At 32.9% G+C, this 55,337-nt stretch overlaps 2 protein-coding genes across 3 annotated transcripts; one reads left to right on the top strand and one right to left on the bottom strand.

The window, feature by feature from the left end:
- Positions 1 to 657: 657 nt before the first annotated feature.
- On the bottom strand, positions 658 to 4,247 carry LOC136975260 (uncharacterized). Of its 2 annotated transcripts, XM_067270294.1 has the most exons (3): positions 3,975 to 4,247; positions 1,152 to 1,483; positions 658 to 1,079 (listed from the first exon to the last, which is right to left on the bottom strand). In XM_067270294.1, exons 1-3 carry the CDS (start codon positions 4,075 to 4,077, stop codon positions 783 to 785), a joined length of 732 nt encoding a protein of 243 aa, XP_067126395.1. In that variant the 5' UTR covers positions 4,078 to 4,247; the 3' UTR covers positions 658 to 782. The 2 variants fall into 2 exon arrangements, with proteins under 2 accessions (XP_067126395.1, XP_067126394.1); XM_067270293.1 differs by having other exon boundaries at positions 658 to 1,483; positions 3,975 to 4,245.
- Positions 4,248 to 9,058: 4,811 nt separating this feature from the next.
- Positions 9,059 to 52,653, top strand: LOC136975239 (Golgi to ER traffic protein 4 homolog). Its single transcript, XM_067270268.1, has 9 exons — positions 9,059 to 9,214; positions 21,744 to 21,822; positions 26,090 to 26,171; positions 30,707 to 30,865; positions 34,418 to 34,556; positions 51,307 to 51,447; positions 51,517 to 51,592; positions 51,658 to 51,727; positions 51,806 to 52,653. Exons 1-9 carry the CDS (start codon positions 9,111 to 9,113, stop codon positions 51,928 to 51,930), a joined length of 975 nt encoding a protein of 324 aa, XP_067126369.1. The 5' UTR covers positions 9,059 to 9,110; the 3' UTR covers positions 51,931 to 52,653.
- Positions 52,654 to 55,337: the final 2,684 nt, after the last annotated feature.

Below are 55,337 nucleotides of genomic sequence, written 5' to 3'. Positions count from 1 at the left end.
AACATTAACCTTGTCATGTCACACACTCCTCTCAAATACCCATCTCACACAGAGTAATGTAATTCTATTCCAAAAATTAGCAAGTCTGTAAGTGGTAACATTATCTACTAAAATGGAAATGCAAGACATATAACTTACAGGTCTCATATCAATGCCATTCTTATAACTTTAATGGCACTACAAATTCCTCATTGCACAATTAACTTTTTAGACATCCGTATTTAATTGACATGCAAGTAAAAACACACAGAGTTATTTGTAGTGTTGAAAACATTATCTGTAATTTAAAAAAGGAATTGGATGCCAAACTATCATAATACTTATACAAGAGAATCTAATGTAAACTATTTTTTTATGAAACTTGAGTGTGCCTAATTGAACGTTAGATGAGAGCATATACAGCAAGTTAAATAACTTGTCATGAAGCATCTTTGAAATTTCAGTAAACAGTCTGTTGTGATTGATAACGTAGAGGACAAAATGGGTATACAATAGTCTATTAATTTTTAAAATTTATTTCAATAGTTGCAAGTAGCAATTTACTCAACGCTATCTCCAACCTATTAACCGGAGTAAAATTTGTTCAATATTTTGTATGAGATTAATAAAAAGAAACATTAGTTTTTTCTAAAATTAAGAAAAATCTATTACAAGTCGTTAATTTAAAATATATTTTTTAATCTTTGAGTAATACATACAAAAGATTTACTTAATAACAAAACTATTTATTTGTTCATTTTAACATCTAAAATTTATAATAAATCAATAATAACTGAAAAAACTTATTTTTTCATATTTGCCATAGTTAGAATGAGTTGCATCATTAAATTCCGATGCTGTTCCAGTAATTTATTTTGCAGTTCGATTCTCTCTTCGTGACGCTTCTGACATTCTACTCTGAATTGCTTGAACCATCTTGGCTCGTCTGAAAAACTATCGTCCCTCGGCCTTTTATAACTCAGTAATTGCTTTTTGAGAGCATTGACAGAAACTTCTTCGGATGGTGGAGAACTCGGACTGATGTTGTCGTTCGTCGAAGTCTGTTCTTCTACTTGCACGCCGTTACTGTCATCACTTATCTGTTCGGAGTCAAGAAGGTTTGCTTTCAGTTTTTTTAAATGATTTATTTCTTCGCTAGACAAAAACTTTACCTCTCTATTTCTCTCTTCTTGCTTCTTTAACCTACGGGTTATCGATTTCCACTTATTGTCACACTGTGCCGGGGAAGCTATTATGTTATGTTTTGAGGCTAGATCATCAGATATAATCTTCCACAACTGCTTTTTTCTTATATATGGAGAATTAAAGTCTTCCTCTTTCTCCTTCACTAAGTTCACTAATTTTGCTTCCGATGCTTTAGTCCACTGAATAATATTCCTTTCCACATCTGTGTAATCAGATGTGATATCTACAGGTTCCTCGGTCACGAGATTTGGAGTCTCTATAATTGTCACCTCACTATTACTTGAACCATCACCTTTAACTATTAAAAAATTACTATTATTAGCTAAACTTATTTGAGGAAAAATAAATTATAATCTTTACTAGTAAATTCAATACATTAACAAAACAAATGTTTAATTTATCTCATATTAATTATAAGAGAGAAATCTTAATTAATTGTCTTAAAAATTATATACAGCATGTAAATTAATTATGTTATTTTCTCAATAAACTGTAAAAATGTTTCTAAAGCAGGGAGAAGGATTGAAGCACTCAAAATTTATTGAACAACATGTAAGGAGAACTCTGTCAACTACAAAGACCTAAACACAATATTGAGTGCTTGGAAATTATGGGGTTTGAGATCTAAACAATAAAGGAGATCACATGATTACATACATACATAATGCATTTTAAATCATTAGCGTTAAAGCTGAAACCAGCTGAGTGTAAATCACATCTTTTCCAGCAACCAACTATTAAAACGAATGTTTTTGGCCACTTTTAAAGGTTTACCTCAAGTTTTAAACCAATAAAATTCAAATTGAGAATTCCAATAAAGTGCTTTTCATGTTTGTCAGTTGCTGGAAGATGTGGTTTACTTTAATGCATCTGAATATACTCTTAGATGATACTATTCACTCTTATTTTATTCTTCATCAACACTAAATTTTCATGTATCTTCTGTATTTATTTTACCTGTAACTCCACTGTTACAGTAATAGAAAAAAAAAGGACCAATCTAGTTGCAAATATTAACAGTTCTTTAGCTATTTTTGTAATTAAAAGCTGAGTTAAATAGAACGAATTAAAAGTGGTTCCTCATTCTATTATTTAAAGACAAATTAAATTCCAAGTCAATTAAATTTGGGCTGCTATGTTTAATCATTTTATAATTTTCTATATATTCTTAAATTATGTTCAACTCTACAAAAGAACCAAAATACTGAACACAGAGTCAAAAGTTAAACTGTTTTTAATTATATCTATCTTGAGGAAACCGTGTTTTGTATTTTCGTTTCTTTTCTTTTCTTTCGAAGACACAATGTAGTGACGTAAGCTTAAACACTGGAATAAAAAGGATGAAAAATTCGTTCAGTGTTTAAGTTTACGTCACTACATTGTGTCTTCGAAAAAAAAAAAAAGAATGTTTTTAATTAATTTTATTAAAGGTTTCAATATATTTTTTTCTAAAAAAGCTTGTTTTTTAATTTTTTAAAATAAATCAACAAAAAGAACATTACGGCTTTTTACTTTACATAATAAGCATCTTTTTTTATTACTTTAATGATTTTTTTATTGTAAAAATCTATAAATTATAAACTGTTTACAAGAAAAATATCAATATTTATGCACAAAGTGGATGTAACAACAACAGAATATTATTGTTGTTATGTCCACTTTGTAAACCATAATAAATTAAATAAAATCAATTTATTCTGATATAAATATCAATTCCCCAACAGAGCCTCTTGGATGTTCAAAGAATTTCATTTATAAATAGAAGAGTTTAGAATAGACTTCCAGAAGGAATCAAGTTGAAGACATACCTAGAATATATCGATTTTACGAGACAATAACCTGAAAACCCGAATACACAATTAAACAACAGTATCATAATATAACACAACATTACATCAGAAATGTTATGCCAAATTACTTTTCTTTATCAATAAATTAAGTAGAATTAATGAATTTGCCATGATTTTACAAAGTTAATGGATTATAAACACAAGCTTTACATTGAATTGCAGCAAGTCTAATGAGAAATATCAGAGAATGATTTATAAAGCCGGTTAATGTTACCTTAGGTTCCAAGATGGCAGCTCGTCTCTGATTCCAGCAAGGAAACAGTGGGGATGCACTTTTTCCTAAACCCAACCTATTCTAATAATTTGGTTGCTAATAATTATGGTAATTTATTAGAATAGGTTAGGTTTAAGAAAACGTGTATCCCCACTGTTTCCTTGCTGAAATCAGAGACGAGCTGCCATCTTGGAACCTAAGGTAACATTAACCATAAAGCCTTAAAAGTGCACAATAAAATCATATTTTAGTAGCTTCTATTGATAACGTACACAGGCTCTTAGTTATAAGAGCCTTAATATGTACTTCGCATCATTTTTTATGAAATTTCTAACTACATTTTTGCTATAATCCAATGTAAAACTCATGTTTACATTTCATTCGTTCTGAAAAATAATGAAAATATCCATTTAATTCTAATATTTAATAAATAATAAAAATGGCTCGTCGATTTACTGTAAGATTTTAACAATTTAAACAGTGTAAAAAGTAAAAAAAAAAAAAACCTTGGCATAATTGTCGATAGTGTTTCAATCGAGAGATAATTAATTCAAAAATAAGCACGTGGTTAACTGGGAACATAAAAGAAATGGGCGGAACCAAGTAAGCAGAGTTCTGTCGAACTTGTGAATATATGAACGTGACTATGACGAGAGTTCTCGAACACACCTTTCGATCCGAATACAACTTTTAACTAATTCTAGATTTAAAAAACGTTCTCCTACCTCCGTGTTGTTCTTGAAAATGCTGCAAAACAGCTTCGTACTCCGCTGTAAAACCGCACTCGCCGCAAAATGTTATCCTTCCGGCAGCTTGTATTTCTGTCATTTTACTTTATAGGCGGCTCTCGTTTATTATTACGCCATTTTTCGTTGCAAGTAAATTATAAAAAATAATAAAATCTATAATTTTAAGCTTGGTTCGTTTGCTAAGATGGCGAGAGATACAATCGCCTATGACGTCATCGCGTACGTTTATTGGTTCTAATGTTTACTGACGCGCTTAGAGTGCGGGTTTCGAAACTGCACGATGATTCGCTTCTGTTCCGATTTACTGATCTCTTATTGGTTGGATAACAGTCGAGTCGTTCTGTATTCGCCAATAGAATAAAACGTTGTTCGGACGAAGTGTTCCGGAATAAATTTCGTAAAAAATTTAATTACGAAGAGAGCGATTGGTCCGTTTAAATATAATTTCTTTATTTATTAACGAAAGCGTTAAATTCGATCGAAAACATTTTTTAAATGATTTTTTTTTGCTTTCTTATGAGTTAATTTGCAGCCGGATGGCAGAGAGGTTAACGTGACAGCCTACAGCTCTGGGGACCTCGGACCGAATCCGGATGAGTGGCAAACCCCGAGAAATTATCGGGGATGGTCCTTCCGGATTTGTTGGGTTCCGGCCTTCACCACTCGGTTGCTCCATTGTGGCCCTGGCCGAAACCTTTTTTTAAACCCCTTCCGCCCTGTGAGCACTAAGAGGGCCTCTTTTTAGAAGGCCCATTATGGGTTCGGCCAGGCCCACAATGGGGGCGACCGGGTGGTGAGGGACGGGGCCCGACGTATCCGAACGGACTACCCCCGAAAAATTCCTGGGGATTATTTGACCCGTTCGGATTCGATCCTGGGTCCACCTGATCGGTAGGCTGCCACCTTGACCGCTCGGTCATCCGGCCGGTGGCCGAAATTCTTAATGGGCTTGCTAAAAGAGACCCTTTGCCCATACGACGGAAAGAGTTAAAAAAAAACGAGCTTACAGTAACCAAATTCAGTGTTCACACTTTCCTGTTCATGAAATTTCGGTTTCGCGAACAAAAAGTTTAGTTTTAAAATTTCCCGATAGGAAGAAAAATGGCACTAATGTTTGTGCAATTTGCATATAACTTGCAGAACAACTATAGGGCTTATAAAGGGTTGTAAAGCGTGGTGCTTATATTACTTGTTTGCGCAGTATGCGTTAAATAATACTATCAAAGAAGCTGCAATGGTAATATGCCTACTACACTCAAGGAATTCTGATGTTAAAGTACTCTGACGTTTCTAATTTTACGAAAATGATTTTGCGTTTCGAGGAAACAAGAATTTTCAATATGAAACAGGAAAAGATCACAAACCGATGGAACAATATTATAGTTTTACTCCTATAATATATATATTATCAGGAATTAGTTCCTAGTGATTGTGCTCAGCGGAAATAATTTGCCATGTCATTCATAGCTCAGATGATGATCGAAGATTCAGGGCCCTAGCAAATTATACGAACAGGTGGAAGTCACGAAACCCATTTTTACTTGAATGGTATGGCAAAAACTTACAATTGCTGTGTTTGGTCAGCAGGAAATCCACACGATTGCCAACAAATTCCTTGCATCAACAAAAAATCGCAGTGCTGTGCAATCATGAATTCTTCATCATTGGGCCTATTCTTTTAAAGAAAACTTCTGGCCCATTGACATGTTCTGTCAATGACATTTGTGTGAAGTCACTCTTCCAAACATTGTCATCCCTGAACTTCAGCAATGAAATTGTTTGGACACCAATCTTCGTGCAAGATAGGGCACCTCTAGTTTCGACATCAATGTGCAAAGAAATGTCAGCACTTTGCCATGAACCAGTGATTATCAGATCATTTTCAATAGCATGGCCATCACGATCACTAGACTCGACCTCTTGTGATTTTTGGTTATGGACGGCCTTGTTTATCAGGTAATGTCTCTAATTTAGCTGTCTTAAAAGACCAGAATTTCGATACATTCGGCTACTCCACATCGAGTGGTTGTTCATCGAACGCTTTAGAACAGAGTGAAGGACATGTGCAAGGAAACCATTAGTCTGTTTTTATTAGTTACTTAAACATTTTCTTATCGACAATTTGATATGTTTAAAATTACCTTATGTGACATTACCTATGAAGAATTAAACTCGTGGAATCTGTAATCATTACAGTAAATTACTATACAATCATTGCATTTTGTGTCTCAACTTCTCTGAGTTGTCTAAATTTCTTGATAATTTTTTTTCTTAACTCTTTCCGCCCTGTGGGCACTAAGAGGGCCTCTTTTTAGCAAGCCCATTATGAGTTCGGCCAGACCCACAATGGGGCGGCCGGGTGGTGAGGGACGGGGCCAGACATATCAGACCGACCACCCCTGAAAAATTCCTGGAGATTTTTCGACCCGCTCGGATTCGATCCCGATCCCGATCCCTCCAGAGCGGTAGGCTACCACCTTAACCGCTCGGCCATCCGTCCTTCTTGATAATCTATCTAATATGTAAATTGCAGCGTCATTAGCACCAAATTTTGCCGTTTCGGGAAATTTTGGAAGTAAACATTTTATTTGCGAAATCGAAATTTGTGGTCAATAAGTATGCACATCAAATTTGGTGTATTCGGTCCATTAGTTTTTTTTTTCTACACAGAGCACTAAATGCTTCCTGTTCAACTATTACTTTAAATTTTACATCCTTTAAAATACAGAATTTGTTTAAAAAATGAAACTAATAAATAAATAATTTTTATATATATGTTTTAATTGTGCCTGTTATATGGCTGAGCTTCACACTATCACTATGGGGTACCAAGGATTTAATCCTTGCGATCAACCCCAAAAATTTTTCAGAAGATGATCTGTCATGAATTCGATGGACCCCGTCTCTCACCACCCGGTTGTCCTTTCGTGGACCTGACCGAATCCACAATCGGCCTGGAGAAAGGCCCTCTTACTTGTTAGTGTCCACAGGTAAAAAAACAGTCAAAAATAAACGAAATTTAAAAAAAACAAAAGTTATGTGTTTTTTAAAATTAAGTTTTAGCATATAATATGTACTTAGTGTGCTTATGAATTCTGATACAAAATTTGCCTGTTTTTGAGCCTGCGATATGCATATCACTTATATTTTCATACGCATTCCATTCTCTGTTTGAACGTTTTTCACATTAAATGTAAGATAAGTTCCAGTATTTGTCCTGCTAATCATGAAAAAGTACTACAAACAAAACGTGAGACAATTCTGCAGCTTTTTCTTCGAGGAATGAAGAAATTTGAAATTTGCCATTAGCTAAAATCTGGGAATGCTACAAGGTACTTGGTGTATCATTCCATTAAGATGCAAAAAGGAAAAAGGAAACGAGAATTTATAATATGAGCGTAGGTAGCTTAGTCATCGATAAATCGCGATCAGAGTCGAGAGGATGGTGTCGGATAAACCATCCCGAGCAGACCTTTCTCGCGACCTAAATTGGTCTAAATTTTCACCTCGAGACAGGTAAGAGACGAAAAAGTATATAAGCCCGAATGTCCAAGGACAAGGGTTCAATCTGTCAGTTTGATCTGCCCATCCGTTCGAATCATCCGATCTGTTTGTTAGTTCATTAGACTATAAGAACTTCCCATTAGACCCAAGAATTGTTATTTCGCCGTCGACCAGAAAGTCGACTTTCTGCCAACCTGTGAAAGTCTCCAAACCTGAACTCACTGCCCTAGACTATCCTGACAAAAGGGAATAAAATTTTCCCCCTCTAATCGGCGTACTTACAGAAAGAACCTCAGGCTTAAGGCTTTAAAACGTGGTACCTAATACTTGTCGACGAGACTCAAAAGTAAAGGCTGATTCACTGTCATCGCTTATTGGAGAGATATGAAGATGTAAAAAATATTCTCTTCACAAGTGAAAACTTTTATTTTGGAGTCAAAATCAAACAATATGAATATGACTGTTTCTCATATTAGTGAAACATATTTCCTACATGTCCGGAAGTCATAAAAAGTTCACCATCCTTTGAAGTGTAATGGTCTGGGCAAGGGCCAATTAGCAAGGAAAAGCAGAACTTCATTTTGTATCAACAGGGATTAAAATGAGCGCCAGAATTACAAGACAGAGACTCTTTCTAAGAAGTTCTAGAACCATTGAATATAACTCTGTTCAAAAATTGAACTAGGACTTTTCAGCAAGACTCAGCTATGGTCCACAGTGGCAAAAACCACACAGGAATGATAAAAGAGCATGTTCTAGATTTTATTTCGAAGGAAGAATGGTCATTAGACCATGCTTCATATTGTCTAAGTTCGAGCTGAAGACATGTACAGTACATAATCGCACACAAATGTCGGGTCTCTTAAGAAATAGCTTCGGACTGCGTTTCCTATAGTAAGCATCCGTACCGCCGTAGAAGAGTGGAGAGCAAAGATCAAGAAGTGTATCAAAGAACTTGGTGGATACTTTGAACATTATAGATTTTTGTTATCTCCCATTTACGTACTTGTTATAAAAATGTTTATTATAATATGACATCTTAATAAACTAGAATTATAAACGGTTACAAGACGCTGTGGGCACTAAACAGGCCTTTTTTTAGCAAGCCCGCTGTGAGTTTGGCAAGGTCCACAATAGATCGGACTGGTGATGAGGAACGGGGCTCGACCTATTCGGGATGGACCACCCCCGAAAAATTTTCGGACTTTTTGATTACAGCGGATTTTATCCCGGATCCCAGAACGGTAAACTCCGCCCTAACCTCTCGGATATCCGGCCGTCCTAAAAATTAAATTGTAAAATTTCATTAAGATTAAACAAATAAAAGTAAAATAGCGCAAATAAAACTATTTAAAATCCCCAATAAAATTAATATTTAATTTTAATAAGAAGTAATAACTTTTCTAATACATCACATAATTTGACAGTTCTCCAAAAAAGGAAAATTACACTCTAATAAGCAATAATTACGCCACAAGTATGAGTTTTAAAGCGTATATTTATTGGTCACCATTCCAAAGTGCGAGCGTTATCGACCAATCGCATCTTTGTTTTACAGAATCGTATATTTGACCATATTAGGGTCGATTGGTGTGTGAAGTTTCGAAGATGGCGAAGTCAGGATCGGAACGTGTTCTTAATAAATTGAAATTAAGTATCGAACAGGGAAATTATTACGAAGCACATCAGATGTATAGAACTTTAAACTTTCGGTAAGGATCGTGTAAAGTTTATTGCCTGTCAAACTTTAATATAAGCGCGTATATTAAGTAATAAAGCGTTGGATGCATTTTATGTGCAGCGCCATATTGTTTTTCTCCAGTCTGGATTTATTTTTTTTTTATTTTTATTTTTATTTTTATTTTTTACCATTACGTAGATATAAATTAGTGGCTCGTCATCGTCGTCCGCATTTTAAGACTTTTCCCACTTAAATACGTAGCCACTTCTTTACTTACCACTTATTCGCGGCAATTTGCAGCTGTTAGGCAAAGTGAGTCACGTGACTAATTTTTTCAGAAAATTCGATTAATGATCGGTCTTACAAATGTATTGACTGAGGTCCCACGTTTCAAAGACTCCCACAATTAAACGGGCATTCTTATCTGACGTTGACACGGAATGTAATTTTCTGTTTCCCACGTTAAAATGTGACGTGTTATTAACAGGATATATATAAATCTAGCAAAACGTTAAGCAGAAATTAGGCAGAAAGATGCTATGTAATGATATGAATTATTGATAACAATATGGCTATACTTAATCTTTGGGTGTATATAAGTAACAATTTGTATGTAAGTAAGGTAAAGACTTGTACACCATTCAACTTATTTGCACCAAATATGGCATGAATATTCTTTGACACCTTAGAAAAAGTACTGTGGGGGTCCCATCTCCTCTTACCGCATTACATTTCTTAGGTAAAGCAATGGCTGTGTTTCTTTATGCAGCGAGAGTGTAGCGAAATGACGTCACGAGCAGTGTTGGCCAATTAGAAACCAGTTTCAGTGTGTTCGCTGTAAAGCGCTTCTCGAGTGCTGCATAAAGAAATGCGGCCAATGTATCCACATCAAATTTTGCATGAATATTTTAGAAAAATACTGTGGAGGCCCACCCCTAACCTAATCACGAGCAAATTTCGTTATTGTAAATATATTAAGATAAATAAATGTACATTTTAGTCACTAAGACTATTGTTTTTATCTTCTTCCAACCCAACCTCACTCCTCAAAATCCCAAGCAACATCAGGCTCACACAGCTGGTTATGTATAAATATATATTTTTATTTAACAGTCATAAAACTGATTAAAGATATCAAAATAGCAGAAAAAAACAGAAATTTCTACATTGATAAGTTATAATAGCTTAATTTAATTAATTAAATATTAGTTAAATTGAAATAAATATTTCAAATTTTACAGATAATTAATTTGTTGTGAAACCGTGTTGTATTATCATACATGTTACATACATGTGTTTTAAAAATGTTTGCACAATTTACTTGTAAATAATATTTAGATGCTGTATACACTATTTTCTTGTTATTTTAGTTGACTGATGAGGTGCACAAAGCCCAAAACATGTAAGAAAAATACCATATCAACTAAATAAAGGTGGAAAAAGTCGTGTGATTGTTACTAACACGATCTCGTGTTCAACACTTCTTTTACAGATAATGTTTATTTGTAACAGCTGTTTCGACTCGGAGTTTAGAAAAACTTTCAAAATATTAGTTTTTAATAAATTTTATTTGCCGTTTTATAAGTTGAGTGTTTTCAGTTTTGTCGATTTTATGTCTGCGTTGTTATAAAATGGAGAGAGATTGAACTTAGGTTGATATTAAAATTATTATATGATATGTCAGGCCCTTTCACCACTAACCCATCCCATTTTGGTCACAATAGGCTTGATAAAAAGGCCCTCTTAGTACCCACAGGACAGAAAGAATAAAAAAACAATACTATTATCAGATTTAATTATGTTGATATTAATGATTTTAATTTGAAATTCTTAATAAAATTATTGTTGTTTAGAAAAGAAAATGTATGATTTCATATATTTGTATTGTAGATAAGTTAAGGGTCCACTTTGTGAATTTAATCAAAATTGATCATTTTCTAAATCAGAGATTAAAAAAAAAATAAACTATTTAAAAATTATTTTAAAGAGGTAGTAAGTTATATTAGGTATATTTTACTACCAAAATATTTGGTAGTAAAATATATTTTATTTAATTAACAGTACTTAATTATTTGTCTTTACAAAGTACAAACTTTTATTTTCTACCTTTTAAATGATTTATTTAAGTTATTACTTTGTACATTAGAATGAAAATTTTATTAGGTACTCTGTACTCTTTTTCTGAAAAAATTACTGCCTGTACATGTGTATGGCAACTGAACATATATTATTGTTTTTACCGGGTAACTGGCAGTACAGCATACCAGTTCCAGTTGAAAAATATCTATGGATACATCTATAATACAGTATATACAGCAGGTCCTCACAAGTACATTTGTAATCATTTTTCTTGTAAAAAGTAAAACTGATTCTATAAATAAATGCTGAAACTTGCAGAGACAATCCATTTGAATAATAATAACCAAATTATATCTTGCTTATATTATTTAGCCTACGGTAAAATCGGTTTCATTATGTTGTTTTCATTTAACACTGCAGTTTCCAAGAGTCTATCACTGACATTAAGTGAGAACTTGCTGTGTTTGATTTTAGACTGCTGTTAGTACTGTAAATATTTTCTATTTTTTGAAGAAACAATGATATAATATTGTTATAACACAAAATCATTTGAGTTTATGTTAATACTTTTCTTAATTTGGGTATACTATAGATTACTCCCTATGGAACTTCGTGTGTTTGGGTATATATCTGAACTGAGGGGACCGAGATGAGTTCAACGATACTCTACTTTTGGACCGGAGACAAAAAATAAAAAAGTTATCATACTTTTTTCTGGCGATCGCGCGATGATAGGGAGTTGCGTCGCTCTCCGCTAAGTCGGCCTCGCTATCGCGATCGGGAGTCCCGTCGCTTGCCGTTAAAATTGCCTTTAGTAGACGTTTCCCCCTTTTTTTACTTTGTTCAAGAACTACCATGAATCGATCACTAGTTTAGCACATGGCGGCGTGTGGTGGCGCCCATACGAGAGGTCAGTCGGGCCTCCATGTTCGCTGCCATAAGTAACATTAACCGAAATGGCGATCGCGCGATGATCGGAAGTCGCGTCGCTCTCTCCGCTTTCGTATCGCGTGTTTAACGCTCCGGGAGATGACCGTAGTCCGATGTCACGGTTTGCAGACTTTACCGCAAGATGGCAATACTAGCAACTACGGTGCCGTCTGCATGAGAGCATTAAAAAAGTATGGTAACTTAAAAACTGTGATAACGTTTTTATTTTTCGTCTCCGGTCCAAAAGTAGGGTACCGTTGAACTCGTCTCAGTCCCGAGTTCAAATATATAATCAAAGTCCTGAAATTCCATAGGGAGTAATCTATAGTACACTCCTTAATTTTCTTATGCTAATCAATACTTAAATTTTAATACATTTTAATCAATTTTGGATAAGTTCTAATTTGAATATACAATTACTTATGCTGAAAATTATTATTTATTAAAATTGGAAATTAATATTTTTAAAATTTAAAAAGTGATCAAATCGTTGAATGGCTATTATATCTTGGCTAACTTAATTATACAAAGTAATTTGATTTTCAAAATTTAGCACGAAATAACGTAGCATATAAAGGTTCGATTATTATCAAGTTTAGTAGATTAGTATGGAACTTGAATAGCATCAGGTTACTTATTATTTTCTGTTGTTTTTAAACTAAATTTGATGACTATCATTCATAATTTTATTATATATAGTCAATAATGTTTTATTTATTTTTTTCTAATGTCAAATAGCTTTTCAAAAATATCTGTTTGTCTTCGACAAAAAATAAAATATTAGCTATTCAGTCAGCAAATGACGAAACACATAAGGGATCATTCAACAGTAGATAAAATTGTATTATTATAATATCTTTTGATTTTCTCTTTTGAAAACTATGTAAAATTCTCATGTATGGTGATTTTTATTTATTATAAGTTTTTATATTAGTTTTTAAAACTATTGAATTATCAAAAATATTTTTGTTTGATTTATCTAACAAAGCAAATTGAGAGAATTCAAAAAGTTAATTAATATCAATAAAGTTAATATTATTATATCATTGTTTTCAATTCATTCAATTAACAGAATACTATACTCATTGACAAAACATGAAGGTGGTGTTGGAATTGAATGAAACTTTATTAGTGTGAATGCAATTATGACTGTAGTAAGTGATTACGATATCATAGTAAAGGAACAGTTTTCCATGCAACAACAGTAGTTTGAATAAGTCCTACTCTTGTCTGGATATGTATGATGATGGTCAGGAATCTACAGACACTGTAGGTTATCCTGTGACAGTAAATGTTGAACAACTGCTTGTAGATGATTAAAACTGGCATCCCACCTGGTTCCATAAAAGTTTGATGAATGATAAATCTGAAGCTGGGAAAGTCAAGGAAATGTGGCAATGTGATGAAGACATTACTGAGAAACCCTAGCTGTTTGGGGTTGAGCATTAGCGAGGTTGAGGCCGAAGTTTTCAATGCGAAAATGTGTATGTCAGATGTTCAGTGTCGCTTTCCCGTAAGCCTAGAAGTTTGACAATGGTGTTTCAAATGTCGAGCATGATTACACTGACTTTCCAAACACCATTCTCAAACTTCTAGGCTTATAGGAAAGCGATGCTGAACGTCCAACGTACACATTTTTGCATTGAAAACTTTGCCCTCAACCTCGCTATTATCTTTCTGGAAAATAGCTGTTTGCACCCTAATTGTCCTTTTTTAAGGGAGATAGGGTGACATTAGGGATGCCATTGGGCCACCTTGATTTGACAATTTCAAATCAAGGATGGCAGTCGACAAAAAATATTTAAGTGTCAGCAAAACAGTTTAAACAAAATTATATTTTAATTGAAAAAAATGTATAAAAATAGTTTTAATATTTAGTATGTTTATTTATAGTGATTGTTAGGATCTTTGGGGGTGTTTAGATCTCTAATTGAGTACTTCTTGTTTAATCCACATCCTGCTCGTTCGACAGACCCGAACAAAAGACATCCCCAAATGTGATGACCACCTGTAGGTGTAACCTGTTTGGACACCTGGTCGTTAGGTTTCCACACATGCTAAAACAACTGACCCAACACCTCCCCTTTTAAGAAGAAAAATCAACCGAATTCTCATTATATTCAGTGTAATAGTTCTTTTGAGAAGGGTTGATTTAAAACTGTCTGGTTGGGATCTGAGTGTGGGCTGATTGACACAGAGGCTGTGGTGCTGAATTCTCAGACAGTGTTTCTTCAACAGTGAATGGTCTCTTGAATGGTTGGAACTCAATGTCTTTCTGGGCCAGTCTCTCAATCTGATGCTCTAATTCTGGAGTCACAGTGGGATGTAGTGGGATGGAAAAGGCTTCCACAATGAGGGCGAGGGCAGTCACTTTTGGGCTGCAGTTGAGAAGATCATCTCCATTTGAGTTAGTTGATGTGAAATTACCAAGTTGATTCATCAGTCATTTCCACTTTGTATACGGTGTTTCTGGCTTTGTGCTTGATTGTTCCCAGCTGCCAATTTTGAGTGTTGATGACATGCAAAGACGAGCTCTTTAGTTGCAAAATTTTGTTTTCAGGCTCCATGCTTGCAGTTGAATTGACTCTCCATTTTGATGTCATGCTCTCTCTGTTGGATATTTTGGTGGCATCAATAGGTTGAGAGATGTTCAAATCTTGCATCTGAAGAGTAGTTTTGCTGGAGATTTGTTTCCTGGTAGAGCTGAATTTGGAGTTATTTGACAAGTTTCCAGAAATATGTCCAGAGCATGTTGTATGTTTCCCTCCCTTTTTGATTTGAAGAGTACTCACTTCTGCATGCTGTGGAATCATTCTGCTTGTCCATTGGATTGTGGATGATAGGGTGGCGAAAAGATGTGCTTGATTCCGTGTTGGTTACAGAATCTTTTGAATTCGTATGAGCTGAACTGCATTTCATTATCACTAACGAGAACTTCTGGCAGTCTGTGATGAATAAGGAGTTTCTGCAGCACGCTAATTGTTGCAAGAGATGTAGTTTTTTGCCCATGGCAACAATTTCTGGATCCTTGGAATAGGCATTTACCATGACAAGAATACTGTTGACCTGGTAAGGTTGATGTGGATACACTTCCATGGGGTAACAGGTTTCGATCAAGAGAATAGTTTGGAAGTTACTAGTTGTTTGGCTGCTGCAATATATGGAGAGCATTGTCGCACAGTTGACTTGATGTTGAGGTTTATATTTGGTCAATAAACCAAGTTGCAAGCTAGAAAGGTCATATGTCAGATGTTGGAGTGTCCACAATGTAGAAGTTTAAATACCTTACTTTGTAGTACTGTGGGGATGATAAAGTGTTCATTGTAAAGGAGACATTTTTTCTTGATGCTGAGTCCACTGCATTGATGGTGGAATTCCTGAATTTGAGCCCAGTCAGAGGACTCTCGAAGCTTGTTGACATTCAGCCCTTTTGAAGTGATATACTGCCTGTTCATATGAATGAGTTGAACCTTTTTAGTTTGCTTGCACAGTATGTTGAAGGTTACTGGAAGTTGAGATGAAATGGCTGTAAGGCCCATCTCGGCTTGGATGATTGCCACGACCATCTCTTAATGGCTGAGCAGGGATGAGGTGTGACAACACATCTGGGTTAATATGAGCCTAAGTATAAATATAAAATGGTATAAATATAAATAAGTATAAAATGGCAGCGCTTCCGATCGCCATCTTGTTTGCACACGCAAATGTGCAAACAAGATGGCAACCGTTGACAATAACATAAACGCGCCTATATTTAAACTTTTTTAAAATGTAAATTTGCTACTTACTTTTTCCCCTGCTTTTGGTTACTTTTCCTACTCTTGGACCAGAAACGAAAAATATAAAAGTCATCATACCACCTATAAATTCAATCGATGCATGGACGAAGTGAATTACGAGATTCTATACATCAGTTGTTCGAACAAAATTTGCCTGTATTGTACATAAATTTTACTCCTCTTAAGAAATGCAGTCTTACGATTCACATCTCTCGACTTTTCATCTACGATAGGCAGCGTCTCCATAGAGGTTGGCACCTGCAATTCACGGCACCTAGCCTTCACATGTGTGTTCACGTTGTCTTTTGTGTTGGAAATCACTATTACATATCCTTGGTTATGACAAATTTAACATGTTTAACACACATTTGCACACTTTTAAACACATTTGCACACTATAAACGCACATTTAAACCACGTTTAAACACATTTAACTCACATTTGCACACTTTAAAAACACGTTTAACACATTTACACACTATAAACGCAAATTTGAACCACATATAAATCCTTTACAAAATTTTTACCTCACTTACACAATGTTAACACACCTTTAATACACTTTTATGACATTTAACACGCATTAAACACATTAATGACACGTTTATCATGTTAATTACCATTGACAAACTTTCCTCCTCGATAACTTTAGACTTCGAGTAAATTGTACAAACTTTGAAAAAAACACAGACACTTTTAAAAAATTAACAACGTATATAATCCATCTACATCGTAACCAAAATTCGAAATTCACATTATTCCTCATGTTTCCTGAACGGAATTTTTTGATGGATATTTGCATACGAAGGCATCATTACTATCAGTGCCATCTACATTTCTTTTCTAAAAACACTTGCCATCGAGGTTACCGGAAGCGCCGCCATTTTGTATACCTAGGCTCACATTAACCCACATCTGCTTGTCTGAATTCAGTACTTTTCTGATATTCAGTCTTAAGTTGTATTCAAGAAAAGTCATTGCCCAGCACTGCAAACAATTCAATGACTTAAGCCTCATTTTTTGACTTCAGACTGATTGACATTATAGATCTTAGCAGCAAAAACTAGCCAATCTTGGAATTGGTGCATAGCATCAATCCTGAAGAGGTTGAGAGCTCCTTTCTTGGCTACATAGAATGGTTATTCTTTACAAATGTTGTGACAGAAGGTGGTGCAGCCTTTCTCTAAGAATGGTTGCAAAAGAGTACTTCCATCATATGCTCTGGCTCAGGCTCATTCCCATGGCTGGAGTGTGGGTTGTCCAATGACATTGTACATTGTTTCATCAATGATGATAATTTCAGAACTGCTGTCAAGATAGAAGTCAACTGGGTGTCATTAACCTCAGTCCTCGCTTTTAGCAGCTGGCAGATGTTTACAAAATTTTGGATAATTCCTACTCTGGCAGAGCACACTTGCTTCTTCTTTTGTGGTCATAAACATAATTTTTCCAAATGTCCAATGAGATTGCATTTCTGGCATTTATTCCTCGTATGTGGACAGTCTCTGTACCAATGTCACTTGCCACATCACTTGCAAGCACTTGATGGGTGATTTACCTTCTTGGTCTTTTCTTCCTTAGGTGGGGTCTTGGCACAGACATTATTAACAAGACATTCTATTACTTTGTGCAATTTGTTTTCTGGATGCATTGCTATAAACTATTTGCAGTCATTCATTACATCATCAAATGTAATGTTTACTTCATCTGAGTTATGCTTCTGGAGAATTCGAGTGTGTAGTGACTTATGGACTTTCAACTTAAGTCCAGTGAGAACAAGACAAAAGAACTGTTTCTCAGTCTGAGCATGGAAGTTGTCTTTATCAGGCTGCTCTCACTTGGTTCGTGAAATGGCAGAAGTCTTCTTCATCGTCAATTGTGATGCACAAACTGTTGTAGCAATCCATGAAGATTAAATGTTTCTTGTTGAAAAGTTGACAAAATCACAAATTAATTTCCTCATAGTCAAAGTCCATAATACTCTTTGGCATACAGTATTTATTGTATTCACTGAAGGCAGATGCAGAAAATTTAGTCACAAGAAACTTGACTTTCTCTTGGTTGGCCATCTTGAGTGCCTTGCAGTTCAAGGCAAACTCAAAGTGACTTACCTACTCATCAAATTTTGAGCCATCTTCTTCATTGAGTTGGAATTCCAGTAACTGAGGGAGTGTTCTTGATGACGATGTTGACAATGAAGGTGATGAGGAAGGTGTGTGTGCAGTAGAAGAATGTCTTTGATAAGTTTGAATAAAGCCCTCTCTCAATGACATGCGACCTCCTGTTGTTGATGGGATGCTTCTTCTTGTTCTGCAAGTAATGATTTTACAAGTGATTTAACTGATGTTGGGTCCGTTGCCATATCCTTAATCATCATTGCCACTGTTAGGATTGATGGAGGTGTTTAAATCTCTGAGTAATTCTTGTTTAATCTATTACAGCAAAATAGAAGTTGAGTAGTTATAATGGTAGACTGGATTCATCACATCCTGCTCATTTGACAGACCTGAACAAAAGACATCCCTGAATCTCATGATCACCCATAAGTGTAACCTGTCAGACTCTTGGTTATTAGGTTTCCACACATGCAAAATACAACCAACCAAACAGTGATAAAACAACTTTCTCATTAAATTTTCAAATGTGATTCATGCAATTCTAAGGAAAAATACTTGTTTGCACTAAGTCTGCTGCTGTATTAAGTTTTAAAAATTGATTTTTCAAGATGAGTCAGTCTAGATTCATCTGATTCTTCATTTCCTCCAAAAAAATTCACACAATTGTACATTTAGGAAAACCTCTGGCTCAGGTGAATAAATTTGAAAATTTGTCAACTCATGATGATATTTGTTCAGCTAGTTTATATCACTTGCCAAACCTCATTTAGTGTTAAATACAATGGAATTAAAGCATTTACAAGGCATGCCAATTGTGAGAAGCATGAAAAAAGAAGTGCATTTTCTCATTTACCTTCCTCTTACCCCTGGTCATCACATGGGCAGTTTTCAAAGATGGCTACCCTAGGTGACATGATGGGATAGTTCTTTGAGTGAAAGGGAATTTGCTGTAATTTCTTTGGTGGATAGTGTTGCAATATTAACTTTATTTGAAATAAGATGACAAATTTATTTTGTAATACATAATAAAAGCATACACATCACGTATAAATGGAGAATTTCCAGATTTCTTTCGAAAGATCGATTCTAGGTTTCCCAATCATTTCTCTTGCTTAAGCTTGATGTGTATTAATGAATGTACTATGCTCATAATGTAAATCATTTATTTTTATGAACTAAAATAAAGTTTCGAAAGTATTCGAAAAATCAGAATCTGGAGAAATTTTGGTATCATCCCATCACTAGTAATTATTATTGCAATGCTGAAGTGATGCAATATTGTTAAAACTATGCTTTAATAAGTGATTTAGAATTATATTAATATTATTGCCGAGTCATTGAAAACATCATAAGGGTGGTAAAATGTAGGTTATACAATCTAAATTTTCTTGACAAGCAAATATTACAATGTAAAAGTTTGTGTGGTTTAGGCTTTCTATTTACAGTGTTAACAACTGCATGAATTTTTTGTTTTATTTATATTAATAAATTTAAAATATATTATTATTAAATGAGATGTAAAAAATATTTTCTGGTTATTTTATTTTAATGGCTATTAGAAGAATAATTAGAATTATTAGAATAATCACAATCACTATCACATATAACCAGCCCACAATGATAAAAATGGTAACTCCTCTGAGAATAGAACATTTGTCATTATCAAAAACTCATAATAATTAAATACATGTTAATCTTTTACATAAAATAAAATGAGGGGATTCACATGGCAATATAAAAATACAAGGAATATGTGAATTTACTTTTGTAATAAAATTAATAAAATTGATCATCATCTCACAATATATCACAAACAAAGACACACACTTTTACTTGTTATTTCCAGTACTGTTGTTTAATAGATAAACAGAAGAAAGAAAAATAAAACAGTATGTCATGCATCACATTACTTTGCGTAATGCACTGCAATTAGTATAAATATATGAAGTACATGTACTGTACTTCATATATTTATACTAATATAAATATATGAAGTACAGTAATATACTAATTATAATAATAATTAGTATATTATATGTATAGTATGATATTATAGTACAGTATGATTATTATTATAATTAGTATATAATATACTAATTATAATAATAATCATACTGTAATAAAATCTAAAACTATCTTTTATTTTAACTATCATATTTTTAGTTAAACTATGACAGTTTAATACTTTATTTAGAAAAGGGAAAAATTTCTAAAATTGATTTTTGCTTTGTTAAAAGCATTTTTTTAATATATTTTTTGATCTTATATAATTCTTAAATTGCCAATCATGTTGGATACAAAATTACAATAGGTTTTTTTTTTTGCTAAGTTATTTACTAAATCAGTACAAAGTGCTTTTTTTTCTGTTGGTTTACTTCAGGCCTGGCCAACCCCACAGCCCACGGGCCGCATGTGGCCCGTCACGTTAAATTGTGTGGCCTGCTAAGCAATATTATATATCTATTAAAACTTTTGTTTCCCGTTGTGTGTATACCAAAACAATTAAATAAATGAAAATTTGCATGTGTCGTTGTTATAATGCACAAGTACGAGTACGAATTCTTGCTATAACAATAAAATCTTATTCATTTTGTATTTGTTTTACTTTTTTAAGAGTATGTTTGCCTAAATTGTGGCCCACCGTAATTTTACGCATGATCAAAGTGGCCCGTGAAACAATTTGGGTTGGCCAGGCCTGGTTTACTCAATTAATTGTTTTAAAAGTTAAGTATATTTTTATTTTTTAAAAAGTTATTACTTCAAATTAGACAATATTTCTCTATTTTAGATTTTAACCAATCGTTTACCATTTTTAAAAGAAAAATTGTAACAATGCAACTTTAATTTATTAAAATTATAATTCCGAAAGTATTACTTTACATTAATAAGACGACAACAGTTTACTGGTTAATATTGATAAAACTTCTAACTCTAACAAAAAAACCAGCAAAACAAATACTTACTGAAAAGCCAGTGTTTTCGTCCATTTTTAAAGGACATCATCAGTCTGGTGTTCTAATATGGAATTGCATGATTTTCAAATGGTTTGAAACTTTACACTGCTGCTGCCGATTGGAAGATGCTGATAGGTGTATAGGTTGTATATATAATCCTGTGGGGATTTTCTGGATAGTCGAAATGATCAAATTGTATAGAGATATGTTACATACTGTATAATCGTTACTGTACATACTGTAGCTTGTCTTTTCTTTTACTCATCATGCATACAATAATTAAACATTATTCAAAATACATGCAGGAACTCAATACATACACAATTACTCAATACACAGTAACAATAGAATGCGCTACTCACTAACGCTACACAGACCTGTATATATGTGTTTGAGTTTATCGCGGCGCGAACATCACCCGTGTTATAACCGAGTGTGCAGTATAGCAAACAGCGCTATAACGAAGGTCCACTGTATTAACTTAGGAATTTTTAAATTGATTCAAAGTTTCTTAGTTGAGATTATAATATTGCCAGTTAAAAGTAAGCTTCATACAGTTTAAATCTGTGAATTCAGTTTGGTAAGTTTAGATTTACACTTCCACCTTCAATAATTTGTAAATAAAGAAAAATTTTGATGTAAGAATGTGTTATGTTCTTATATTTTAAAACATATGTCATTTCATTTCCTTTCCTTTACAGATATTTGGCTCAGAAAAGGTATACCGAGTTGATAGATTTATTATACGAAGGTGCCGTTTTATTCATGACCCACGGGCAGGTAGGTATATATTATTTTAAAACTTATCCGGAATATTTTAGTTGTAAATGTTATGTTAATGATATAATTAACCAAATAAAATTCTTTACAAAGATAAATATTCTAAAATAACTTAGGCAAATTTTTTAATCATTCATATATTAACTAATCAAATTAATAATTAGAATATTTTACTTTTCTGGCTGATATACAACAGAGGGAAAGTATTGTTATTGGTTAAGCTTTGACCTCTCGGGTTTTTTTGCATTTTTCAATGTTTTGAGGTCTTCTGGTTCCAAAAACATCAAAAAATAAACAAATTCTGTGTGAGTGGGTGGGTGTGTTGGTCTATAGTTTCCTTTATATCGCAGGACCCCACGAACCTAAAATTTTGAAATTTGGCAGGAATGCTTCTATATATGGGGGCATTGATGCGTGATGTTAAAGAAATGAAATTTTGAAGTTGTTATTAATTTAAAAAGGTTGTAATCAAGATATTTTACTAATTTAATTATTGAATAGTTTTATGTAAAAGACCTTTAGCTTCTTTAATGTTGTTTACAGTTTATTAAGGCTGTTTAATTGTAAATATTGATGATAAGCTATAACTGTACATATTTACAAGAGGGCCAACAATAATGTAAACAGATTAATTGAAGTATTTAGTAATTTTGTGAGAATATTGTATCAATTAGTTTTAGCAAAGCAAATTATTGCTACTGTAATTCAGGTTGTTTCAGTTTAATTATAATAAATTTCTTTGTATTTTAATGCGCCTCTGATGTTAGAATGCCAAATTCCAAAAAATTTATCTTCAATAGTTTTTATCTAGTAGGATTCTAGAAGTATTCATGCATTTTATTTTATTTTTTGTTTTAGATAAGAATGGAGTTGATAAAGTCCTTAATTAGTTTAATGATTCAAGAGAAATGAATCAAAACTGTAATATGAATGTTTATTAAATTCAATTTAAATAGATTGAGTGGTTTTGAGTGACGATTTTTTTATTGTTTTGGATAAAGTCCATTTAAAAGACATTTTTATTATTGTATCCTTGGATACTAAATGAATACTTGATGATGTATCAAACAGTAGTAGTAATTGGTATTTATAAATAATTAGCACTACTTGAAGTTTATCAATCAGCTAAATGGAAAATATTTGCTAATATTTAACATTTATTATAGAATAGATCAATATAAATAACAATATAAATCAAGAGTTTCAAACTTTTTAAAACTTTTGAACAAGATTTTTGTTTGCAATACCTTACAACTATGTCTATCATTTGCAACCTCATATTACTGAAAAGGTTCTCATCAAAGACTGCTATCAAAACAAAAGAAAGAAATGGTCTTGAACTCTAAAATAATTTGTGTTTTGAATATAGAGCTCAGATTTGAGAAGGTAGTTTCTGAAAAACAAGCACATGTTTCACACTATTTACTGTTGCAAATTCAAAGTAAATGTATGTTAATCTGGCTTTTTTGTTTTATTGTGTGAAATTTCTCGTGACTTTCAGGGTGTGGTGATCCACACTTTGGGAACCACAGATATAGAAACCATTGGCATTTTTTAAAATTTGACCATTTTCATTTTGTGGCTAAATTGTGAATAAATTACCGTATATCTCGGCAGATAAGACGATAGTTGAATCATAAAAAAAAGGCCACCAAAATCCGGGGTTGTCTTATAGGACAGATACAAAAAAATTAGATTGAAATTTATATAAATTAAAACCATTATAAAAAGAAACCGGACAAACCATAATTATTTACTAGTAGAGAGTAGGGTATGTCCATAAAATAGAATAGCCCATACAACGTTTTTGTGAATAGTCAAGGTCATTATCCGAATGCCGAATCAATGCGAATGCTTGCAACAATCACAAGGAAGTGCTGTCAGATGCAAGAAAATAAATTTGTTCATTTGAAAAATTACAAATAGGACATCATTCCGTATACGCTATACAGTATTATTCAGATGATGATCGCTGATCTAAAGTAAATTCATAGGTTGTTGATAGTTTGTGAATCATCTTATAGGACATATATAAGCTAAAACTATAAAACTTTGATGAAAATTCATAGGTTGTTGATAGTTTGTGAATCATCTTATAGGACAGATATAAGCTAAAACTATAAAACTTTGATGAAAATTTATACCTCGTCTTATCTGCCGAGATATACGAAAGTTGTGAAATTAGAAACAAAAACAAATATTTAATTAAAAAATACATATTTTCCAATTTTACATTAATGATTAAAAAGATTTGTACGAATTGCATATATTCTAGTAACAATTTATTCCTTTTATGAGTATTCACATAATGAAGAAACACCACAGATTTTACTATAATGAGATATGAAAATAAATGAGACACTTAAACTATAATCGACAGTACTATTTCGTAAGACATTAAAAATAAACTTGCTTATTTGCAGACAATATTCATAATCTACATTAAAGCAAATTTGTTTCAGTTGTAATTAAAACAAAGTGGTCTTTTATATTAAGCGAACAATTGCTTTAATTAGAACTAAAATGCATTTATAACCAGCACATTCATTTTATAACTTTTGTAAAATAGTACTTATAGCAATTATCCATTAAACTTTAAACTGTTAAGCATATGTTTTGTAATATAATAGTAATAATATAAATTTAAAGGAATTTATTTTAAAACAAAGTTAATAAAGCTTTTAAAATTCGTTACTTTGTTACAGTTATAGTAACTGTAAAATAGTAATTTAATCACTTGAGTTGTAACACAATACTTCTGAAAAAGTGTGAAGTGCTATTTATTTCTGTTATCTTTAATATAAAACTTTGCTTGGTTACTGTTAAAATACAGAGTCAGTTGCAGGGTAAAGTTTTAAATCTCAAATATTATTTTCATTTAATATTAATTTATAATGTAACAATTTATCTTATCTTAAATTAAGTTAATTATTTATTGTTTAAAGTCTTTAATAACGATTGTTTCTAGATCCATATATCTATTACTATTCTAACTGCATGTTTGTTTGAAACTTAAACTGAAATTTAACTTATAACTTTAATTTTAATGTGTTTAATTAATACTGTATTTAAAGTTTGCTTCATTAATATTATATAAAATAAAGTGAACTTTAGTTTTCCTAGTGCAGTGCTTTTTTATTCAGTAATAATTATTTGTAAATGGTTTTTTTTTAATTTGATTTCTTTATTATCCTTGTTTTTACTCCATCCAAGCAAATAGAAATGCAAAATTTATATTTCAGATGACAACTTAATAATTTAATTCATTAATTAATTAATTTTCCACTGATTGTTAGCTGTATGCAGTATACTTGTGGAACCAATTAACTGCATGTATTGAGGATTACCTGTATTTATTGTGGTAAAATCACTGTAATTAGATGTTTCCATTCACTATATCTTAGCCAATAATTATGTTTTACTTTAAAAAGACGTACGTACATACATATACATATATAAATATAATTGATAGCTTTATATATATAACTGAATGTTTAATCTTATTATTATTGAAAATAAATATTTAAATATCCTAATTTGAACTTGTGAATGGAAAACAGGAAACAGTGGAGTTATTTCCTGTTTTCCACCAATCACAAAGACTAGCATGGCTTTGTTGGAACACATTTTTGTTTTATCTGTTTGTATGACATGGTTTGGCCATCTGTTATAACTATACATGATGAATTTTATAAAAAAAAACTTACTGTGTGTGTTACTGAGAAATTTATAATAAATGCAACTAATCTAATTACTTCAACTACCCCGACGGAGATTCAGGCGGCATAACTGGCAACACACCTGCTTGGTAAGCAGGAATTACAGGTTCGAGTCCCAGTTCAGGTCGATCTTCTCTTCCAGAATATTCTAAAATTGATTTAAATTAATTAATTTATTTATAATTATTATATTTAATAAGATATGGTGGCCTGGTAACTTGCCTCTTGCCAAATTGCATATTGTAATTATTTAGCTTTAATAGTCCAATAAAGGAATCAAGCTGTTCATTTGGTATTTGGACCACTGTAATTTCTATAAAATCATATACTAAAATTCTAAAAGTTTGTTTTAAAAAACAAACAAAAAACCATTTTTTTCACAACCATCCTCTATGTAAAAAATCTTTTGGTGTGTTACAATTCACATAAGAATGTTACAAGTTACCGTTTTTCATACTGAATGTTAAATATTTAAATATTCTATTGATATAAAAATTTATAGCAATAATTGTTACAACTACATGTAAAATTTCTATTTTATTTTTCAGCATAACAGCGGTTCTGACTTGGCTGTCTTATTTGTTGAAGCTCTTAACAAGTCCAAGTTCAAAGTCACAGATGTCTTTATAGGTTAATAGTTATAAAAATATTGCTACTTTTAACATATCTGATTAGTTTAAATATATTTAATTTATTACTGTTTTTGAATTTACCATATAGGAATCCTTCAAGTTTTAGTGGAACAGAAAGACAGACAAAAACAATAGCTTAATGCAAATCTTGCATATGTAAAACAGATTTTTGGGCAAACTTACATCGAGCAAGTTTAGTAGCCACTTGCTGCTATTAAACTCGCTTGACATAATTACTTCGACTAGTAGACTCACTCGATGATTTATCTGAGTGAGTAAAGTTGAAGAACAGGCTACTTGTTTTGTTTCTCACTTGCAAGTTTACTAGAAAACTGAGTAATCATGATCAGTGAATAGATCAGTCTATAGAAGATATACATCTATTGGCTGAAGTAGCTTGTGTGGAAATTTTAGTCATTGCTTGTATTTTCAGAAATAGACTTTGAGAGGTTGTGGAAAGAAAAGCATGATGGCAGTTTTCTAAGATATCAAAAATAAATAATAATTATTTATTTAAGGAATTTGTCTCTCTCAGTTTTATGTATAGAGGTACATTTGAGAAAAGACAATGTTTTGTCCTTGTTTTTCCTTTTACTCTAAAGTTAAAATTATATTTGACAATGGTTCATGTTGTCATGTAATTAATTTAAAGAATATTGTATTTTATTATTTTTTTAGTATAGTCTTGAAAGCAAAGTGAGTAAGCTAATTTATTTGCTCAGTGTAATTGGTATTTGCGGTGTGTATGTAAACTCGCACATACACATACCAATTACACTCATTCACTCTTTTGTGAGTTTGCATGCTGGTGAGTAGCTAACAGTATGGTTGCATTACATTTCAACTGTAATGTTAGCTACTCACTGTACTGTCAGCACAATAAACTCCAACTGTACCAGAAAACTGGAACTGTACATGCAGATAAGAATTACACCTCAATGCAAAATTTCCAACAAAAATTCAATATTCAAACGTTTTCGACCACTATTTTATCGGCTCTCATCAGGAAATGTAGAATGGAAAAATTGTTCTATAAATAGAATGCCATTGCGTTCTATTTTTAAAAAGTTTCAGATACGTTCGAATAAAGGCTGTGATGTATTATGAGTCTAGATAGTATTTCCATTCATGTACCAAATGCATGGAAATACTATCTAGACTCATAATATATGTCACAGCCTTTATTCGGACGTATTTGACTTTTTAAAAATAGAACGCAATGGCATTCTATTTATAGAACAATTTTTCCATTCTACATTTCCTGATGAGAGCCGATAAAATAGTGGTCGAAAACGTTTGAATATTGAATTTTTGTTGGAAATTTTGCATTGAGGTGTAATACTTATCTAATCTTTATTGAAGCATAACTAACTGTTAAGCTTCAATAAAGGTTATGTTTCAATTGCCATCCTCAACTTCGTAATTATTGAATAATTTTGAAAACAGCATGTGCAGTATATTTATGTTTTGGTTTTTACAGTATATATGTTTTATTGATATATCTTATTTAATATTATTAAAAATCTGATAATTATTATTAATTACAAAAATATTTATATATATTATAATTCTTTTGAAGTTTCAGTTAATTTTATAATAGTACAGGGTGTGTGAAAAGTTGCTATGCAGCAAGAAATTTGTATTGACATCATAAAGTTATATGTACAGTATTTCATACAAGACTTGTCCATTGCATGCAATACTGTATGAATAACTCTAATGTCATTACAAATTTTCGGACTCCTTGCAGTTTGACATACAGAAGGATGACCCATTCAATAACTTCTATCATAGTTTCATTGATGTGTTGTGAATAATTCCATAATTAAGTTTGTTTGTTTACTCCCACGATATTCGAACAATAGTTATTAGAATTTTTAATTTACAATGTATTTTTTTATTTTGATCATAAAATAAAGTAGGAAATGTAACTTTAAACTTATCAATAAAGATAATTTTGCTTGTATTTTGAGAAAATAAAACTCTAAAAACATTTCAAACCAGATTAAACAAGTGTCTAGCTGTTAAGTGACAACAGCAAACAAAATAAAATTACAAATCATTGTAAATATTTTCAGATTTTAACTTGTTCAAGGTTAAAGCTGTAAAAATATTAAAAATGAGTTGCAGTTTTCTTTTTGTTGCAAATAAAGCAGGTTAAGGAATTTGTATTAAATAATTTTCAACATTTTTTTTTTATATTTTTCTACATGTCAAACAATTTCTTTGCAGCTTTAAAATTTTAATCTTATATTTGATTTTAAAATACAAAAGTTTTGTGTTGGTCATTCCGACATTTTTAGTTCAGTGAGCACTGAATTGATACTAATCTGGATTGCACTAGTAAGTTGTACCCAGCAAAATATTTGCTGTAAAAAATTATTGTTAAATTACAAATAGGAAAATTAAACAAATGAATACATTTATTTATGTAAAATTTATTAATATAAGATTATAAAATTTCTTGGTATACAGCATTTTTTGTATAAATATCTTTATGGTTACATATTAATTTCTGCAAGCAAATTAGGTTGATGACACTAATCAAATGTAATTCTTTGTTTCTTTCATACCTACACTTCTTAGGCACCATTTTATTCAAAAGAAATGACATCATTCCTTACTTTTAATTAAAAAACAATGCTTTTATTATTCAGCATAACAATTATGTCTCACTGAAGATTCCTAAATTGTTACACTGGGTATACAAGTTATTTAAGTGCTTTGGGTACTGCACACGTGCATCGTAAATAAATGAGTGTCTGAATCACCAGTTGGGCACAATTTAGATGCTCAAGTGGATGTACAGTACTTTTCTGTCAAGCAAATCAAATGCAGCCACTTTGCAATGAGTAAATGTTGGCAGGTGGTTCAGTGTCATTTTCTATGATACTGAACCATCAGCTGACATTTACTCATCTAAAATGGTTGGTGCAGCAACCAAGAAATGAATGTTTGGAATGTACCAGAAATTTTTGATAAAAGGGATGGAAAATGTAGTAGAAATAGTAGATCAATGTTTCTTTCTTTTTCCATAAAGAAGAGATAAGTCATATCATTACAATTGCACCATTGTCATCCGTCTTTGATTTATTCCCCTTTCTTTCCACTGGATAATGTATTAATGAAGCAGTTGATATCATCAGTGTAATTTGTACAGAAGTCGTGTGATTACACACTAGCTTGAAGCAACAGAATTGCCCATGTAGATACCTAGCTTTAGCTAAATAAATACATATTTTCAAAACAAAAATGCTAGACGGAAGCATTCTAGAAGAACAGAAGGAAATGAATTGTATTAAATAAATATTGGTGTTCTCTGATTCACCATGATAATTACAGAGAATAACAATTGTACGAACTATGCAAAAGTATTTATTAATTGTACGTAAAAAGTATCATCTAGATCAGGAGTGGCGAACCTGTGGCACGTCGGAGAAATCATCTGGCACATAATGTATCATACGATTTCTGTCTTTTTCAATCATCCTTTCTGTTTATCACCTGACCATCCTTTTTTTAATCAGATTTTTTACATTTATTTGAATTAAAGCGTATTCTTTTAATTTCTTTAAATATCATTATTCAAAGGCTAAGACTTTGGCATGCGTTAACATCTTTATCTCTTGTAAGCTAAGTATGCTTACAATATGGCATGCGGACTCAAAAAGGTTTGCCATCCCTGATCTAGATTTATGGCTGGCCTTATTTGATGTAATATTTATGCGTAGAATAGTTTTGATCAGCAATTTGTATGATTTCCAGTTGCATGATTTTTATTATGATATTGAATTGTGAAAACATTTGCTGTATGCTTAACGTTGCTGGATTTCCTACTAGGCATGTGGAAATTTGAAAAAAAAAATATAAAGCAATCTAATCATTGCAGTTGTATATTGTAATTTATAAATAATTATATACCGTATTTTACGGACTATAAGACGCACTTTTTTCTTCGAAAAATTGCCTCCAAAATTCAGGTGCGTCTTATAGTCCGTAGCGTCTTATAGTTCGTAAAATACGGTAACTACAATTAGACATTATTAGTATAAGATGTAAAATTATGTAGTTGGTGTCCCAGTCTTCTGTGCTTAGCTTTGGAAGGTCTTAATATGATGATTAATTTTAAATAGTGATTTGTATGATTGTGGAAAAATTAATAGTCCACATGGACTCTTATTTTCAATTATATATAGTAGAACTTTGCTGATAAAACAAGACGTACATATGCAATTGTATTTCAGAAGTTAAAAGTATATAAATTTATAGTAATCCAAGTGTTAGAAATGTATCATCTGTATATAATAAAGTGCTCGATAATATCATTGTTGATACCGATAATTGATAATCTCCATATGATACTCTTGTATAATTATCCTCTTTTCTGCCGGCTAAACACTTCGTGTACGGCCGATGTCTTTCTTGTATGTATGTATAATTACAGTTTAAAATCAATATTTAAAAACTTCTTACTTCTAATTGTATGAATTAATTATAAGTTGTAAACTATTGTTTATATTTTGATCTTTAAAGATAAATTGGGGTATCTTCATACACTAATGAAAGTGGATTCTCCTGAAAGAATAAATTTCCTGACATCTGCTCTACAATGGTCTAGCAATAGCGGCGATGAACATTATCCACGCGGACATCCACGTTTACATCAATTAGTAGCTATTACATTATGGAAAGGTAAGATTACGTTCGAAGTTGCCAATTTGGTTAGGAAAGAAATCTCCTTTTATTTATGGAGTATTCTTTAATGGTTCACTAATTAATAATTTTATATTATTTACATTCGCTACTGGTCTAAATGAATCATAACCGAGGCTGTAAGAAGAGGTCAAAAATGAGCTGGACCTCTTACAGCCTCGGTTGTAAGAGGTCTGACTCTAATAATACTCTAATAAAGGAGGGGCTGCCTGCTTTTGCAGACTTAGCCCACTAAGAAGAAAAACTGGTGAAGAAAAGGTTGAAGGAAAGGTTCTGAAGGGAGAAGCATAAAGGAAAAGGGGGAAAAGTAAAGGTGAAAAAGTTCTTAGGACCTCAGAGCGCTGTATCGGAAATTATTAATAACCAAAATTACAACAGTTGACAAAACTGTTATACAATATTATCAATTACAAGAAATGGTCCGGTTACAGTAGTATGCAAAACTCATCACTTATTGGTAGGTAGATCACTGCAAGGTTACAATAATAATAAAAACGCAGAGAATTTAATATGCAGAGAATGTAAATATTAGCTTACTATGATGTAATAATACTGATTACAATTTCTGTTATTCATTTTTGCTTGCCAACATTATCAATACAATTCTAATATCAATTGCTAGCATGTAACACTGTCAGACCAAACTAATAGGGGATATTTTCCATAAGGGAGAAGCTAACCTTAGAGATTGTTTCATCTTAACGTGACAACTGCTCTCTTCTTTCTTTTGGCCAGACACCCTCTCTTCCTATGGCTCTGATTGATAACACTTAAAAATCCTTATCATACATTGCAATATCTATAATTAGTATTTGAAATTAATTGTAGATAATTAGCACTTTTTAAATTATTTATATTAAGTATATTGGAAAATATTTAATTATCATTTAATGGATATAAAATAATTTTGTGCATTATATTTTTATAAAGTTACAGTAGAGTGTCGTTAATCGGAACGTCGGTAATAGGAATGGTTGGTAATCGGAATGATTTTCAGTCGGACTGTGTCGTGCTGAATCAAACATTTTTGATACTAGATTTACTTCTAAAGTATAATTTTCATGTTTTTTATATTCTTCAATATATTTATTTTGTTTGTACAAAATGAAGAAATAATTTTTAACGATACGATAGCCTTGATTATTATTATAAAAATTTTCGTTAGACTTAAAATCGACGAAAATTCAACATGAAGCGACACGCAACGGAGAAAAATTCAACATGAAGCGACACGCAATGGAGAAAAGTTTGAACATCGGACAGGTTAATATATTTTTTCGTACAAAGTCGATAATCGGAACAAATGACTAATCGGAACAACCCCAGTTTCCAATTGATTCCGATTTTCGATGCTCTACTGTACTTGTTTTAGAGCATAATTGCATTATCTGAACTTCATAAACTAGCTTCAAAAATAAGAAGAAAGAAAGTGCTTACTTAAGCTTTATCAAACTATAAAGTGTCATTTATTGCACTTCTGTAAAGACTATAAACTCCTAACAATGTCTTATTGTCTTGAATCAAAAATATAAATTTTTAATTTCTTGTCATTGTAGTATTTTAATCCTAACTTACCCATTTATCAATTTCGAATATGGCTGGCAAAATTGGTATATTTAACTTGTGACAGAAAATATTAGCTGCTGTTGAACACCTTGAAAATGTTAGCCATATTTAAAGTGTAATTTTTGAGTTTTAATTCACCTACATATTAAGAAAATCAATTACTTCTGATGCTGTGGCTCAGTTTAAAAGTAACTAAAGTATAAGGATGGTTGTTTATGCCAATTTTACTTTTAATTATTTTATTCATCATTTAAAGCCTTGAGGATAAGATGGCACCGAGGGACATCTGTGAGGTGAAATGTTGCCAGACTCCTCCCGATTGGTCTCTTTTGGTACAGGCGATCAAAGAGTAGAAAGAATATGATTTGCGGACCTGAATTCTGAATTTAATTGGCAAATTTAGAATTAAACTATCTTATTTAAAAGAAAACTAATATAAGTGACATATATAAAAATTTGAGTTATGCATAAGGATAATACCCACAAAAGTGAACTCATAATTTTTAATAAACACAAAGGAGAACTACAATATTGTACCAGTAATTGACATCTTCAAAAGTTTCTGGAGAGAGATGATCAATATACAGTATCTGAATGAGTCTATTGTATAAGATCAGGATAACTGACACTATTATTAAATTTTTTGTTTCAGAGAACTGACAAACTCAGTTTACATATGTGGGATTTTCAACTATTTTTCCATAAGTAAATGTATGACTGTAGATGAATGAAGAGACAGAGAGACAATAGTAATTTTTAAAATTTATTATGAGGGTTTGTACACACTACATACTTTGGATGGGGCAAAGAAAGTGCAACAACTACACTTTCTATTTGGAGAAAGAGCATTTCAGAATTATTGAATCAAGCTGCCTCCTAGCATAAATATCTGAGTTGTTTAGAATTCTGAACAACTCAGATATTTATGCTAGATGATGTTCTGAATGCACAATTCAGCAGCATTGGATGATTGTTGGGATGTTGAAATGATATATCATGATTACGAGGTTATTAAGATTTATGTCACTTTGTAAATTTACTTCTTCAACAGTTCTGATGATTTTCAACTAAGATGAGATTTCCTTCTTCATTTGTCACATGATTTGGCAAGGTGTAAGAAGACTATCTGATCAGTGAGGATGGTATTCATCGTGGTTGGTCATTTGAAATTAACCCTCCAGGTTGGTTCATGGGAGCAGCAAGGACAGAGATTACTCTTTTTTTTTCTTTGGAAACACATACTTTTATACTTTTATCTGGAGGCTTAGATATGACTCTTACGTTCTATGGAGTCTTGGGTTCAGTTTTTCACATGAAGATTTGAGTGTGACTCTGATTGTCTTCTGACTATTTGACTTGAATTCACCTAAGACACACTCTTTTTGGATACTTCATCCAAAGTGTTGACGGTGGACAGTTGATTCACCTCTTACTTTGATTGTGTTTTTGAACTATTATCTAATGTTTGAGGATCATTTAGAGATTATCTCCTGTTTCTAGGGAGGTTCTCTCATCTCTTCAGTTACATTTATTATTTCAACACAAGCCCATTAATTAAATATTTGTTTTTTACATAACACTCCTTTTTTCTTAACCTTATTTTTATTTAATTCTTTACATTGTCCACACAAGTTATTAACTTTCCAGTTAACTGACGCATACAAATTCCTTGGTGTTGTGATGGGCCAAACCTCAGTTTTGATCATAGACTTGTAGAGAGAATAAATGAGGAACTAATCTGACCAAAATTACTGTTCCTACTATGAATGTAATTTACACAAATTAGTTATAAAATTTGGAAAAAATCAAATATATAATTATCATAATTAATTACATCATATAAATATGAATTTTATAAGAGAACAGTTCATTAGTTAGTTCTAATTCTTCCAATTTTCTATTACTGTACTATTTTGACTGAAACTATTAAATTAACAAGTTAATCTCATCAATTGTATTTTACAGAAAAAAACTATGCACAGTCCAAATACCATTTTATCCATTCAACTGATGGAGATGGATGCGGCACGATGTTAGTTGAATATCATTGCACCAAGGGATATCCAAATGAAGTGGATTTGTTTATTGCCCAAGCTGTTTTCCAGTAAGTACAGTACATCAATGTTTTTTCTTATTGCCATCTTTATGTGTACAGTTCATATGAAGATATTACACATTATATAATATATATTATCATTAATGTAGACATACATCAAATTGATGTATATGTTTATATGTAATACTGTATGTATTTATGGATTGCCATTCTATGTGGCTCTGTGAGGTAGCTATCACAATTTAAATTATATTCCATCTCTTGGAAAACCAAATGGATGAGAGTGCTTCCTACTGGTTACCATCAGTCTACTGAGATGAAAACATTCACCTTTGATTTAAAAAGTACTAAAAAATATATATTTTATTCAGTTTGGCTTGAAAAATAATATCTAAATCTGGAATCTGTGATGCTGCAAACACAGATGAAGGAAAGTAAATGTTGAAAAAGGAATTGGAGAAGAAAGGATCTGTGCTTAAATATGTCTTTGTGCCAGCTGAATTGTTTAATTCATTCAATTTTAAAAAAGTTCATCACTTATTTTACAAAATAGGAATGAGTATTAGTAGAAGGTGGCAATGAATGCAATGTATCAGCCTATCCAATTTGGAAATTGTTCATTTTTCCTCACCCCTGTGGAGCACCATCACAGATTTCAGATTGAGATATTATTTTTCAAGCTGAATTGAATAAAATACAAAAAGAAGTTAATATAATTTGTTGATTTTACATTTTGTATTGGAAATAGAGATTTGGTTTCATCGAAAGATCGTTCAGGCTCCAGTTCCAAGAAGTCAACTTTATGAATGAATTTATCAAACTTCAAAAAGTAATTTTGAGTCAGACATTTTAAGTTCTAGTTTATTAGTAGAAACTGTATTTTCATAAAAGTGAAACAACAACTATAGTTTTGTAATACATTAATTAATCTATTCTAGTTTTTGATTCCACTTCTGTCTATTCTGTTGTTCTGTTTCTCAGGTTGTATTGAAGATAAGTTTTAATAATTAAATATCTGAATTTGTCTTAGAGAGGCAGTAAAGTCCTATTCTTATTTAAAGATTAATAATTAATTTTGAGTATTTATTAATTAATTAATTGGAAGAGAATTGTCTTTTTTTTTTTTTTTTTTTTGCAACCACTTGGCAACAAGATTTCCTTCTGCCTAGTGGTTCTTAAGCTTAATATAGATAAGGAGACAGTGTCACTTGCCCCATGCTTGGGTGTGCCAGTTTTTCCACAGAAGTTAATGATGGGTTAATGTATTGGGGCTCTGGCAGATAACAAACTTTTGTGAAAACTACTGATGCTGTTCCAGATTGGTTGTCATTCGAGGGTCAGTTGAGAGAAATAGGAAAGGGCAAACACCATCACATCAGTGTCACCTGCCTTTGAGGAAGCTCACGATTCATTATATATTTGGTGTCCTTGTAGTAATCATAGCTACAAGGTGTGTTTAGACAAACATCTCTTGAGGAGAAAGACATTTACTGAATTCAAACTCTGGAGATGCAACTTGTTGAGTTTCATTCTTATGCTATCACTTTCATTATACATTGTATTAGCCAGCAATAATGAAATTTTATCCAATTATGGTATCTTTACACACAGTATTTTTTCAGATGAATGAAGGTTATTCAAAAATTATTCTTTTGTGTCCATTTAAATCAACATTAAAGCTACACATTTTGGTTGTTGCTTGCGTGCGTGTGTGTGTGTGTGTGTGTGTGTATAAGTACACACAGCATTGTCATTTTATTACTATTAATGTTACATATAACATTAATATTTAAATTTAAATGATAAGGTACTGAATACATACCGTACATAAATGAATCATCTTATGTTTGGTTTTGTTTCTTAATTATTACTTCAGCACATATTTGTAAAATTCAATAATTGTAATATAAGCTACATTAATAGTTTTGTTTTATAAAATGTTGTATACTGAGGTGATATATTTTCATTAGAATGTATTTCAGCATCAATAGAAAACTTTGATATTATTAAATATCTCTGTGTAGAAAGCCTGAAAAGGTTTGAATTCAATAGTAGCTTTATACAGAAAAATTTAAGTTCAGAATTTATGTAAATAAACTATATTTGAAGCAGAGCATCAGTGAAACTTCTATGAGGCTTACAGAATTGTGTTCATTCTCAAAATCTGTTTGATAGATTTTGATTAAACTTTTTTATTAATTGCAATGAGGAATCCAATAATGTAATAAAAACTGGGGTCTATGACTCTTTTTGAGATATAAGGTAATTTTACAAGTGTTCACAACAAAGCAGTACATTTGAGGAAGATGAAGTTTCTTCATACTATGAAGATATGCCAGTTGAATATGATATTTGGAAATGGATGCTAAATTAGGCAGTGGCTCCAGATAGATTACCAAATAATGATTCTTTAGTCCAGGAGTTGGCAAACTACAGCTCGCAGGACAAATTTGGCTCCCCGCCTGTTTTCAATCTGGCCCGTGGGTTAATATTTTATTTACATGGAAAAATTGCAAGTAAATCAAATGGGGATGGTGCAACCAGTCTTATCTCCGTGATGTTGACAGAGGTCACGGAAAGGCGCTTGTGCTGCTACAGTTGTACTTGTTTGTGCTCCTCATCAATTAAGTGGATTTTTCGCAGAACTTTTTGTGCCAGGATCTTTTGAAATACACAGTTGGAAACAGCTAATCATTTCAAAGCTACTGGTATGAAAATTACTTAATTACATTAATTAGGAGGGAGTTAATTAACTTTAAAGTTTTGGCTTTTTGATTGGACCTAGTGGAAGGGGGATTAATTTTAGGGGGTGGCAGCAGGGGGTTCATCAAAAGGAGGGTAATTTTAAAGGTATTTAAAATTGGGTGGCGGTAAAATAAAAATTTAACGAGTTACAGGGTTTAAACGATTTAGTATTACAGCCTTTGGAAAATTTCAAAATTTTGAGTTACAATGGATTTTAACGGCCATTTAAAGGATTCTAATGGACTTTATAACAGTTCCAACTGTCTGTTTATTAATTAAAATGCATTACTAGCTTAATTGGTAGGTAATTGGGAATAAATTAAATAGTCTTTGGTACAATTGAAACCGTGTTGTTATTTATATTTGGTATACTGGCACAATGAAGTGGCGCTTAATCAACACTGGGCGAGTTTTCCATCTTTATTTAGTTAGTACGCTATTTTACATGTGCGTTTCGGGCCTTCGCTTCTCTTCAGCTAACTTGGTTTAAAACACACACCTGCGAACAACATTTAACGAATTGGCACGAGACAAAAAAAGTGCATGACAATTATTACGGTATCTATAAATACAGTCCTCGTACGACAGTCATAGCAGGATGTTGTTTTCCTCAAAATCCCAAGCACTAGCATATAGGTAAAATATCTTTTGCAGGGTGGATGAAACAAAGATTGGTTTTACAAAGTTGCGCTTAATAACAGCGTTAAAGTAACAAGTTGTAAAATTAAATAAAATAAGGTAAAACACAGTATAAAAATTTCCTTGAGTGTTACAATTCTTCTAGACACATTCTGTAAACTGCCATCCTGACACGCTAAAACGGGATGGCAGTTTACAGAATGTGTCTAGAAGAATTGTAACACTCAAGGAAATTTTTATACTGTGTTTTACCTTATTTTATTTAATTTTACAACTTGTTACTTTAACGCTGTTATTAAGCGCAACTTTGTAAAACCAATCTTTGTTTCATCCACCCTGCAAAAGATATTTTACCTATATGCTAGTGCTTGGGATTTTGAGGAAAACAACAGTCCTGCTATGACTGTCGTATGAGGACTGTATTTATAGATACCGTAATAATTGTCATGCACTTTTTTTGTCTCGTGCCAATTCGTTAAATGTTGTTCGCAGGTGTGTGTTTTAAACCAAGTTAGCTGAAGAGGAGCGAAGGCCCGAAACGCACATGTAAAATAGCGTACTAACTAAATAAAGATGGAAAACTCGCCCAGTGTTGATTAAGCGCCACTTCATTGTACCAGTATACTAAATAGTCTTCATTTAATTAGCATAATATAGTTCAGCTAACTATATATAAAATAATTTTGCATACTTATGCATGTATTGTTGGGACATTACTGTATCTGTTAGTGCATTTGTTCACTCAAGTGATTGCTTTGACATCATTGCACGTGGCTTACTACCTATTCTTGAATAATGAAGTTGAACGGTGTGCAATCTCAAGCTGAACGTAACAACACACAAGACTCACAAAGTGGACCAGCTGTTGTTCTTGGGCCAATAGAAAACACAATACTGAAAGAGGCAAATTCCCACCTATGGAAAATACTTGACTTGGTTCCTGAAACTTACCGGTCAAATTTAAAGATAGAGGAGCGTAAGGAGATCTGGGAAAGAGTTTTACAGCTACATTAGCTGTGTCAGCCAAATATATGCAATCCTTAGGAAATTTGGAACAAAACCTAGCCCTCCACTAGTATTTAGTAATGGACAGGGGATCCAATCAACCTATGCCACTATTACCAAAAGTAGTAGACCAATTTAACCAAGCTCGACTACTAGGGTGGTAGATAAGTCATTAAACAGAAAACTGCAGAGAGAGTACTATTGGCAACCATGCTGTCCTGGTTTACACGAAAGAAAATGTGGACCCCCAAAGCAAAACAGATATCAAAAAAGTTAGACACAATTCTAGATACAATTGAACCTCAAAAACTTCAAATCAGAGTCAAGGCAATAAAGGATTTGAGAAATGACAGATTTTGCATCCGGGTTGGCAGTCAGAAAGAGGGGGAGGTTCTTATGAATGCCATCAAAAATATTGCACATGTTAAAGACAAAATCAGATGCTCAACATCTATGGGCAGGCTTTCCAGAGTTATTCTGTTAAATATGTCAAATGCAGTTGAAAATGAAGATATTCTCCCCTATATATATGAACAAAACAAAGAACTGCAAGTAATTGGCAAACAAGATTTTCTATCTGTCTGTCAAGTAAGTACTGTATTGAATAGACACCAGATGAAAGAAAATTGTAGGCACGTGATTATCGCAGTCACCCCAAACATCAGAAGAGCAATTGCAGTGTACTCACGGCACCTACACAACTCCCCGGGGTGCCCCCATTGTGGCGCTGTGGAAACTACACTTCATTACTGGCTACATTGCCCCAAATACACTATAGCCCGCAAGGACCTTGGCAACACGATGACCCTAAACATGTCTCTGGTGCTCACGCTGACGCCTATCTACTGGCCACCAGCCTCCATCATTCCTAGTCAACACATGATGGTGCTGGAGCGCGCTACATTAGCCTCACTAGTCGGTTCACTTAGCAACTGGCAACATCGGTCGGAGAAAGAGCCGCAAAGGCTATAATCTCCATATTAAATTGAAGAAGAAGAAGAAGCAATTGTAGGTCTGAAACACACATCATTATTACAGGCCAATGTAAAGGCCGATGACTACATTCCCCTAATAAGATGTTATAACTGCTGTGGATATGGCCTAACTGCCAAAAACTGTATAGAATATCTCACATGCAGTCACTGCACAAAGCAGCATAAATACGCAGACTGCAATCGACTAGATAGATCACCCTGCTGCATAAATTGCGAAACAGAAATAAATCCGAAGAAGAAGGCTATAAATTCAGAACAGATCACAACACATTTGATGCAGACTGCCCAATTACAGTCCAAACAAAGGCATCAATGATTCAAAAATCCAACTATGGCCAATAGAGGAAATCAAAGTAACACACAGCAACCATGCAACATAAAGCTAAACATACTCCAAATCAATCTTCAAAGAGGCTCTAACTTCCCTCCTGCTTAAAACAGCAGAAAATTGGAAGATAATGTTATAACGGTACAAGAACCATACCTTTATAAAGACTACTTTCCACATTTTGGCAAATGGACAACTTTCCCCCATGTGGATACACTACGAAACCAAAGCTGGTATCTTCATCTGCAACCCAAATGTGGACACTCAATTCCTTTCTTCTCAGTTCTAAATATGCCACTATCATTGCCATACACAGTCACAATACCAATCCAGCTTTTCTTATGTCAATATATTGTTCTCCATTCTCAGACATTGGACCCCTGTTGGAGGAACTGGAAAGAATCAGCTCCTGGACCAATGGTCACCTGTGGCTAATAGGAGGGGACACCAATGCTAAGTCACCAGTATGGCACAGTGGCATAGAGGACCCAAGGCACCATGCCCTTCTCGAATTTGCCTCCACAAATCAATTTTTATCTAACAACACTAGCCCTTGTCAATCTATCACAGCAGCAGAGGTGACAGCTGGGTGGATATGGGGCTTTCAAACAGCAACATGAACAACCTTATTGTATACTGTAGCACACAAGGCTATCCTAGTGCCAGTGATCATAGATATATTAAAACTACTATAAACCTTACAGGCAAATCTGTCCACACCAACGATTATGTAACCAAAACTAACTGGAATGCCTTTTGTGAACAACTTAAATGCTCCAGGAATATTGAAAAGTCTGTAACAGAGATGGACAAAAAAGACATTGATAAGTGCATCACCCATCTAAACAATTGCATAAAAACCTGCTATCACAACACCTCCCACCAACAAGCGGAACTTCAGTACCATGGTGGGACAGCAAGCTCACAATTGTAAGGAAAGAGGTTAGAAAGTTAAGAAAGGCATACCAAAAACAACACGACAGTGACCTTTGCAACACCCTTTGTGCTGCCTAAATCAACAAGTTTAATAACTACAAAACCTTAACCAAAAGAGAGAGAAAGCCTGGAGGGAGTTCTGCAGTTCGATAAACCCTGGACCGACCCCTACAATGTTGCCTTCAAAAAACAGTGTAAACTGGGCATTCCCTTGCCAATTCACAAATCGGATGGTACTCTAACCACCTCCTTCAGTGATACAATAAAAACCATCTTTGACTACCACTTTCCCACTGATAACCAAACTGATGACAATAGTGTGCATAAAGAAAAACAGGACCACTTTAGATCTGCCCCAAACAATCCTCCTTTCACTTACAGTGAAGTTGCCAAAGCCTTTAAAAAGATAAAAATAAAGAAGTCCCCTGGAAAGGATGCAATAACAGGCAAAATGACAAAGGAAACCTTCGAAGCACTTCCAACATTCTTTGTAGTACTATATAATCAGCGCTTTCAGATTGGGTACTTCCCTGTTGACTGGACGTCTGCCTCAGTCAAACTTATACCAAAAAACAGTGAACAACCACCCACTAGTCCCAGAGACTACAGACCCATTTCCCTTCTGCTAATCATGGGTAAAATCCTGGGCAGACTTATCACCAACTGTATCATTAACCACCTTAGGCAGAAAAACTATACCAATATCCAACAAGGCTTTGTTCCTGGTAGGTCAACTAACACACCCCTGGCCTCAATCATTGATTATTTTGAAAAGGGCAAGAAAGATGGTAAACACTCTGTTCTAATATTCATTGATTTCCAAGGAGCATTTGATAACTTATGGTGGCCAGAAATCCTGTATTGACTCTGTGAATATCACTGCCCTAATAACATTTTTAACATCATGAATAGCTTTCTTAAAGATAGGCACATTGGCTTTTATACAAACAATTTCTCCTACACTCATCAAATAGCCAAGGGTTACCCTCAGGGGTCTATAGCCGGCTCGACCTTCTGAACTCTAGTTTACAATGACTTGAACATCTGAAACAGGATACCAGGTTTCTTGGTGCAAGGGTACACCGACAACACGGCCCTTGTTTCCAACAAAAACTCCAACAATCTGGTCCTCCTATGCAATATAATAATGGACACCATCTACAAATGGAGCACTGATAGTAAACTGCCTATAAATTATAACAAGTGTAAGTACATCATATTTCCAAAAAACACACTAGCCTTCAAAAAAGCCCAAACATTAAAATCAACAATACAAGAATCTCTAGGATGAAGGAGTTAATGTATCTTGAGGTAACCCTGGATGAAAAATTGCACTGGACAAAGCACATCAACAACATTTGCATAAAGGCAACAGTTGTCTCCAACAAACTGATCAGTATAGCAGCCAATAACTGGGGGATCAGATACAATGCTATCAAATATATCTATTTGGGTGCCATAGAGCCCATTATACTTTATGCTGCCCCTATCTGGGAAAAGGCCACCTACAAGCAAGCAAATATCAAAAAATTTAACAAAGTCCTCTCTGGACTTTGTTAGCAGCAATTTGGAATTGCAGCATTGCGAATTGCCAGGGCCTACTGTACTGCGCCCACCTCGGCCCTTCTGGTGACTCTGCCCTCTATACCTTAAAATTAGAGCAGCTATGTGGTTTTGGAATCTCAAAAACATGATTGACCTCTCTAACTGGAAAGATAAAATTCAGCACAAAACCCTTCCAAACCTTCCTGACAAAATCTGCCAAGACCTCATTACCAATGATATCGAGAAGAAAATTCCAAACTCTTATATAGATATGACTCTTTCCATGAACATCCAGGACCTCACTTACCATGATTATAAAATCTACACAGATGGTTCCAAGCAAGAGGATCAAGTGGGTGCAGCTTTTATCGTGTACAACAAGGCAGGCAATATTACTCACTGGTCTGCTTTCAAGTTCAGTAAATACTATTCTGTCCCACAGGTGGAAATCTTTGCCATCACCACCACCACATCAATGAAGACTGGTTCCCCCCAAAAAAAGAAAATAGTTATCTACACAGACAGAATTACAGCTTTTTGCTCAATTTCCAACACCAACAACAATGGCTACAATGTTACCACTATTCAGAAAATGCTTATCAGTAATAACCACCACCATCACATCACCCTTAACTGGGTCCGTGGCAACTCTGGGGTAGAGGGGAACGAGGCAGCTGATGCTCTCACCAAAAGAGCTGCAGTCTCATCCCTTCTGTGTTCTTACAGTAAGATACTGCCTTCCACTATCCATAAATGGATCTATAACCAACTTTTGCAAACTTGGCAAGAAGACTGAAACAACTGCACTACAGGCCGTCCCACACATGGCTTCATTCCAGACATCTCTGTCAGGCTGAGTTGCAGGCATCTTGTTCCCAACTTTGCCTTGACTCAAGTTCTCACTGGCCATAGGAACTTCAACACTTACTTCCACCGGTTCCGGCTACGGGACAGCGAGACCTGCAGGCGCAACATGAACACCAAACAAGACTACCTTCACCTATTGTTTGACTGTCCACTCTTCGACAGCAACAGAGATAGTCATTGAGGCTGCATTTCATAACAACCATAACTGGCCGTGTCCTCTACAAGCCCATATATATGAGAAAGACATGTACAATCATCTGAATAATTATTTGCAGAGCATCAAAGTGCTTACAGAGAGGATGAGAAACACTTAATGGCAGTACCCTTGTAGTCATGCAAATCTACTGAACTACGATGTTAACACCACATGTTAATAAAAATCACTGTCTATGCTTTTAGTGTAACCTAGGAATGTCAATTGTAAATACGTTTGTAACCTGATAATTTGTTCGGACTACCTGTAATCTGGCACCTAGCACCCACCCTGTATCTAGTTTACACACGGTTAATCTGCATATTGTATATACATTTGTCATCTGTTTTTATGTTTGTACTATCTGCGATTTGTCAAACAGTACTCAACATGTAACTATTTTGTACCAATATTATTCTGCATACTGTAAATACATTTGTGCTATCTGTTGTTCTCACATAGCACTCCCCATGTAACTATTGTACTATTGTTAATCTGCTTAATGTACTGTACATATGTTTGTCATCTGTTCTTATGTTTGTACTGTTTGCAATTTGTCAGACAGCACTCAACATGTAATTTCTTGTAACAATATTAATCTGCATACTGTATATACGTTATTACCTGTACATATGTTAGTGCTATTTGTGATCTGTAACATAGCACTCCCAACTTGTATTCCTCTGTAACATTCTTGTATTATTGTTGTATTTTCTACTGAATGTTTTCTTATAAAACACTGTCGCGGGACACCCATGGATCCCAACCCTTTTTTCATTCCCTTTCCATAACACAGGTTGTCTGTATTTTTTAGTATTTTCTGTTTGTTTATTTTTGTAATTAACTAATTGTGATTATTCGATTTCAATAATTAATTTTTTTTAAATCAGTGTTTTTTATTTATCTAATGTTTATAATCCTTATGTTTTTAAGTATCAGCAATAATGTGTATAAATATTATGTATGTAAAAATATCACTTCCTAATAAAAAATAACTTCTTTGTTTTTGCTTTGAGTAGAAGTACCTATTAAAAAAATATACCTATTTGAGTTTGCAACCTGGCTTGCCAAACCTGATTTTTTTACGATTCGGTCTTTTCCTAAAAATGTTTGTTGACCCCTACTTTAGGCGAAAGAGAGATTGATTTAAATGCAAACTGGACTTCCAAGTTTGAGGAATACTCCGATATAATTGATAATTTACACATAGTTGAAGAAGCAAAAAATCAAAATCTTTAACACAATCATGAGGATCAATGCATACAAAACCATGTAAAATTTACTTTTGAACAAAGGAATATGCTTCATTTTGTTGCTGAAAAACTTCAATCCAATGCACCAAATGGTATTGTCCTCATATTATAACAGGCTGAAACTGGCAAGACGTGTCTGATTAACAAAGTTACACGAATTACTCATGAAAGATACAGGACATTGTCTCTCTGTCTAATGAATCCTACAGTGCAATGCACCTTTGCTCATTGATGCTGCAACTATTCACTTAGCCTTGCAAATATCTCCATATAGAAGGAATAAGTATTTAGGTGCTAATAAGGAATGTATTTTGCAAGATGAATTTGAATACACAAAAGTCATTATCATCAATGAAATTTCTATGGTTTACATTTGTTGTCAGTGATTAATTTGAGATTGCAAAAGCTAATAACTCTGATTTTGGTGACCTCCTCATTCTGTTATTTGATTTCTCACAACTGGCACCAGTAATGGATTCACCACTATATTCTGAGCCTAGTAAGTAAGAATATTAATATTGACACCTTAACAGGCAAATGGCTGTTTAAAAATGTGTGTCGTTTTCTTTTTGGATCAAGTCGTGCGCCAAGTAGGAGAGGATCGGGCTCACTTTCGAGCATTTCTTGATTCTGTTTCTAAAGAAGTCTGCACAGGAGACCATGCTTTTATTTCCCAATGAAACATTCCATATCAGATGGATCTTTTGATAATGTTGTGAGAATAATGTCTTTAAATAACAAAGTAAAGTCAGCAGAGCATAACTTTAAATAACAGAGCATTGCTTAAAGAAACTTGTAACACTTATTGAAACAAAGAACAATTATAATACAGCTTGATCCTCATGCCAAATGTTGAGGCACTTTGGCAGGAAGGAATTTTCCTTCCTGTCAAAGAACAATTGTATTGCATGTTGGGAAGGTTGCACTAAAAAGTCTGGATTAGAAAATGAATTAAATCTCTTCGTTGGATGCAAAGTTATTCTTTGTAAGAATTTGTATGCCCCAAGCTAAGTTATCAAATGGATCATTGGGAATTGTGAAGACAATAATTTATGATCCTTCACAATTCAGGCTGAATAATTTCATATGCAACCTATTTTCATTTTGATAGAGTTTCCAAACTATAAGAACCAAAGTATCATGGACTAGTTCAAATAATACCATACTCAGTTTCTTTTCACAAGAATGGTCAGAACTGTGTCAGAACCCAATTTCTGCTTTCTCTTGGCCATGCAGCTATCGTCCATCAAAGTCAGGGAATGACTCTTGATAAAGTGGTTATCAGTATTGGCAATAAGGATTTCTCTGCCAGTCCTTTGTACTGTGCATTGTCATGCGTACATACATTTGGCAGTCTTATCCTTTTCCTAGCTATCACGTTGGAATGGCTGATGTTGCTAAGCACATTGTCATCTGTGGCATTATGGAGAAAAGGAATTAATAGACTAAGAGTGATTTGCAGCAGCTCGACAGCAAATGTAATATGGTTACATAACCACTCATCATCTGTACTGATGCAAATATCAGCAATACTTCCCTAAGCGAACGTTTTGAAAAAGCTAGAGTTAGGCTTGGAGCCGACCAGAAGGACTGGGTGGGGAAGATTGTGCTGCCACCTGTTTCTTGCCCTATAAGCTTTTCATACCCATTATGGGCCATAAAACTGCCCTTTTAAGGGTGCTTAGTAACTCAATGTTGTGTCTGACAGTTATCAAGTACACAAATTACTATCCTTTTAAGAGCATTTGATGTTTCCATGACGAGTCTCATGGGGTTTCAAATAAAAATAAATTAAAAATTAAACAGATAGGGTAGATGTACCAGTTTTGGCCAGTGTACCAGTTCTGGCCAGAAAACAAATTTAACTTAAAAATATAATCACCACATATTCAAATCTGTCCAACAAAACAAACTTTTATTGTTAACTATTCACACAGTTAACAATAAAAGTTTGTTTCATTTGTGATTATATTTTTAAGTTAAATTTGTTTTTTGGCCAGAACTGGTACATCTACCCTACATTTCATTATTTATCAAAATACTTATAGGAAAAAAAAATCAAAATTTTTAATTACAAAAACACAACACTCCTCTTTAATTCTGTTGTGATATTGTGAACTGGTTAACATTGCATGACAGTCATGCAATGTTAACCAGTTCCAAATATGTATTCTTTTCATGGAATATTTAACAAATTTTTAAATTTAAAATTATCGTACTGCGCATCTTCTTGTAGAAGGTAACCCATTAAATTCTGATTAACCAAATAAGATGGAGTTTGCGCATAGTGATCAAAAGGTTAAATGTAATTGCAATTCATCATCTTCCAAGAATAACTGGACCTGAAGAAGATTCAAAAAGAGAAAGATCAAAAACGTTAGTCCATTTCTATAAGTGTATATAGTACAGCAACGCCTATCTGTAGAGAGTTTGATATTTAAATGACGCCCTCAATTTTTTTACATTTTTGGATTTGGGAACTTGAAATGTCAAGAAACAAAAGAAATTTGGAGGTTTCTTTTTTGTATGTAGAGGGCACAATTTAGTTCACCCGCTTTAAAGCTTAATAACTCCTGTGTCTTTTGTTGAAAATTTCTGAAATTTTGCAGAGAAGTTTGTGTATTAGGGGCATTGATGCTATTAAATTTTGGTGGTTAAAAATTAACAGGGTCGAAAGATGGATGGAAGTCACTCTTTATATCTTTTGCTCATTATTTGCATTACAATTTTTTATCAAATTCATTTCAACATTCGAAATTAACATTTATGCCATTTTATAATAATTAACAATTGAATTTTTTTAAATAAAATCTCAGATGATGATGCCACACAGAATTTTAACTCTTGCCTGGAAAGTTATGCAACTTGTTGATGGATTTTGTAACTTATTAGAGCTATTAAATGAGAAGAATTTTTATAAACCTTCAATACTTACAAATGACCAGCATAGATTAGCCATAGAATGTAGCTAGCTTTATAATATTTTATAAATGATTATTGTAAAAATTTTATGTAAGATTAGTATAAGTCGATTTTATTAACGTAGAATTTACGAATGCTTTTCAACAAAAGTTATTAGTTGTAATTTTGTTAGTTTTATAGAATGCAATTCTCACTTATCATTAATTATCTTAACTAATTACTAAAAATATTAATTATGAAAATTAATAATTCAGACAGAAGTGTTTGGATAAGAATTATACTCTTATCCAAACTCTTAAAACTTATGGAAATAACTATAAATTCTCATATATAAATAAGTATTAAAATATATTTATGCTGTAGTACTAATTACAACATCTTTTAACTGTTTAAAAACAACATTTATCGTCATATTGATTTATAAGTTTAAACTCCATGTTTAAATCAATTATTTTGGGAAAGGAAAACAAAATTTCTTAATCCCATTTTAATAGTCAATCAGTTATGATGATCTGTATTTTTTTTCATAGGTAACAAATATAACAGAATAAAGTATGAGAGTAAAAGTCCAATTAAATCAAAATAATTCAAGATTCTGCCATTGATAAACAAGATAATCCAAACAAGCTAACAAAAACTATATGCTACAACAAATTAAAAAAAAAACACTGAAAAAATCTAATCTAAACCTTTTTTCAGGTGATTGCTATCCTCTTGATCAAATTAATGTCCTACATTTCATCTAATTGGATATACTGACTTCACTAAATTAAATTCAGATATGGAATGACAGAATGCTTTCTTATTCCTTTAACCTTGATTTCTTGTTCTGTGATTACTGTCTCCTTAGACTACTAAAGAGCTCAACAACAAAAAAGTTTATATGAAATCATGAATTAGAAAAGTGAATCTTAATATGATATTATATATGTAATGTATACAGAGTGGTTATAATTAAATTGACCCTATTTGGAGCCCACTGGACCAGTTTGAATGGACATACGTTGAGGAAACTTAGTCTACAGGATGGTCACACCTTTAGGATTTTTGGGAAACAAAAATTAGTTTATATTTTTGCCACTAGGAGAAAATATGGTGCTTTGAGAACAAAAACCATAAGTCGGCAAAGCTAATTATTATTTTACGCCTTGTGTTCAAATTTGTGAGCCAACTGTGTCAATTACACATTGGGAGCTTAATACAGAGTGATCAGTCGGCGTGAAAAGCATTTTGGTCAGAATATTGGCAGTGTGCTGCATTACGTTGTGTTTATTTCTACAGTAATTTGCATAACATTACATTATTTATTCTTGAAGTGCTATATTTTTACCTAGTAGTGAAAACTCAAATTATTTTTTTGTTTCCCAGAAATTCATTCCATGGCATTGAATAAATCATAAATAAGGATAAATATATTTTGTAAAAGACAAATAAATGTGAAAAAAATCAAAAAATTACTAATTCCATTGATTATATTAAATTATAATTTAATATAAATGTCTTGTTTCTTAAACAAAAATTGTAAATGCTGTATTAAGAAGTTCAATATCTTACATTGTAAAGACTGTTCTGATAACAGTTGATATATTAACTGTAGAATTAAGAGTTTGTATCAGATGCATACAAATGATCTGTTAATTCCAATTTGATTTACAGATTATTTAGAAGTAGAGGGCTTGAATTAATGTAAGAAATTAAGATAAATACTTCATATATAATGTTATATACATATACATTGATTATTTAATTTATATAAAAGAAATAATAGTAAATTACTGTCTATATCTTTTTGAAGATACTTGTTTATTACCGATATGGCAATTTTTGATAATTTGGATAATTCTAATTAAAATATTCATAATTCTTCATGATGTGTTCTTGAATTTTAATCGTAGGCACAAAAAACCTTAGATTTCATTCAGTTGTGTTTGAAAGCTGTAGGATGTTTTTTTTATTCTCTTGGAGATCTGAGAAGATACTCTGTGCTGTTTTCTTATATACGCAGCAATATCGGAGACATCTCTGATCTCTCTAGCCTGAGATTTCCCAGAAACAAAAAGTCACATCCCTGTGGTGCAACTTCAGTGTGTTTGGAGGCAGCTGGCCTGTTGCAAGTTTAGAGACAGTTTTTGTATATAATCATGTGACCTATATCAAATCAAATTATTAAAAATTTTGCAAGCTATCTTGAGAATAAAAGAAATACTTTAATGTTTTTTACATCAGTTGTTCTCAAAGTATAGTCTATAAGCACGTACCAAGTGGTTTGCAGATTCATGTAGTCATTTTTCCAAAATGCAATTCTATGCTGTATAGCTAGAGAGAAAATATTTTCATACATCACATCTCTCTTAGGTTACTGGATTGACAAACTATTTTGTTACACAATCTATTGTTATCTAAGGTGGTATTTACAGAGTAAGAGTTAGACAGGGGCATAAGTAGTTTGCAGATTGATAAAAGTGAGTCATTGTAATAAATAATTAGAACATCTAATATTCTATAATAACATCTGCCATTAAGTTTACACTAAGAAAAAGTGTTTAATTAAGACTTCATTGACATACTAAACATTTTTGTCATCAACTTAGATTTTTGTATAATATTACAGTAATTATATTTAAAGTATATATATTTGGCAAATTATAATACATGAAAAGTTTAATGTAACTTCTTAAAACAGTTATAAAAGCAAAGTAAATGCTAAGAAAAGAAAATTTTTAATTTAATAATTTATCAAATAAAATAACAAATGCAGCAAGCAAAGAAAATAATCATCATAATAAAAGCTATGAGCTTAACAAGTTGCTTTTATTTCCAATTATATGGGTATCATCATGAAAACTTTTACAAATCTCTCACTTGATTATTGCTAGAAACACGTAGAAAAATATTTTTAATTAGTCTCTTTAAATTATTTATATGTAGCACTTTAATTAAATAACAATATAAACAAACATTAGAGAAAATGTTAAGCAACAATTTAATTTGAGTTTAACAAATTAGAAATCTCTTCTTCTATGATAACTAAGTTTTAATAGTTGCTTTAGATCCAACTTTAAAACATTATATTCGAGTTAGAAGTTACGGAGAATCTTCTAATTGAATAGACGATGCAATAAAAGGACTTGTACTTGCAATTTTTCTTGGTTTTAATCCTGATCTTGGCAAAAGTTAGATAAGTTAAAAATGTATGACTGTAACTAAATTCATTAGTGTTTAATTCAAAAGATTGCTTTATTTTTTCCTTTTAGGATTTCAAAGAGACTTCATTATTTACATAACACACCATTTTATATCAGTTATAAAATAAAACATAAAATGTATATTTTTGGTTGGAATTTATTTTATTATTATTATTTTTTTATAGATATTTGTGCCTTAAAAATAAAGCGACAGCAACAATAGCATTCCACGCATATGCACAGAAACATCCAAAAGTGAACCCAGGACCTCCCTTTCTTTTACCACTTCTGAATTTTCTTTGGTTTCTTCTTCCTGCCATTGACAAGTAAGAAAAATATAATAAATATATTTATAATTTTGAATAAAGTTTTAAAAGGAAACTTTTCCCCTACAGTGGGAAGCTGCCCGTGTTTACAGTGTTGTGTGAGCAGTACCGGATAGCATTAAATCGCGATCCAAGTTATTTAAAAGTAAGTTATTTTATCCACGATAAGTCGTTAGCATATCACATCCTAAATTGTTTTTACGTCGACAGTATCTTGATAAAATTGGCCAGTTATTTTTCGGAATGCCTCCACCGCCACCAAAACAGCAAGGCCTTTTCGGTGAGTTAAACTTTGTCCCATACGTTCTTCTTTTACAATTCAATTACGTGAACTAAAAATTAATTTTTAAAATTATAGGAAACATCCTTCAGTCGCTGTTCAGCAGTTTAGAGGACGACGACATGAGTAGCGAAGAAAACATGGCACTCCCGGGTCCGTCGAAGGTCACATCGGAGACAATACAGTACGAAGAATTGGACTAAATTGTTTATCGGTGATTAGCATCTAATTTATGTTCAGATCAAAGAAAAAAATATTGTAAATTCTTTAACATTGAAAATTCTGTTCAACTCTGGATCTAGGGAGGAGGGGGAGCTGACAATATATATATATATATACATACATACAAAATATATATATATTTTATTCTTCATATTTGGATACAGATATGTCTCCTTGTATATAAATTTGTTGAAGTCATATCAGTAGATTTGACTAATTTCTCTTCTTTTACTTTTCTTTTTCCCTTCTATTTTCACCTCACAGAAAACAGTAACAGATATATAGAATTTGATAAATGTTTATTTTAGAACAGTAACTTAACAACTTAACAAATAATTAAATATCTTCTCGCCATCCTTCAAATTTTAGTCTCCAAAGTACCACAGAACTTTGAGGATATAAAAAAAGAAAAAGCTCTAGAAGAAATGAAATTTTAATAGCAGGAAACAAACTAAATATATATATATATATATACAATTGTAATGTCAAATATTATTATCGTAAAACTTTTATTGTGTAATAATAAATTTTATTACAAACAGAGAAATTAAATTATTTTGCACGGAACCGGCTGCTCCACGACTGCACGCAATATGACACCATTTGTACATTGCGCAGGAGATTGAGGAGGAATCAAATTTTGGAGACGACAGGTTTTTAATAAAAGAAAATAAGTGAAAAATTAAAGTATGAACTCAAAATTACTATCAGACTTGTTTCTTGCAGTATCTTAGAAACTAAGAGGACACTTCAAATCACAGTGGGCAGCAGCACAACCTAGCCAAAATGGGTGCCAGATCAACTAGAATCAAGGTAGGCAGTATCCTATTGCCACGGTTAGGAGGGTGATTTTTCAACAATGTGGCAGGGTATGCAATATATTCTTTAGGTTAGATTCTAAATTGAAACCCAAGATCAATGGGAGGTAACTTTTTTGGAATTTCGGCCCCCCCTTCGCACCTTAAATGGCCTGACTTTGAGAAATGCGGCGAAAACATTTAACCGCTGAATATAGACGATAATGTTTGATCGTTAAAGTGGTCAAGTTACTCCGCCATTACTTTGCAATTGTAGACGCTAGGGGTCATATATAACAGCCTCTTCTAACGCTGCTGACACGTGCTCCATCTAACTTAACCTTAACCGGTTATTTGATAGGAACATCTTTAAGTACTCTTGCAGCGTAATAAATCGGAGGCATCGTTTTAGTCGTTCGTTTTTTAGTCAGATAACCGATTGGCATGGCGTCTCATCGGGTAGAGCTTGAATAATCTTCCTCGAACGCACGACAGATGGCGACACTCTCTCATTTCCACAAACTCGCAATTGATCATCGTCAGATCGATTTTTAAACATTTGCTACGTCGTTCGATTAATTAACTCGATTGCGCGCGAACATTTTTGTCGTTTGCCTTCCTACGAACGTCCCAAACGTAAAAATCGCCATAATTTAACGCTTATTGACCGAACTCGAATTCGAAAACGACAATCTTCCGCCTGATTGGTATTTTGATTGGAAATCGAGAGCTTAATTGGCTATAATGTATATTTAAAAATTCAAATCCGACCAATAATCGGCCCAGTTTGGATTTGATTCCATCCGATTGGAGAAATTTTGAACTTTTAAATTCCAATATTTAAATTGTTGACCAATCGGAACGATTTTAAGGAATATATTTGTTTTTTCAAAGGGAAATCATGTTATACGCCAAATTTTGAATTTAAAAATAGAAAATAGCGTATAAAAATAAATAAATAAAGTAAAAAATCCCGAAATATCTCTCCGCTTCTGTATTTAATGGTAGAGGAGAATTAACATGCAATTTCCTTATAATAAATTGTAAGTTTAACTTCTATAAGATGAAATCATGCAAGAAACGAGATCAAGCATTCTTCAAACTTAACTACTTTTGAACAGGATAAGTAAATAGAGGATCAGGTTATTACTTTATAATGAATTTCTGTTTATTCAGACAGAAATAAGTTCAGAAATTCTGTAGTAAAAGTAAATACAGTTTTAGTTGTTTGTTATTGATGACGGAAAACGTTTACTAAAACAAATTAAATTCCAAATAAAATATTTTTAAAAATTTACTTCGAATATATTTATTTGTTTACGTTCTGAATCGATCGACGTGTGTAAAAATCTGGCAACGAGTTGCCTAACTTTCCCGGCAAGAGTTAAAATCGTGTGTGGTGCCATCTGTTATGGGATTTTATTAAAAAACACTTTGCCGTTTTATAGTAGTAATGTAAAAGCTTACTTTTCAGGGTAGACGAGTTTTATAAAACATTGTAAATGAGTAAAATCTTAAACCCGATCCCTACTCGTGATATGACACGTGACCTCGTTTATCTCCCCACCCTCGACCTTTAACCACCAAAATTTAACAGCATATATGCCCCTAATACACATTCACCTCCCTGTGAAATTTCAGAAAATTTCGACAAAAGCTACAAGAGTTATTAAGCTTCAAAGTAGTCCCCATTAACATCCACGCATTTTTTGAATTTCTCGACGTTTCAAGGTTCCAAAAATTAAAAATCGTGAGGGGTCTTTTTTTTCGACCGATTGCCATACTTTTCCTCTATTTGATATGTGTATATATATTTTAATCTGGAAATTTTTGCTCGATTCCTTCGATCAGTCACTCAGTTTAATACCTCATTTCATTGGAACGTAATTTACTATTGTTATGTGATTAGGGGTTAATTTGTTTACTCCTCCTGTTGCCAGGTGATTGTGGGGTTAATTTGTTTACCTGCCAACTATTAAGGACATTAGAAACGGTTGCGTTCTCCAGTTTTAATTGCTTCTCTGCAAACCACGTGGTTGGTGGGATTTTAAGACAATTCGCTGAGGTAACGAAAACAATTTGTGTTTTTCTCTAAATTGTTTAATGCACTCGGAATAAACAGGAACGAAGGAACTTCAGGTAGATCAAATGGACTTTTTTTTGTTGGCAAATTAAATTATCGTTTCCTCTTTGTAGGTCCGAAAGGGGTCCTCTCCGCCTCTTTCTTTCTCTGCTTTTAAATCAGACAGTATCGATCACGTGATTAACCGAAAAGGATTTGGCAAAATAATTTAAGAACGTCTGGAAACGTAAAAATAAATTAAATTTGTCTGCAAATTTGTCTTAACCAAAGCTAATCGGCTAGGAGGGAAGGAAAGAAAAAGCCTCTCACGTGACCAAATGGGTTAACGATTGGCGGTTGCTATTGTTGCCCAAAGTCAGCAATAAAGCTTGTCAACAGGGGGTAACAGTGTCAAAGAGACTGCTTTATCCAGTAGATTTGTGGGCGCACTTAACCAATCACGTGATTCGCGTAATTAATCGTTCCCTCGTTCGAAATTAAATTCTTGGCCCGAATAAAATATTAAGAA

Source organism: Centruroides vittatus, unplaced genomic scaffold, assembly GCF_030686945.1.
Source record: "Centruroides vittatus isolate TY-2023 unplaced genomic scaffold, ASM3068694v2 contig_367, whole genome shotgun sequence".
Taxonomy (NCBI): Eukaryota; Metazoa; Arthropoda; class Arachnida; order Scorpiones; family Buthidae; genus Centruroides; species Centruroides vittatus.
The sequence above is the reverse complement of the archived record's forward strand: the minus strand, read 5'-3'. Positions and strand labels throughout refer to the sequence as shown.

Excerpts from the sequence above, each read along its gene's own strand:
- LOC136975239 (XM_067270268.1), top strand. The coding sequence starts at position 9,111 with ATGGCGAAGTCAGGATCGGAACGTGTTCTTAATAAATTGAAATTAAGT. Across the intron at positions 51,448-51,516 it reads CTTCTTCCTGCCATTGACAA|TGGGAAGCTGCCCGTGTTTA; the intron begins GTAAGAAAAATA and ends TTTCCCCTACAG. Across the intron at positions 51,593-51,657 it reads GCGATCCAAGTTATTTAAAA|TATCTTGATAAAATTGGCCA; the intron begins GTAAGTTATTTT and ends TTACGTCGACAG.
- LOC136975260 (XM_067270293.1), bottom strand. The coding sequence starts at position 4,077 with ATGACAGAAATACAAGCTGCCGGAAGGATAACATTTTGCGGCGAGTGC. Across the intron at positions 1,484-3,974 it reads TTTTCAAGAACAACACGGAG|TTAAAGGTGATGGTTCAAGT; the intron begins GTAGGAGAACGT and ends ATTTTTTAATAG.